A 72,089-nucleotide genomic window follows, 5' to 3' on the forward strand; every position below is an offset into this window, starting at 1 on the left:
GTTCAACTATCTCAAAGCCTTTCACCTCCTTTGCCAAACTCAAATGGCAGTTGAAGTGGTTTCAAACTGAGTTAGTTCTACAGTGTAGATGCACCTTGAGATGATGTTCTATTTCTCTGGTCCACTTCACCATGCAGTTCCCCCTGAGCTCCAGAAGGGGGCAAGCTTGTCCAATTCTGCAAAAGGTGAAAAAATTGGAATTATTATGATCTGCTTTGTTTTGCAAAATCCTGCCTTGACAACTCAGCGTGCTTGCTCCACCCATGTTCAACATCTACACAAATGACCAGCCACTGCCAGAAGGGACAGAGAGCTTCATCTATGCTGATGATCGTGCCATTACTGCTCAAGCAGGGAGCTTTGGGATGGTAGAACAGAAGCTCTCCGAAGCTCTAGCTGCCTATTACAGGGAAAACCAGCTGATCCCTAATCCATCCAAAACACAGACATGTGCCTTTCACCTTAAGAACAGACAAGATTCCCGAGCTCTGAGGATTATCACCTGGGAAGGAATCCCATTGGAGCATTGCAGCGCACCCAAATACCTGGGAGTCACTCTGGACCGTGCTCTGACCTACAAGAAGCACTGCCTGAACATCAAACAAAAGTGGGTGTTAGAAACAATATCATACAAAAGCTGACTGGCACAACCTGGGGATCACAACCAGATACAGTGAAGACATCTGCCCTTGTGCTGTGCTACTCTGCTGCTGAGTATGCATGCCCAGTGTGGAACACATCTCACCATGCTAAAACAGTGGATGTGGCTCTTAATGAGACATGCCGCATTATCACGGGGTGTCTGCGCCCGACACCACTGGAGAAATTACACTTCTTAGCCGGTATTGCACCACCTGACATCCGCCGGGAAGTAGCAGCCAATAGTGAAAGGACCAAGGCAGTGACATCTCCAGCTCACCTCCTGTTTGGGTATCAGCCAGCACGTCAATGACTTAAATCTAGAAATAGTTTTCTAAGATCTACAGAGACACTCGCTGGAACACCTCAGCAAGCAAGAGTCCAAAAGTGGCAGGCTCAAACCCAGAACTTAAATCAAATGAGAGACTCCCCCCTGGGCACACAGAAGACTGGGCGACTTGGAAGGCGCTGAACAGACTGCGCTCTGACACCACAAGATGCAGAGCCAACCTCAAGAAATGGGGCCACAAAGTGGAATCCTTGACATGCGAGTGTGGAGAAGAGCAAACCACTGACCACCTGCTGCAATGCACTCTGAGCCCTGCCACATGCACAATGGAGGACCTTCTTGCGGCAACACCAGAGGCACTCCAAGTGGCCAGATACTGGTCAAAGGACATTTAATCAATTACCAAGATAGCAAACTTTGTGTTTTGTCTGTTTGTTTGTTTGTTTGCTTTGTTCTGTTAGAAATGTAATATAATTGACTGGTTGCTGATGACTCGATAAATAAATAACTCAGGCCTTGCCAGGGCTTCAGGGACCATTTCTCCACTTTGTGGGGGGGAAAAATAACCCTGTTTTTGGAAATGCTTTTTAATCCAGCCAGGTCAGCACACTTTGTTCCACCTGGCGCAGAGTTCATCGGCAGATAGGACGTCCGCCTGACGATGAGTCACAACGAGGTTTCTATTGATCCCGGGGGATGATTTCTTGGAAATTGGAATCAAAGGTTAACCAGGATTTTTTGGCTTGTCAGCACAGAAGTCAAATGGGCCAAAGGAGAAGGAAGGAAGGAAGGAAGGAAGGAAGGAAGGAAGGAAGGAAGGAAGGATAGAAGGAAGGAAGGAAGGAAGGAAGGAAGGAAGGAAGGAAGGAAGGAAGGATAGAAGGAGACTAGGCCAACTGGTGCAGAAAGCTTTACCTGTGGACTTCTCACTGGTTTTTAAAGTTAATTTTTAATACACACACATGGGAAAATAATCTCAGCCAGGAATGAGTAAATGTGGAGAGCCCAAGGAAAAGGATTTTATTTTGTTTTATTATTATTTCCTTATTTATAAACTGCCTTTCTCCCAAAATTCAGATCAAAAGCAATTCACAGGGGGAAATGTTGCAGCTGAAGTAACTTTTTGCAACATTTAAAACTGGGAATACACACACTGTCATCTGTCTCTCTGTCTGTCATCTATTTTCCTATCTGTCATCTGTCTATCATCTATGTCTATCTGTGTATATGTCATCTATCTATCATTTATCTATTTATTATCTATATCTATCATCTATCTAGCTATGTGTGTGTTGGTCATCTATCTATCTATCATCTATCTGTCTGTCTGTCATCTATCATCCATCTATGCCTGTGTGTCTATCTGTCTGTCATCTGTCTATCTATCTATCTATCTATCTGTAATCTATCTATTTATTGTCTATATCATCTATCTAGCTATGTGTGTGTATTTGTCATCTATCTATATAGCTATCATCTATCCATATCTATCTATCTATTATCTATCTGTCTATCTATCTGTATCTATTCGTCCATCTATCTACCTATATATCTATCTATCTCTATTCCGTTATCTATCTATCTATCTATCTATCCATTCATCCATCCGTCTGTCTATCCATCTCTATCTTGATCTATCTATATCTATCTATCTATCTATCTATCTATCTATCTATCTACTATCTATGTCTGTCTATCTGTCTGTCATCTATCTATCTGTCTATCTATCTATCTATCTATCTATCTATCTATCTGTCATCTATTTATTATCTCTATCTATCTATCTATCTATTTTTCTATCTATCTATCTATCTATCTATCTATCTATCTATCTATCTATCTATAGTGTGTGTGTGTCATCTATCCAGCTATCATCTATCCATGTCTATCTACCTATCTGTCATCTATCTATTTATTATCCATATCTGTCTGTCCCTCTATCTATCTATCTATCTATCCATCCATCCATCCATCCATCCATCCATCTTCTATCTATGTCTGTCTATCTGTCTGTCATCTGTCTATCTATCTGTCTGTCTGTCTGTCTGTCATCTATCTATTTATTATCTATCTATATCTATCTATCTATCTATCTATCTATCTATCCATCCATCCATCTTCTATCTATGTCTGTCTATCTGTCTGGCATCTGTCTATCTATCCCTGTCTGTCTTTCTGTCTACTTTTCTAATCTATCTATCTATCTATCTATCTATCTATCTATCTATCTATCTAGTCTGTCTGTCTGCCATCTATCTGTATCTATACCTCTATTATCTATCTATCTATCTACCTACCTACCTACCTACCTGTCATCTATCTATCCATTATCTTCATCTATGTTTGTCTGTCATCTATCCAGCTGTCATCTATTTCTATCTATCTATCTATCTATCTATCTATCTATCTATCTATTATCTATGTATGTCTTTCTGTTATCTTTCTATCTGTCTATCTATCTATCCATTATCTATCTGTCATCTATTTATTCTATCTATCTATCTATCTATCTATCTATCTATCTATAGTGTGTGTGTGTCATCTATCCAGCTATCATCTATCCATGTCTATCTACCTATCTGTCATCTATCTATCTATTATCCATATCTGTCTGTCCCTCTATCTATCTATCTATCTATCTATCCATCCATCCATCCATCTTCTATCTATGTCTGTCTATCTGTCTGTCATCTGTCTATCTATCTGTCTGTCTGTCTGTCATCTATCTATTTATTATCTCTATCTATCTATCTATCTATCTATCCATCCATCCATCTTCTATCTATGTCTGTCTATCTGTCTGTCATCTGTCTATCTATCCCTGTCTGTCTTTCTGTCTACTTTTCTAATCTATCTATCTATCTATCTATCTAGTCTGTCTGTCTGCCATCTATCTGTATCTATACCTCTATTATCTATCTATCTACCTACCTACCTACCTACCTACCTGTCATCTATCTATCCATTATCTTCATCTATGTTTGTCTGTCATCTATCCAGCTGTCATCTATTTCTATCTATCTATCTATCTATCTATCTATCTATTATCTATGTATGTCTTTCTGTTATCTATCTATCTATCTATCTATCTATCTATCTATCTATCTATCTATCTATCTATTCTATCTATCTATCTATGTATGTATAGTGTGTGTGTGTCATCTATCCAGCTATCATCTATCCATGTCTATCTACCTATCTGTCATCTATCTATCTATTATCCATATCTGTCTGTCCCTCTATCTATCTATCTATCTATCTATCTATCTATCTGTCTATCCATCCATCCATCCATCTTCTATCTATGTCTGTCTATCTGTCTGTCATCTGTCTATCTATCTGTCTGTCTGTCTGTCTGTCATCTATCTATTTATTATCTCTATCTATCTATCTATCCATCCATCCATCTTCTATCTATGTCTGTCTATCTGTCTGTCATCTGTCTATCTATCCCTGTCTGTCTTTCTGTCTACTTTTCTAATCTATCTATCTATCTATCTATCTATCTATCTATCTAGTCTGTCTGTCTGCCATCTATCTGTATCTATACCTCTATTATCTATCTATCTATCTATCTATCTATCTATCTACCTACCTACCTACCTACCTGTCATCTATCTATCCATTATCTTCATCTATGTTTGTCTGTCATCTATCCAGCTGTGATCTATTTCTATCTATCTATCTATCTATCTATCTATCTATCTATTATCTATGTATGTCTTTCTGTTATCTTTCTATCTGTCTATCTATCTATCCATTATCTATCTTCCCCAGCTCTATCTATCTATCTATCTATCTATCTATCTATAAGACTTATCACCAGCTCTGTTTCTCTCTCTCTCTCTACTAATCTATCTCTATATTATCTGTCTTTGGCTCTATCATCAATATCCATTTATCTCCCTCTATGTACCTGTTATCTATCTACCGTATATCTTATCTATCTATTTATCTGTAAATTGGCGTTAACTCATCTATCATCTATACCTATATAATCCATCTATCATTTATGTCTGTCTTCTCTACCTATCATTGATCTTCTCTATTCTCTGTCTACAGGGTCAATGGTTCAATCAAATTATTAATACAGTGCAAAGCCATTTGAAAGAATTGCCTTTGACAAACAATAAATAAGAATATAATTGAAAGCCTTTCTCCCATAAATGGTCAGTTTTCAAAGGTGTGACTCAATAAACTGCCATGGCTCAATGCTTTGGATTCCTGGGAGTTGTAGTTTTACAAAGTCTTTGTCCTTCTCTATGTAAACAATCCAGGTGGTGTAAAAGCAAAACGTCGGGGTGGTCAACGCAAGGGAGTCTTGCACAAAACTTCTGGGGAAGTTTCCTGAGAAATTAGATGCTCAAATTTCAAAGATTGCTCAAGCAGTAGTTGAGAAAAATGTGAGCATTGACCCAATGACCTGGACTTTAAAATTCTACGTTCACGTCATTGGCGGTCTCCCATCCAAATCCTAACCAGGGATGACCCTGCTTAGCATCCAAGACTAAATGAGATTTGGGGCTTTTAGGATACTTAGGCCCTTCAAAGCCCTTTTTGAGTTATGGCAAATCTATCAGAGGGTTTTATAGGGGCTGAGAGAGTGTGACTCTCCCAGGGTCACTCATTGAGTGTCTATGGATAAACGGGGATTCGAACGCAGCTCTCGCCCAACACTCAAATCACTACATCCATTGGCTCTTTCCTCCCTAAAAGTCAGATCCTGGATTCGATGTGAGCCATGCTTTTTGAAGTGGAACCATAGTGGTATAAATGTGTAGTGCGGAAGAGTACCAAGTCGCATTAAATAAACAATGGGGAAAGCTTAGCCTTTCACATGGGTGCCTGTCAAGTTCAGAGCCAGGAAAGTTACTCTTTCTCTCTCTATATATAAAGTATTGTGGATTGTTACATAGTTTTCAAACAAAATTGCTTGCATGCTAAAAAGTTACTCTTTGAGCTATGTTTGTTTCAACTATTTGCAAAATAGGATACTTCTTTTAAAGTTTGGACTAAAACGTGGAGCAGATTTGTTGAAAAATCCCCCCCTATATATATTGTAGATTATTACAATGTTTTCAAACAATATTTTGCTGGTTTTGTTGGAAATGCAAAATTCAGACTAAAGTTCAGACTAAAACCCGGAGCGGATTTGTTGATGGTTCCTCTATCTATCTATCTATCTATCTATCTATCTATCTATCTATCTATCTATCTATCTAGTAGACTGTTACACTGTTTCCAAATAATACTTTCTGGGCTTTTTTTTGAAATGCAATATTTTGCTGTTTTTTTGGGAAATGCAAAATTTTTGTAAAGTTCGGACTAAGTAAACTCAGAGTGGATTTGTTGATGGTTCCTCTATCTATCTACCCGTCTATCTATCTATCTATCTATCTATCTATCTATCTAGTAGATTGTTACATTGTTTTAAAATAATCTTTTGCTGTTTTTTGGGGAATGCAAAATACTTGTAAAGTTCAGACTAAAACCCAGAGCAGATTTGTTGATGGTTCCTCTATCTATCTATCTATCTATCTATCTATCTATCTAGTAGATTGTCACACTATTTTCAAATATTATTTTACTTTTTTTTTGGAAATGCAAAATACTTGTAAAGTTCAGACTAAAACCCAGAGCGAATTTGTTGATGGTTCATCTATCTATCTATCTATCTATCTATCTATCTATCTATCTATCTATCTATCTATCTATCTAGTAGATTGTTACACTATTTTCAAATAATATTTTGCTGGTTTTTTTGAAAATGCAAAATACTTGTAAAGTTCAGACTAAAACCCAAAGCGGATTTGTTGACGGTTCCTCTCTTTCACACACACATATATATTGTAGATTGTTACACAGTTTTCAAACAATAACTTGCTGTTTTTGTTGGAAATGCAATAGAATAACTCCTTGAGCTATGTTTGTTTTGTCTGTTTGCAAAATAGGATACTTCTTGTAAAGTTCGGACCAAAACCCAGAGGGGATTTGTTGACGATTCCTCTCTCTCTCTCTCTCTCTCTCTCTTTCTATATATATATATATATATCAATAGATTGATAGATTGTAGATTGTTACACTGTTTTCAAATAATATTTAGCTGTTTTGGTTGGAAATGCAAAAGAATTACTCCCTGAGCTATGTTTGTTTTGTCTGTTTGCAAAATAGGATACTTCTTGTAAAGTTCGGACTAAAGCCCAGAGTGGATTTGTTGACGAAATATTTAGCTGTTTTGATTGTAAATGCAAAAGAGTTACACCTTGAGCTATGTTTGTTTTGTCTGTTTGCAAAATGGGATACTTTTCATAAAGTTCGGACTAAAACCCGGAGCAGATTCATTGACCAATTAGGAGGATGGCGAGAGAGATGGATCCTATTTCATGCACGAGGTGTCATCAAGGGAACCTGGTGCTACGGCAAGGCTGGTGTCACCGGGTAACTGGTGCCCGGTGCTTGGCAACGAGTGGCCGGTCTCCACGGTGACGCATTGCCGAGCCTCCATCCCGCATCTCCGTTTCCAGGTTTGGAAGCATGGCTGCCTGCCAATCAAGCTCCACTCTCTCCCGTATACGCAAGGAAATTCATTAGATCCAATCAAATTACATTCAAATAAAACAAAATCTGTTTTCAAAAAACATCTGCGGGGCTGCAATTGAATCAGCGGTGGAGAAACCTGGTTTTGGTGTCTGATGGGACCGGGGCCTTATCTACACTGACCATTTAATGCATTTTCAAAATAAAGCAACGAGACGTATTGCGAGGGCTTAAATCGATGGAAATCCCTTAATGTGCGTCCGTGCTCTCCAACGTTAACCACATTGCAGGGTGAAATTGTCCAGTTCTAAGGTTAGTATAATCACCATCTGGGCCTCTAACTGGATTTCCTTTGTGATCATTGTCATGGCGAAACTGGTTTCAGCTATACTGCTTCTGAACTGATCTAAGTCGTCCATGTAGATGGGGCGGGGGTCAAGCCAAGGGTCATAGGAGTTGGGAAACATTGCAAAACATTGGAAGGAATGAAGTGGAAATGGCAAACAGAGGCTAAGTTCTGGACCTCTGTCGATTGCAGCAGCTGCTACCCACAAAGTAAGGATTAGGGGACTTCTGTGGTCACTAAACTATGGCTATGTAATGGTCATTTGATGTATACCTATGCTGTAGATGGGATGAGGGTCAAGCTAAGGGTCATAGGAGTTTGGAAACATTGCAAAACATTGGAAGGAATGAAGTGGAAATGGCAAACAGAGGCTAAGTTCTGGACCTCTGTCAATTGCAGCAGCTGCTACCCACTAAGTAAGGATTAGGGGACTTCTGTGGTCACTAAACTATGGCTATGTAATGGTCATTTGAATGTATACCTATGCTGTAGATGGGATGGGGTCAAGCTAAGGGTCATAGGAGTTGGGAAACATTGCAGAACATTGGAAGGAAGTGGAAATGGCAACCAGAGGCTGAGTTCCGGACCTCTGTCGATTGCAGCAGCTGCTACCCACTAAGTAAGGATTCGGGGACTTCTGTGGTCACTAAACTATGGCTATGTAATGGTCATTTGATGTATACCTATGCTGTAGATGGGATGAGGATCAAGCTAAGGGTCATAGGAGTTGGGAAACATTGCAAAACATTGGAAGGAATGAAGTGGAAATGGCAAACAGAGGCTAAGTTCTGGACCTCTGTCGATTGCAGCAGCTGCTACCCACAAAGTAAGGATTCGGGGACTTCTGTGGTCACTAAACTATGGCTATGTAATGGTCATTTCAATGTATACCTATGCTGTAGAACAGGGATGGACAAACATGTTGATGTTCATGATGGGAATGTTTCTGATGAGATTGGGGGGCTGCTTGGGCCTGAGCTAAGATGAGAAGAGAGGCCTGAACTGTTTCAGGAAGAGTCATAAGGCCACATTCCTGGGAAAGGCCTTTCACCGCTTTTCCCAGAGCAACTTTCTGACATTGATGCTGAGATTGATTTGCCAGGTGCAGGAGTTAATGAGCGAGAGGACAGTGAAACCTTGGACAGGAAACTATTTATTTATTTATTTACAGTATTTATATACCGCTTTTCTGACCCCTAGAGCTGTTCAATGATGGAATGTGCTTCCCGGAAGTCTGGAGGTGTCTCCTCCTCTGGAGGTTTGTAAGCAGAGATTGGATGACTATCTTTTGGGAAGGTTTCAATGGTCTCTTCCTGCATGGAGGAAAGGGTGGACTAGATGATCTTTGGGGATGCCTTCCAACTCATTATGCTTCCTGGGAGACCAGCTGGGTCTCCTACTCTGGAGGTTTTTAAGCACAGACTGGGTGACCGTCTTTCAGGAGGGATTTGATTGTGCATTCGTGTAGGTATTGTATGTCATCCTGTTCAGCCTGTGGTCATGTCTGATGTTCATGCTGATGTTCATGATGAGAATGATGTTCATGTTGATGTTCATGATGGGAATGTTTCTGATGAGATTGAGGATGAGAGGCTGCTTGGGCCAGAGCTAAGATCAGACGAGAGGCTTGAACTGTTTAAGGAAGATTCATAAGGCCACATTCCTGGGACAGACCTCTCACTTCTTTTCCCAGAGCAACTTTCTGACATTGATGCTGAGATTGATTTGCCAGGTGCAGGAATTAATCAGGGAGAGGATAGTGAAATCTTGGACAGAAAACAAAGCTTTAGTAAACAGAGACAAAGGTTTCAGAGTCTGAGGCCATCTTGTTGGCTACAGGAAAAGAAAGATAACAAACTTTTATCTAGCGGGAAAGTCAAGAGCTTAAGCGGCTGAGGGGGAAAAGGAAAGGGCATGAGGCTGTTGGGAATGGTGGGAGTTGAAGTCCAAAACACCTGGAGAGTCCAAGTTTTCCCATGCTGGAGGGTCCAAGTTTTCCCCTGCTTGCTGTAAAGGATCCCAGTCATCATTGTATAATTTGGGGTCTGATGGGAGTCTGATGAGGGTCGAGGCAACGACCGCAGGATGAGGGAAACACTGGAAAGCAGCTGTTGTTATTCCTGGGATCCATTTCCCTGCAACGTAGAAACTGGGGTTGTAGAATTCCTGTTGCAAATTCCTCCTTGCACCCGAGATTGCTCATGCATGGAGCAATAGGTTCACATTCCAGGAATAAAGACACCACATAAACATTAGGAAGAACTTCCTGATGCTGGGAGATGTTCGGTTATGAAATATGCTTCCTGGAAGTCCGGTGGTGTCTCCTCCTCTGGAGATTTCTAAGCAGAGACTGTACGACTATCTGTCGGGAAGGTTTTGATGGTCTTGTCCTTGCATGGAGGAAGAGGTTAGACTAGATGGCCTTTGGGGATCTCTTCCAACTCAGTATGCTTCCTGGGAATCCAGTGGGGTTTCTTCCTATGGAGGCTTTTAAGCAGAGACTGGGTGGCCATCTTTCAGGAGGGATTTGATCGTGCATTCCTGTAGGTATTGTATGTCATCCTGTTCAGCCTGTGGTCATGTCTGATGTTCATGCTGATGTTCATGATGAGAATGATGTTCATGTTGACGTTCATGATGGGAATGTTTCTGATGGGATTGGGGATGAGGGGCTGTTTGCGCCTGAGCTAAGATCAGAAGAGATGCCTGAACTGTTTCAAGAAGATTCATAAGGCCACATTCCTGGGAAAGACCTTTCACCGCTTTCCCCAGAGCAACTGTCTGAAAACGATGCTGAGATTTCCAAGGTGCAGGAGTTAATGAGGGAGAGGATAGTGAAACCTTGGACAGAAAACAAAATTTTAGTAAACAGAGGCAGAGATTTCAGAGTCTGAGGCAATCATGTCAGCTACAAGAAAAGAAAGATAACAAACTTTTATCTAGTGGGAAAGTCCAAACCTTAAGTGGCTGAGAGGCAAAAGGAAAGGGTCTGAGGCTGTTGGGAATGGTGGGAGTTGAAGTCCAAAACACCTGGAGGGCCCAAGTTTGCCCATGCCTGCTGTAGAGGATCCCAGTCATCTTTGTATAATTTGGCATCTGATGGGAGTCTGATGAGGGTCGAGGCAAGGACCACAGGATAAGGGAAACACTGGAAAGCAGCTGTTGTTATTCCCGGGATCCATTTCCCTGCAACGTAGAAACTGGGGTTGCAGAATTCCTGTTGCAATTCCTCCTTGCACCCGAGATTGCTCATGCGTGGAGCAATAGGTTCGCATTGCAGGAATCAAGACTCCAGGTAAACATTAGGAAGAACTTCCTGATGTTGGGAGACGTTCGGTTATGAAATATGCTTCCTGGAAGTCTGGCGGTGTCTCCTCCTCTGGAGTTTACTAAACAAAGACTGGGTGACTATCTGTTGGGAAGGTTTCGATGGTCTCTTCCTTGCCTGGAAGAAGGGGTTGGACTAGATGGCTTTTGGGGATCCCTTCCAACTCATTATGCTTCCTGGGTCTCCTTCTCTGGAGATTTTAAAGCAAAGACTGGGTCACCATCTTTCAGGAGGGATTTGATTGTGCATTCCTGTAAGAGTTGTATGTCCTGTGATTGTGTCTGGTGTTCATGCTGATGCTCATGATGGGAATGATGTTCATGTTCAATGTATCGTTGAAGGCTTTCATGGCCGGAATCACTGGGTTGTTGTAGGTTTTCCGGGCTATATGGCCATGTTCTAGAGGCATTTTCTCCTGATGTTTCGCCTGCATCTATGGCAGGCATCCTCAGAGGTAGTGAGCTCTGAGGATGCTTGCCATAGATGCAGGTGAAACATCAGGAGAAAATGCCTCTAGAACATGGCCATATAGCCTGGAAAAACTACAACAACCCGATGTTCATGTTGATGTTCATGATGGGATTGAGGATGAAGGGCTGCTTGGGCCTGAGATAAGATCAGAAGAGAGGCTTGAACTGTTTCAGGAAGATTCATAAGGCCACATTCCTGGGAAAGACCTTTCACCACTTTTCTCAGAGCAACTGTTTGAAAATGATGCTGAGATTGATTTGCCAGGTGCAGGAGTTAATGAGGGAGAGGATTGTGAAGCAGGCTTCCCCAAATTCAGTTTAGCAGATAAACTCTGATCTCGGGAAGGCTGGACAACGCGACTTGATAATGATTTGGTAAACATTATCACTGCTGAGACGGCCCTGTCTCTCATCCCTGCTAGCCAAACCTGTGAAGATGGCAGGACCGAGAGCAGGGCCTCCCCAGAAGATCTTAAATTCCTAGATCGTTTGTAAGGAGAAATACGTTTGGACAGATACGTTTGGGCGTATTGGGTATTTGTGCCAAATTTGGTCCAGTGAATGAAAATAAATCCTGCATATCAGATATTTACATTATGATTCAAACAAACAAACAAAACAAACTAGTCCAAGGTGGGCTAGACAAAACTACGGTGAGGTGGATCTGGAATTGGTTAAATGGACGAACCCAGAGGGTGATTCTCCCCAAAGCTTCCTCTTCATCCTGGAAAGAAGTGATGAGTGGAGTGCCACAAGCAGGGTTCCATCCTGGGCCCGGTCCTGTTCAACATCTTTATTAATGACTTAGATGAAGGGTTAGAAGGCAGGATCATCAAGTTTGCAGATGGGACCAAATTGGGAGGGATAGCCAATAGTCCAGAGGACAGGAGCAGGATTCAAAACGATCTTAGCAGATTAGAGAGATGGGCCAAAACTAACAAAATGAAGTTCAACAGTGACAAATGCAAGATACTCCACTGTGGCGGGAAAAACGAAATGCAAAGATACAGAATGGGGGACAATGCCTGGCTCGGGAGCAGTACGTGTGAAAAAGATCTTGGAGTCCTCGTGGACAACAAGTTAAACATGAGCCAACAATGTGATGTGGCGGCAAAAAAAGGCCAATGAGATTTTGGCCTGCATCAAGAGGAGCCTAGTGTCTAGATCTAGGGAAGTAATGCTCCCCATGCTCTATTCTGCTTTGGTTAGCCCACACCTGGAATATTGTGTCCAATTCTGGGCACCACAATTCAAGAGAGATATTCACAAGCTGGAATGTGTCCAGAGGAGGGCGACTAAAATGATCAAGGGTCTGGAGAACAAGCCCTATGAGGAGCGGCTTAAGGAGCTGGGCATGTTTAGCCTGAAGAAGAGAAGGCTGAGAGGAGATATGATAGCCATGTATAAATATGTGAGAGGAAGCCACAGGGAGGAGGAGGAGGGAGCAAGCTTCCTTTCTGCTTCCTTGGAGACTAGGACGCAATGGAACAATGGCTTCAAACTACAAGAGAGGAGATTCCATCTGAACATGAGGAAGAACTTCCTGACTGTGAGAGCTGTTCAGCAGTGGAACTCTCTGCCCCGGAGTGTGGTGGAGGCTCCTTCTTTGGAAGCTTTTAAACAGAGGCTGGATGGGTGATTTGAATGCAATATTCCTGCTTCTTGGCAGAATGGGGTTGGACTGGATGGCCCAGGAGGTCTCTTCCAACTCTTGGATTCTATGATTCATAACAGTAGAAAAATTAGAGTTATGAAGTAGCAATGAAAATAATGTTATGGTTGGGGGTCACCACAACATGAGGAACTGTATTAAGGGGTCACGGCATTCGGAAGGTTGGGAAACACTGATGTACGAGATGGCACTCCTTAAAGGTCACCACCGTGCCCCTCTGACGTTTGCCCCCGACGCGGCTACTTCGTTGGCCTAATGATAGCACCAATATCACTAGTCCAAAAGGATCAAGGTAGCGGCGGATTGGAAAGCTGGTTCTCCGCCAAGGACCCTAGAGAGCGGCTGGCGTCAGAGCTGCAAACGCCAGGCTCAAATTAGATGGACAAAGAGGAGGCCAGTTCCCAAATGTTCCTCTCTTTTCTTGGCAGCCGCTTTCGGACAGCTGGGTGCAAGTCTTTCGACACCGCGGCGCAAAACAATCGCTTGGTCTGTGGAAGCCGGGGAATGCGGCACAGCCACGACACCGCCATTCCAGACATGCCATTGGCAGAATCAACGCAGAAATCTGTATCAGTTGGGCAGAAAAGGAACAGAACTGTTTCAATGGCGATACAGAACCTCCATGTGCAGCTGCAGTCTCCCACTGATTTGCAGATTCTGGAAACAAGAATTTGAAGGCGGTCGGCACAATGGTAGTTTCCTCACTCAACGGGAGTCCCTTTTTAAACATTCGGATGACACCTCCCAGAATATCCTTGCAAGATTCCTCTTCGGGGAGCCGTCACTTGAGTCACGCTGCCAAGTTTTACTAGGCTTTGGACAAGAATAGAAGCTCAGCCTGTCCAATCCATAGCTCCTGTTGCTGTATTTTTTTTTCCAATCCGACCTTCCTTCTTAGTTTAATCCCCCCTTTTAAATGTGATTTATGAGCCCATCGTCTGTGCCAGAACTGGGCATGGAACCAGGTCTCCCCAAGAGTCCTTTTGTTGCTGAACACGGATGCATGTCGCGGCTGGAAGATAGGCTTTAGTGACGGTCAAAGAGGCACAGATGGCACACAGCAAAGGATCCCACTTCTTTTTGTGGAGTCCACCATTCCTTTGCCGCCACTCCAAGCAAAAATCCAATCAAATTCAATCCACAAGTGTCAATATTCTAGTCTTTTCCAACTTCAGTTGAGCATTTAGAAACATAGGCAGGTAACCTCACAACCTCTGAGAGTGCTTGCCACAGATGCAGGCAAAACGTCAGGAGAGAATACTTCTACAAAATGGCTGTTGTTGTTAATTCGTTCAGTCGTCTCCGACTCTTTGTGACCTCATGGACCAGCCCACGCCAGAGCTCCCTGTCGGCCGTCCCCACCCCCAGCTCCTTCAAGGTCAGTCCAGTCACTTCAAGGATGCCATCCATCCATCTTGCCCTTGGTCGGCCCCTCTTCCTTTTGCCTTCCACTTTCCCCAGCATGATTGTCTTCTCCAGGCTTTCCTGTCTCCTCATGATGTGGCCAAAGGACTTCCACTTTCCCTCTCGTCTCCTTCCCTCCAGTGAGCAGTCGGGCTTTCTTTCCTGGAGGATGGACTGGTTGGATCTTCTCACAGTCCAAGGCACTCTCAGCACTTTCCTCCAACACCACAGCTCAAAGGCATCTCTCTTCCTTGGCTCAGCCTTCCCTAAGGTCCAGCTCTCACATCCGTAGGTGACTACAGGGAATACCATGGCTTGGACTAGGCAATGGATCTTTGTTGCCAGTGTGATGTCTCTACTCTTTACTATTTTATCGAGACTGGACATTGCTCTCCTCCCAAGAAGGAAGCGTCTTCTGATTTCCTGGCCACAGTCTGCATCTGCAGTCATCTTTGCACCTAGAAATACAAAGTCTGTCACGGCCTCCACGGTTTCTCCCTCTATTTTCCAGTTGTCAATCATGGCTATATAGCCTGAAAAGCCTACAACAGCCCAGTGGTTCCAGCCATGAAAGCCTTCAACACTATGCAACATTATTTTTACATAGCAGACTGAAAGCCAAAACCAAGGTTACAACAACATCTGTTATAGAACTCCAGTATGCCGATGACAATGTCATCTGTGCGCATTCAGAAGAAGATCTACAAGCCACTCTAAACACCTTTGCAGAAGCATACACGAAGCTTGGCCTGTCACTGAACACCGAGAAAACCAAAGTGCTCTTCCAGCAGACACCAGCCATCCCCTTCCCAATGCCAGAGATACAGCTTAATGGTGTAGCATTAGAAAATGTTGACCATTTCCGCTCCCTTGGCAGCCACCTCTCCACCAAAGTCAACATCGACACCGAAATACAACACCGTCTGAGCTCTGCGAGTGCAGCATTTTCCCAGATGAAGCAGAGAGTGTTTGAGGACCAGAACATCCGTAGGGAAACCAAGGTGCTTGTCTATAAAGCTATTGTCCTCCCAACCCTGCTCTATGCCTGCGAAACATGGACTGTCTACAGACATCACATGCAACTCCTGGAACAATTCCATTAGCGCTGCCTCCAGAAAATCCTGCAAATCTCTTGGGAAGACAAGCGGACAAACGTCAGCGTGCTGGAAGAAGCAAAGACCACCAGCATTGAAGCGATGGTCCTCTGCCATCAACTCCGCTGGGCCGGCCACGTTGTCCGGATGTCCGACCACCGTCTCCCAAAGCAGTTGCTCTACTCCGAACTTAAGAACGGAAAACGGAATGTTAGTGGACAGGGAAAGTGATTGAAAGATGGGCTCAAAGCCAACCTGAAAAACTCTGGCATAGACACTGAGAACTGGGAAGCCCTGGCCCTTGAGCGCTCCAGCTGGAGGTCAGCTGTGACCAGCAGTGCTGCAGAATTCGAGGAGGCACGAGTGGAGGGCGAAAGAGAGAAACGTGCCAGGAGGAAGGCGCGTCAAGCCAACCCTGACAAGGACCACCTTCCACCTGGAAACTCCACAGCCACCTACGTAACTGATCTTGGAAGACAATCCTACTCGGACAACTAGGATCCCCTTAGTAAGTAAGTAAGTAAGCCCTTAGTAGTAGATGTGCCAATCAATCCTATTATGTCAATTACAAAGATATATAACACTATATAATATGGGTTGTTGTAGGCTTTTCGGGGTATATGGCCATGTTCTAGAAGCATTCTCTCCTGACGTTTCGCCTAAGTTAGTAAGTAAGTAAGTAAGGCCTTAGTAGTAGATGTGCCAATAAATCTTATTAGTCAATTGCAAAGGTATATAACTCTATGTAATATGTGTTGTTGTAGGTTTTTCAGGCTATATGGCCATGTTCTAGAAGCATTCTCTCCTGACATTTCGCCTAAGATAGTAAGTAAGGCCTTAGTGCCAATAAATCCTATTAGCCAATTGCAAAGATATATAACACTATGTAATGTGGGTTGTTGTAGGCTTTTCGGGCTATATGGCCATGTTCTAGAAGCATTCTCTCCTGACGTTTCGCCTAAGTAAGTACGTAAGTAAGGCCTTAGTAGTAGATGTGCCAATAAATCTTATTTGTCAATTGCAAAGATATATAACACTATGTAATGTGGGTTGTTGTAGGCTTTTCGGGCTATATGGCCATGTTCTAGAAGCATTCTCTCCTGACGTTTCGCCTAAGTAAGTACGTAAGTAAGGCCTTAGTAGTAGATGTGCCAATAAATCTTATTTGTCAATTGCAAAGATATATAACACTATGTAATGTGGGTTGTTGTAGGCTTTTCGGGCTATATGGCCATGTTCTAGAAGCATTCTCTCCTGACGTTTCGCCTAAGTCAGTAAGTAAGTCAGTAAGGCCTTAGTAGTAGATGTGCCAATAAATCCTATTAGTCAATTGCAAAGATATATGACACTTTCAAACCAGGAAAAGGAAAAGTTTTCAAATGTTGGCTCCACTGCCGAACATTCCCGGTTTTCCAGGAAAGTGCAGAAGGAGAAGCGGCTGAATGAGAGTCCAGGCTGTGTATACGAGTTGAGTACAATTTGTGATGGAAAACCCCAGGGAGGAATTTTCTGCCGAGAGCAGGCCGACCCAGGACGTCCCCGGATGCGGCTGCAGCGTCTGCTGTTGCGCCATGCGTGCTCCAGCTGTTCTGCCCGCCCCAATCGTGACCCACATCTTGATCTCACAATCTGCTGGCAGGCCGCAGTGTTGACGCAAGACACACTTGGCTGCCTCTTGTTCCCTCTGCGTTCCCCTTCTTCAGGGGCCTGCAACCACATTTGGCACTCCATCTCCTGCCTATTGCCACTCAGAGAAGGGAGCCCCGAAGGCCATCTAGTCCAGCCCCCTTCTGCCATGAGGAAGGCACAATTCAAGCCCTCCCGACAGATGGCCAAAGTCTTCAAATGCACCTTAGAGTTAGAAGGGAGCCCCAAAGGCCATCCAATCAAGCCCCCTTCTGCCATGGAGGAAGGCACAATTCAAACTCTCCTGACAGATGGCCTGTCTTCAAATGCACCGTAGAGTTAGAAGGGAGCCCCAAAGGCCATCCAGTCCAACCCCCCTTCTGCCATGAAGGGAAACACAATTCAAGCCCTCCTGACAGATGGCCTCCTGACAGATGGCCAATTGCAACATTCCTATTAAGGAAGGCACAATTTAAGCCCTCCTGACAGATGACCAGTTGCAACATTCTCAAAATATTTGGCACTCCATCTCCTGCCTATTGCCACTCATAGAAGGTAGCCCAAAAGGCCATCTAGTCCACCCCCCTTCTCCTTATGAAGGAAGGCACAATTTAAGCCCTCCCGACAGATGGCCAGTTGCAACATTCTCAAAACATTTGGCACTCCATCTCCTGCCTATCGCTACTCATAGAAGGGAGCCCCAAAGGCCATCTAGTCCACCCCCCTTCTCCTTATGAAGGAAGGCACAATTTAAGCCCTCCCGACAGATGGCCAGTTGCAACATTCTCAAAACATTTGGCACTCCATCTCCTGCCTATCGCCACTCATAGAAGGGAGCCCCAAAGGCCATCTAGTCCAGCCCCATTCTCCTTATGAAGGAGGGCACAATTTAAGCCCTCCCGACAGATGGCCAGTTGCAGCATTCTCAAAATATTTGGCACTCCATCTCCTGCCTATTGCCACTCATAGAAGGGAGCCCCAAAGTCCATCTAGTCCAGCCCCCTTCTCCTATGAAGGAAGGCACAAATTAAGCCCTCCTGACAGAAGGCCAGTTGCAGCATTCTCAAAATATTTGGCACTCCATCTCCTCTATGGCCATATAGCCCAAAAAAACCTACAACAACCCAGTGATTCCAGCCATGAAAGCCTTCGACAATACATCTAAATCTAACTCTGTTTTGAGTTGCTTTCCCAGCATGTGTTTTTATCTCAAGAGTCTATGTCGGCTATTTGTGAAAGAATATGAAACATAAATGGGCAAATATTTGAAATAAAGACGCTGTTACAACCCCTAATGAGCCAGACTAAGTTTCGGCAGGACCTTCCTTTAGCAAACCATACAAACTAAGGACAAACGAGTGAAACCTGCAAAGGAAGGCAACACAATTGACGCTAGAAGAGAAGCCTCCCATTGGCAGAAGTGCTCACGGCAACTTAACAAAAAACAGCTGGTGTTACATATAGAAGATACACGCTTAAACTGGGGTAAATGGAGCAGTAAAAATAGGATTCTGATATCTCTTAGCAGCATCCTACAGAGAGAATTAAAGCCAAAAGATATTCTGCCACCGTTCTGGCAGAATATCCTTTTATAAAAGGGCAGTTATCACCTTTCAAGGGCAAGATGGATGGATGGATGGCATCCTTGAAGTGACTGGACTGACCCTGAAGGAGCTGGGGGTGGTGACGGCCGACAGGGAGCTCTGGCGTGGGCTGGTCCATGAGGTCACGAAGAGTCGGAGACGACTGAACAAATGAACAACAACAACATCACCTTTCAAGATGAACTTCTTATTCAAAATATATTAAAAACTAGCTGTCACCTGCCAGGCGTTGCTGTGGCCCACATGGGAGTTCTGTGTAGGAGGTTTGGCCCAATTCTATCGTTGGTGGGGTTCAGAATGCTCTTTGATTGTAGGTGAACTATAAATCCCAGCAACTACATTCCCAAATGTCAAGGTCTATTTCCCCTAAACTCCACCAGTGTTCACATTTAGGCATAATGAGTATTCATGCCAAGTTTGGTCCAGATCCATCATTGTTTGAGTCCACAGATATAGGTGAACTACAACTACCAAACTCAAGGTCATTGCGCACCAAACCCTTCCAGTATTTTCTGTTAGTCATGAGAGAACTGTGTGCCAAGTTTGGTTCAATTCCATCGTAGGTGGAGTTCAGAATGCTCTTTGATTGTAGGTGAACTATAAATCCCACCAACTACAACTCCCAAATGTCAAGGTCTATTTCCCCTAAACACCACTAGTGTTCACATTTAGGCATATTGAGTATTCGTGCGAAGTTTGGTCCAGATCCATAATTGTTTGAGTCCACAGATATAGGTGAACTACAACTCCCAAATTCAAGGTCAATGCCCACCAAACCCTTCCAGTATTTTCTGTTAGTCATGGGAGTTCTGTGTGCCAAGTTTGGTTCAATTCAATCGTAGGTGGCGTTCAGAATGCTCATTGATTGTAGGTGAACTATAAATCCCAGCAAGTACAACTCTCAAATGATAAATCCAGTCCCTCCCCCCAACCCCACCAGTATTCAAATTTGGGCATATTGGGTATTTGTGCCAAATTTGATCCAATGAATGAAAATACATCCTGCATATCGGATATTTACATTACGATTCATAACAGTAGCAAAATTACAGTTATGAAGTAACAATGAAAATAATGTTATGGTTGGGGGTCACCACAACATGAGGAACGGCATGAAGAAGGTTGAGAACCACTGCTCTAGCATCAATGGGAAAGAAGGCCTACTACTCCTTAGGTCCAACTCCTGTAAGGACTCGAAACAAGAGGTGCGGGCCATAGTTCACCTCACAGAATCCTCCACCCTCGAACAAAGACGAAGGAAAAGAAAAAGGACTTTGGGCAAAATGATTAAAGGTATCAAAGACATAAAGGATATGGATACTCTGCCCCCCTGAAGTCACAGGTCCACAGTTTGGGAGTCCTCCTGGATTCACCACTTATGCTTGAGGCTCAGGCGTCGGCGGTGTCCGGGAGGGCTTTTGCACAACTGAAACTCGTGCGCCAACTGTGACCTTACCTCGTAAAGGCTGATCTAGCCGGGGTGGCCCATGCCTTAGTCACCTCTAGATTGGACTACTGTAATGCACTCTACGTGGGGCTGCCCTTGAAAACGGCTCGGAAATTTCAGCTAGTCCAGCGGGCGGCAGCCGGGATGTTAACTGGTGCTCCTTACAGAGAGAGATCAACCCTCCTGTTCAAAGAGCTCCATTGGCTGCCGTTCATTTTCCGGTCCCAATTCAAGGTGCAAGTGCTCACCTACAAAGCCCTAAACGGTTTGGGACCTGCCTACCTGCGTGACCGCATCTCCGTCTATGAACCCGCACACTCCCTCCATTCATCTGGAGAGGCCCTGCTCTCGATCCCACCTGTGTCGCAGGCGCGTTTGGTGGGGATGAAGGACAGGGCCTTTTCTGTGGTGGCCCCCCGACTCTGGAACTCTCTCCCCAAGGACATCAGACAAGCCCCAACGTTGGCAGTTTTCAGGAAGAGCCTGAAGACTTGGCTGTTCCAGTGTGCCTTTCCAGAATAGGAAACTCCTGGCATCAAGTCCCAAATGCACTTTGATAGAGATTCAGGATTATCTGCACATTGCACCTACCTCCAAATACCTCTACATATTTCCTGTCAAGTTCAGTACTTTTAAATTTTGTCTATTACATTTGGCCCGGCCTTTAGGTTTTAATTGCGTTCATGGTGTCATCGTTTTACTGTTTAATTGTTTTGCTTGATGTTTATTATTTGCTTATGAGTTTTATTGTGTATTGTATGTTATTGTCAATGGCCTTGGCCTTTGTAAGCCGCATCGAGTCCTTTGGGAGACTTTGCGGGGTATAAATAAAGTTAATAATAATAATAATAATAATAATACTCAGTTGAGACATTTAAACTCTAATGGCATCACTACAAACAACCTATTAACATCTACACAACAATTACAAGAGGTGGGTGCAAACATGAGGAGTAAGACATCCCAAACATGATCCCATAGCTCAGCAAAAGGGGACCACATCCCACCCAAAAAAATGGTTGTGTAATTGTTATCGTGCCAGAATTTAGGGGTCTCTGCCAGGAGGCAGAGACCAATCAGACTCATTGCCCTGGAAAGTTCATTGCCCTGGAAAGACAGAGAGAAGCACCCAATATTTTTCCCTGATTTTCCCAATAAAAGGTCTCACCAAGTTGAAGGAAGCACCACTGAGGTTTATTAGCGATTCAGCTGAAAAGGATGCAGAGCTGCAATCATTCGCCAAGCTAAGCATGCGTGTAGAGAAATAAATGCTATTTTTATAGAAAATACAGAGTTGTGTGGTTCAAAACTCCCACTCCCCACCCCTCACCCGGCTTGATGGTGATTGGCTGGCGCACAAACAGCTGGGAGGAGGCTTGGCCATCCCCTGTGCACCTGGGCCAATCACAGGGCTTCCACAGTGTGCCTGAGCCAATCAGGAGGCTCCTGCCGCCTCGGCGCTCTAGCGAATCAGAAGGGAGGGAGGCGGGACGAAGGAATACAATGCATTCTTGAGTGGATTATGGAGTTTAATGTCCAGGGGGCTTAACGAGTCTGGAATCGACCTGCAAGAAAAGCCAATCTTATTGTCTTGGGATTGATCTGAGATAAGCATTGATTACTTAATCCGAGTTTTCCTCTTGCGGTCAGATAGGACACAAAGGGGGAGACTTTGGTGAATGTCTTCAATGGAAAGGCTTGAAAGAAAAATGGGTTGAGAGGAAGAGGGGTTTCCGAAGGTCATCTCTCCCCCCCCCCCCCAATTGTTATATGATTAAAGTTTGCCAAATGATTATCCTCTTGATGGCCCGACTCCGAAGTCAAGAAAGATATTCCTTTGTTATTTTCCATGCAATAAATGTTCCAAAATAAGGGTTTTCACAATCACTAATTACATTTCCAGAGGCAGGGCAACTTCCTTATATATTTTTCCAACAAAGGGAATGGAGCAGAAAGGGTCAGGAGAAGGTTACATACACAGGAGAAAATATGAAAATATAGAAATCATAATACAGAGAGTAAACCCAACTACCCTCCCCCAGTGTCCATAGTTCATATTATCCATAGGAAGGTCCATAAAGGGAAATATATCCATGAGGGGGAAAGAGAGTCCCTTGTTTGTGAGATGCAGGACTGTAGCGAAATTGCTACTCTATGTTAAATTTTGGGTGTATAGCTCTATGTTTACACATGGCAGATAGGGAAAAATAGGCACAGACAGGGTAGCAACAGCAGAGATAGGATTCATTTGCATATGGAAGCCGATTGGTCATATGCAGAATAGCATAGGTCCAGGATTTGAAAAGGTTGCTAGGCCAAAATGATAGTTGGGAAGAGCAGAGCTAAACATTCCAAAGGGGCGGAGCCAGAGTTTAAAAATAGGCAGTTAGAGAGTCAAAAGGGTGATTTAGGAATTGCTGTTTGTGAGATGAGTTAGGGATTCCTGTTTGTGAGAGACAGTTAGAAACTTCTGTGAGAGATAAGAGTTAGGAACTCCTGTTGGAAATAAGCAGTTATGAAGATGTGTTAAAGACTTCTGATATATAGAAGCAGTTAGTTAAATAGAGCTCAAGTTTTAGGAACATAAAGAAAGCCAGTGGTGCTTTAGTCAGAATATAATTTCAGTCAAGAGTGTGTAAAGCGAGTAGCATGTTTGTGAATGTGAAACATTGTAAGTCTATTTCAGAAAAGTAAACCAAGTATATTATACTGACTGTAAGCCTCAAGATTGCAGCAAAACACAAATATAACCACAAGCGTTGGAGCCAGAAGTTATAAATAAACTGTGTTACTTTGTTATACAGAAGTGTGTCTCAGTGCCTGTACAAGGGTTAAACAGCACACAGAAAGTCCCAGCTAATATAAAAGAAGAAACTGAATCATTATAAGAGTAAAGAGGTTTTTCTTAAATAAAGAAATAGTCTCTCTCCCTTGCTACAGGTACCATCAGGAGCCCAGGTGTGACTCAGATGGAAAAAGTCAAATACTTTTGTGGCATGATTTTCAGTAATAAATTGGTTGCCTTCTGCTATAAACATGTGAAAATAGGGCATAAACCCTTGATCAAATGATACACACCAAATTGACCAAGGCTTAACCCTTATTATCCAGCCTGGTGTCCTTGCCCTTAGCAAAACTATACGTTACTATCTCTAATGGTCATGTTCAGCTTCCACCTAATTATTCTATCCAGTGTTGTTTGTCTCGTCAATGTTCTTCTCTCCTCCACTCCTAATCATTTATCATACCAATTGTTAGCAGTCAGTCTTCCCAAACTTTCTTTTTTGCACATTACTGCAACCAGAGTCAAAGGAAGGCCTGCTTTCTGTTTGCTCTTGGCCTCAGGCGGCAACATACCTTGGGCCGCCCCGATCTGGCCCTGCTTCTCCTGAGACCTTCTTTATCAGGGCTGCTTGATGGGCAAACACCCAAAAGCAGGTCCCCAAATTTCCCAACAGGGAAGATGTCGAAAGGGGAATTCCCAGAAACAGAAGGCTCTGCTCGGCTGCGTGGGAGGCGCTTTGTATATCTTTTGCAAAGATGCTGTGATTTTACGTGAAGCCGAGAGTCCCTTTGAAGAGGGGGCGAATGCAGGTTTGGGGTGTTTTCAGGCAACACAGGTGAAAAATAATTCAGAGTCCTCGTCGACAACAAGTCGAGCATGAGCCCAGATGTGATACAGCAGCTCAAAAAGCCAATGGGATTTTGGGTTGCATCCACATTTATTTATTTATACTATTTATATTCCACCCTTCTCACCCTGCAGGGGATCACAATGCACATATACATGGCAAACATTCAATGCCATAGACACACGATATACGAGGCTTGAATGAAAAGTAATGCCTCCACCTTCGTAACTCCTCAACGGATGGCAGTACTGGTATGCAGCAGGTACTGGCTTGTTCAGTAGACTCTCCTCTACAGTTCCATTTTGGCGGGAAGCCTTAGCATTGGACGGTTGTGGTGTTAACATGCAAAGTATGAAACCCTGCACAGACGGTCAGTCAATGCAACTTAAACAACGTATGCGGAAGGTACTGGCTTGTTCAGTAGACTCTCCTCTACAGTTCCATTTTGGCAGGAAGGCTTAGCATTGAACGGTTGTGGTGTTAAAGTGCAAAGTATGAAACCCTGCGCAGACGGTCGCTCAATGCGACTTAAGCAACGTATGTGGCAGGTACTGGCTTGTTCAGTAGACTCTCCTCTACAGTTCAGTTTTGGTGGGAAGCTTTAGCATGGAACGGTTGTGTTGTTAAAGCATGAAGTATGGAACCCTGTGCAGACGGTTGGTCAATTTGACTTAAGCAACATGCAGTCATCGAATTCTTGACAGCTGATGGTATCACCTCTACATCTTTAAACTTAACTCGCCCAACGATGCATAGTACTCACATCAACACAATCACCACAAATAGCTTGCATTCTCTGATGAATCTCCTTTGGGGTGACACCTTCTGCTGTCAAGAATTCAATGACTTCATATTGCAACCGTTCAATGCTAAGGCTTCCTGCCAAAATGGAACTGTAGAGGAGAGTCTACTGAACAAGCCAGTACCTGCCGCATATGTTGCTTGAGTTGCATTGACGGACCGTCTGCACAGGGTTCCATACTTTGCACTTTAACAACACAACCGTTCAATGCTAAGGCTTCCCGCCAAAATGGAACTGTAGAGGAGAGTCTACTGAACAAGCCAGTACCTGCCGTATACGTTGCTTAAGTCGCATTGATTGACCATCTGCACAGCGTTCCATACTTCGCACTTTAACAACACAACCGTTCAATGCTAAGGCTTCCTGACAAAATGGAACTGTAGTGGAGAGTCTACTGAACAAGCCAGTACCTGCCGCATACCAGTACTGCCATCTGTTGAGGAGTTACAAAGGTGGAGGCATTACCCTCGTATATAGACAGACACAGAGGCTATTTAACTTTCCGGCTTCATGAGGGTATAGTTTGAATTCCAGCCACTGGGGGAGCTGTCGCTTCACCATCCACTTGCGACTCCAATGGAGTACTTCCTCATTCTTTTGCACGCTGCTGGAGATTTTTTAAATGACGTCGTAAATTAGTTAAATTAGCCTCATCACATAAGCGGTATCTAAATTTCCTACTTGACGGATGCAACTGTCTTTCGGGCTGCAAAGGTCGCCAGCAAGCTAGACAAATGGCTGGGAGCTTACTCCGACCCTGGCTGGCTTCGAACTCATGACCTCTTGGTCAGTAGTGATTTAATGCAGCTGGCTGTGGTGCAGCTAGTTAGTAGCCAGATGCATTAAATCACTACTGACCGAGAGGTCATGAGTTCGAAGCCAGCCCAGGTCGGAGTGAGCTCCTGACCATTAATAGTCTAGCTTGCTGTTGACCTATGCAGCCCGAAAGACAGTTGCATCTGTCAAGTAGGAAATTTAGGTACCGCTTTATGCAGGGAGGCTAATTTAACTAATTTACGACACCATAAAACCTTCCAGCAGCGTGCGGAAGAATGAGGAAGTACTCCTCATAGTAAAATGTCTCAGGGGCACTTAACTCACTCAGTAGTGATTTTGATGTTGCTGACTCCCAACCAGCTGCACCACAAACCGGTCCGCATCCAAAGAAGTCTAGTATCCAGATCTAGAACTTCCTGACTCTAAGGAGAGCTGTCCAACAGTGGAACTCTCTGCCTCAGGAGTCCTGGAAGCTCCTTCTTCTGAGACTTTTAAACAGAGACTGGATGGCCATCTCTTGGGGGTGCTTTGATGGTGCTTTTCCTGCTTAAAAGGGATGGGGGGGGGTGGACTGGATGGCCTTTGGGGGTCTCTTCCAACTTTATGATTCTATGATTGAGGTCTCCATCAGGAACTGCGTGTGAATCCTTCCAAGATGCTTCAGCCAAGCAGGGCTCCTTCCAGTCCTCTTCCCCACGCGTATCCCACCCACGTCGCTTTACGTTGTTATGCTTCGCACATCTCCTTTTAAGGGCAGCGCTTTGCCAAGAACAGGCTTGGCGTTCCTCCGGCAGACCAGAAGAACATGTTAGCAGCACAGATTTATGGCAGAAGCTGTGTTCTCCTGTTTGTGGAGTGGGGAAGGCTTCTTCTCTGGAGATTTTTAAAGCATAGCCTGGATGGCCATCTGTTGGGAGGGCTTGAATTGTGTCTTACTTCCTGGCAGAAGGGGGTTGGACTGGATGGCCCTTGGGAATCTCTTCCAACTTTAGGATTCCATGATTCAACAGAGAACTGGATGGCCATCTGTTGGGAGGGCTTTGATTGTATCTTCCTACATATCAGAATGGGGCAGGACTGGCAACCCTTCCATCGGGAAGATTGGATGTTAATCCATTTTTATGATTAGGAAGGGAGGAAAGAAGAACATTGATGAGACAAATGGCATTGAATAGAATTATTAGGCGGGTGTGTGTTTTTGCATATATGTGTGTGTGTTTACATATGCATACACATACACATATATATATACACATATATACATATATACACACATATATACATACACACATATACATATATACAAAAATATATACACATATATACACATATACACATATATACACACATATATGCACACATATATACATATATAAATACATATATACACATACACATGTATATACACACAAATATATATATATATATATATACACATATACATATATATACAAATACACACATGTATACATATATCCACACATATGCACACACATATATACACATAAATATATATGCACATATATACACATATAGACATAAACATATACAGAAAGACACATATACATATATACAGAAACAAATAAATATATACATATATACACACACACATATATATTCACACATATACATATATACACAAACACATATATACATACACACATATACATATACAGAAACATATATACACATATACAGAAACACACAAATATATACATATATAAACACATATACACATACATACACATATACATATATACACAAACACACAAATATATACATACATATACATACATATATACACACAAATATAGTACATATATAAATACATATATACACATTCACATACAGATGTACATACACACATATACACATATACATATATATATATATATATATACACATACACATATGCACACATATACACATATACACATATTTACACACCATATATTCTATGATGATTCATATCTTGCAATGTTTCTACTGACGAAATGAAGGAGCATCAAGGTTGGACTGCCATGTCCCAATGCTAACGATGCCTGGGAATTGGACTTTGGTGAGACTCCATCTCTCTTTGGCAGGGAAGGCTCAAGACCTTGTCAAACTACAACTCCCAGTATCCCAGAGCATTGAGCTATGGCAGTTCGAGGGGGTTCAAAAACTGCCAAGGAAGCTGCCGTGAACTCTTCTCTCCATTGCCCTTTGTACCAACGGAAATCTAGAAATGCTCTCCGTGTTCCTCTCCGTGTCCCTGCAATCCAACGGGATGTCACTAGGCACAGGTCACTGTGGTCACACTTCCAGGAATGGGGGCATTTGGTTCATGCGCTTCAAGCGTGTCAAAGCCATCTGGGTTCAAGGCCGGCGTCAAAGGCTGGCCTCTTCCCCAGTTTACCCTTTTGGATTGACCAGCAGGACCTTGGCCTTGTCTGGATTTGGTTCCAAACTACAGGCTTGGGCCAACTTGAGCCCTCCATGTGTTTTGGACTCCAACTCCCATGTGTGTTCTGTGTGTGTTCTCTCTAGGTCAGGCCTGGGCAAACTTGGACTTCCAACTCCCACAAAGTTTGCCCCGACCTGATCTGTGGAATGAATGCATTTTGACCTGCCATGGCTCAAATTCTACAGAGTCCTGGGAGTTGTAGTTTGCAGAGGAAGCTTAAGAGAATCTGGAACCACTCACCCCAAAAAAGAGCGTTTCTCATCCCAAAAGAAGTTGTCTTTTTTCACACGTCTCAATGCTACGGGGTCATTCATGGGGACTGTAGTTTGGGATCATGGGCAATGCCAAAGAATGCTGATGCCTCACCAAACTACAAATCCCAGCATTGTAGAGCATTGAACCATGGCCATTAAATTAGCAATTAAATTAAATTGCAAAAGCTGGATCACATCAAGAGGAAACTCTGTCCAACTCTCAGACATTCTGTATTCCACTTGAGTAGGAAGGGAACCCCAAAGGTCATCCAAACCAACCCCCTTCTGAGATGCAGAAACACACCATCCAATCCTTCCTGAGAGATGGCCATCTAGCCTCTGCTTTAGGATCTCCAGAGAGGTCCTAAATCATCTGTCAGGAGGGCTTGGATTGTATCTTCCTGCATAGCAGAAGGGAATTGGTTTGGATGACTTTTTAGGGTTGTCTTCTGACTCCAGTGGAATACAGAATGCCTGCGAGTTGGGCAGAGTCTCCTTCTTTTGATGTGTTTCAGCAGAAGCTGAATGCCTGAGAATTGGGCAGAGTCTCCTCTTGAGGTGGTTCAGCAGAAGCTAGGTGGCCATCTGTCGGGAGGGCTTGGATTGTCTCCTCCTGCATAGCAGAAGAGAATTGGTTTGGACGATTTTTAGGGTGGCCTGTTCTGCATCTCAGAAGGGGGTTGGCTTGATGACCTTTGGGATTCCCTTCCAACAGTTGGAATACAGAATGCCTGAGAGTTGGGCAGAGTCTCCTCTTGAGGTTTTTCAGCAGAAGCTAGATGGCCATCTGTAGGGAAGGCTTGGATTGTGTCTTCCTGCACAGCAGAAGGTAATTGGTTTGGAGGAATGTTAGGGCTGCCTTGGGGTCCAGTGGAATACAGAATGCCTGAGAGTTGGGCGGAGTCTCCTTCTCTTGAGGTGTTTCATTAGTAGCTGCATGGCCATCTGTCAGGAAGGATTGGATGGTGTGTTTCTGCATCTCAGAAAGGGGTTGGTTTGGGTGATCTTTGAGGTTCCCTTCCAACTTAAGTGGAATACAGAATGCCTGAGAGTTGGACAGAGTCTCCTCTTGAGATTTTTCAGCAGAAGCTGGATGGCCATCTGTCAGGAAGGATTGGATGGTGCATTCCTGCATCTCAGAAGGGGGTTGGCTTGATGACCTTTGGGAGTCTCCTTCTCTTGAGGTGTTTCAGCAGAAGCTGGATGGCCATCTGTCAGGAAGGATTGGATGGTGTGTTCCTGCATCTCAGAAGGGGGTTGGCTTGATGACTTTTGGGAGTCTCCTTCTCTTGAGGTGTTTCAGCAGAAGCTGGATGGTCATCTGTCAGGAAGAATTGGATGGTGCGTTCCTGCATCTCAGAAGGGGGTTGGCTTGATGACCTTTGGGAGTCTCCTTCTCTTGAGGTGTTTCAGCAGAAGCTGGATGGCCATCTGTCAGGAAGGATTGGATGGTGCGTTCCTGCATCTCAGAAGGGGGTTGGCTTGATGACCTTTGGGAGTCTCCTTCTCTTGAGGTGTTTCAGCAGAAGCTGGATGGCCATCTGTCAGGAAGGATTGGATGGTGTGTTCCTGCATCTCAGAAGGGGGTTGGCTTGATGACTTTTGGGAGTCTCCTTCTCTTGAGGTGTTTCAGCAGAAGCTGGATGGTCATCTGTCAGGAAGAATTGGATGGTGCGTTCCTGCATCTCAGAAGGGGGTTGGCTTGATGACCTTTGGGAGTCTCCTTCTCTTGAGGTGTTTCAGCAGAAGCTGGATGGCCATCTGTCAGGAAGGATTGGATGGTGCGTTCCTGCATCTCAGAAGGGGGTTGGCTTGATGACCTTTGGGAGTCTCCTTCTCTTGAGGTGTTTCAGCAGAAGCTGGATGGTCATCTGTCAGGAAGAATTGGATGGTGCGTTCCTGCATCTCAGAAGGGGGTTGGCTTGATGACCTTTGGGAGTCTCCTTCTCTTGAGGTGTTTCAGCAGAGGAAAGGAGATTCCACCTGAATATTAGACTGTAAGAAGAGCTGTTCAGCAGTGGAACTCTCTGCCTCGGAGTCTGGCAGAAGCACCTTCCTTGGAAGTTTGAAACAGAGGCTGGATAGTCATCTGTCAGGAAGGATTGGATGGTGTGTTCCTGCACAGAGTTGGAAGAAACCACGTGGGCCATCTAGTCCATTTTGCCACGCAGGAAAAGCACAAATAGAGTACCCCTGACAGATGGCCATCCAGCCTCTGTTTTAAAGCTTCCAAGGAAGATGCTTCTGCCAGACTCCGCGGCAGAGAGTTCCACTGCTGAACAGCTCTTCTTACAGTCTAATATTCAGGTGGAATCTCCTTTCCCATCATTTGAACCCATGGCTCCATTGAGTCCTCGTCTCCGTTGCCTCCGAAACTTCAGGAGGGTGTGATGAAGGCCTCCATGCGCCTTGTGAGCATCGCACTCGGCTCCGTCCTCCACCCTTTCCATCCGGCAAGCTCACACGTTTCCGCCCCGCCGTGCAACGTGCCTTGCGGTTGCATGAGTTCCGCCACCACCACCAGCGAGATAAGCCTTCCACTTGTGGGCCCAAGCCTCCCCTCTCTTGGCTTTCATCCTGAGGATCTATAAAGAAGCCAAATCTAGGCCTTGACATCTCCAAAACATGGGATTCTTGGAATTTGCAAGGCCTTCCAGGAGAAAAATGCCATCGAATTAGATTTATAGAATCACACAGTTGGAAGGGACCCGAAAGGCCATCCAGTCCAACCCCTTTCCACCAAGAAAGAAAGTAAAACCATCCAGAGAAGGCGACTCCACCAGATACAAAGGCATCATATATTCCACTGGACTTGGAAAGGAGCCCCAAAGCTCATCCAACCCAACCCTCTTCTCCTATGCAGAAAGGCACCATCCAAGCCCTTCCGACAGATGGCCATTCAGCTTCTGTTGAAAAATCTCAAGAGGGGATTCTGTCCAACTCTCAGGCATTCTGTATTCTTCTTGAGTTGGAAGGGAACCTCAAAGGACATCCAAGCCAACCACTTCTAAGATTCAGGAATGCACCATCCAATCCTCCCTGACAGATGGCCATCCAGCTTCTGTTGAAACACCTCAAGAGAAGGAGACTCTGCTCAACCCTCAAGAATTCCGCATTCCAGTGGAGTCAGAAGGCAACCCTAAAAATCATTCAAACCAATTATCTTCTGTTATACAGGAAGATACAAACCAAGCCCTCCCAATAGATGGCCATCCAGCTTCTGCTGAAAAATCTCAAGAGAAGTAGACTGTACCCAACTCTCAGTTGGAAAGGAACCTCAAAGGTCATCCAAGCCAACCCCTTCTGAGATGCAGAAATGCACGATCCAATCCTTCCTGACAGATGGCCATCCAGCTTCTGCTGAAAAATCTTAAGAAAAGGAAACTCTGCCCAAATCTCAGGCATTCTGTATTCCACTTGAGTTGGAAGGGAACCCCAAAGGTCATCCAAGCCAACCCCCTTCTGAGATGAAGAATTGCACCATCCAACCCTTCCTGACAGATGGCCATACATCTACTAATGAAACACCTCAAGAGAAGGAGACTGCCCAACTCTCAGGAGTTCTGTATTTCACTGAAGTCAGAAGGGAACCCTAAAGATCATCCAAACCAATTGTCTTCTGTATTGCCGAAGACTTTCATGGTTGGAATCACTGGGTTGTTGTAGTGTTTTCAGGCTCTATGACCATGTTCTAGAAGCATTCTCTCCTGACGTTTTGCCTGCATCTCTATGGGAAGCATCCTCAGAGATTGTGAGTATGCTTGCCATAGATGCAGGCAAAATGTCAGGAGATAATGCTTTCAGAACATGGCCATATAGCCAGAAAAACCTACAACAACCCAATTCTCTTCAGCTATGCAGAAAGACATAATCCAATCCCTCCTGATAGATAGCCATCCAGCTTCTGCTGAAAAATCTCAAGAGAAGGAGACTCTGTTCAACCTTAAAATTCCTCCAAACCAATTATTTTCTACTGTGCAGGAAGACACAATCCAACCCCTCCTGACAGATGGTCATCTAGCTTCTGCTGAACCACCTCAAGAGGAGACTCTGGCCAACTCTCAGGCATTCTGTATTCCACTTGAGTTGGAAGGGAACCCCAGAGCTCATCCAAGCCAACCCCCTTCTGAGATGTAGGAATGCACCATCCAATCCTTCCTGACAGATAGCCATCCAGCTTCTGCTGAAACACTTCAAGAGAAGGAGATTCTACCCAACTCTCCGCCATTCTATATTCCACTTGAGTTAATAACAATAGTAATACGTTTCTTGTACAGCAGTTTGTGACAGACTTCTTGATAGATACACTGAATTTTTGATAGATACACTTGATAGATACACTGAATTCTACACTGAGTTCTTGATACACTGAATTAAGTGCTTCTAGCTATTTATGTTGTTATAATAATAATATAATAATATAATATAATATATTACATTATATTATAATATATTATAATATATATTATTTATTATATTATATTATATTATATTATATTATATTATAATATAATATATATTATAATAATATAATATAATATATAATATAATATATAGTAATAATAGTTTTAAGCTGCTGGGCCAGGAAGACGATTAGCTGGGTTAAGACAAACCATTTTAAAGCGTTTTAAAGACTGGATTTCTGTAAGTCAGTGTCTCTCAACCTGGGGGTCGGGACCCCCAAGGGGGTCGCAAGGGGGTGTCAGAGGGGTCACCAAAGACCATCAGAAAACATAGTATTTTCTTTTGGTCATGGGGGTTCTGTATGGAAAGTTTGGTTCAATTCTATTGATGGGGTTCAGAATGCTATTTCATTGTGGATGAACTATAAATCCTAACAATTACAACTCCCAAATGGCAAGGTGTATTTTCTCCAGACTCTACCAGTGTTCACATTTGGGCATATTGAGTATTTGTGCCAAGTTTGCTCTAGATCCATCATTGCTTGAGTCCACAGTGTTCTCTGGAAGTAGGTGAACTACAACTCCAAAAAAACTCAAGGTCAATGTCCACCAGACCTTCCCAGTATTTTCTCTTGGTCATGGGAATTCTGTGTGCCAAGTTTGATTCAATTCCATCATTGGTGGAGTTCAAAAGGCTCTTTGATTTTAGGTGAACTATAAATTCCAGCAACTCCAGCATTATCAAATGACAAAATCAATCATCGCTAATAGTCAACATGGATTTATCAAAAACAAGTCATGCCAGACTAATCTGATCTCTTTCTTCGATAGAGCTACAAGCTGGGTAGATGCGGGGAATGATGCCGTGGATGTAGCGTACCTGGATTTCAGGAAGGCCTTCTTTGACAAGGTCCCCCACGACCTTCTGGCAAGGAAACTAGTCCAAGGTGGGCTAGGCAAAACTACGATGAGGTGGATCTGGAATTGGTTAAGTGGACGAACCCAGAGGGTGAATCTCGCCAATGCTTCCTCTTCATCTTGGAAAGAAGTGACAAGTGGAGTGCCATCCGCAGGTTTCCGTCCTGGGCCCGGTCCTGTTCAACATCTTTATTAATGACTTAGATGAAGGGCTAGAAGGCAGGATCATCAAGTTTGCAGACGACACCAAATTGGGAGGGATAGCCAATAGTCCAGAGGACAGGAGCAGGATTCAAAACGATCTTGACAGATTAGAGAGATGAAGGGCCAAAACTAACAAAATGAAGTTCAACAGTGACAAATGCAAGATACTCCACTTTGGCAGAAAAAATGAAATGCAAAGATACAGAATGGGGGACAATGCCTGGCTCGAGAGCAGTACGTGTGAAAAAGATCTTGGAGTCCTCGTGGACAACAAGTTAAACATGAGCCAGGAATGTGATGTGGCGGCAAAAAAAGCCAATGGGATTTTGGCCTGCATCAAGAGGAGCAGAGTGTCTAGATCTAGGGAAGTCATGCTACCCCTCTATTCTGCTTTGGTTAGACCACATCTGGAATACTGTGTCCAATTCTGGGCACCACAATTCAAGAGAGATATTGACAAGCTGGAATGTGTCCAGAGGAGGGCGACTAAAATGATCAAGGGTCTGGAGAACAAGCCCTATGAGGAGCGGCTTAGGGAACTGGGCATGTTTAGCCTGAAGAAGAGAAGGCTGAGAGGAGATATGATAGCCATGTATAAATATGTGAGAGGAAGCCACAGGGAGGAGGGAGCAAGCTTGTTTTCTGCTTCCTTGGAGACTAGGACGCAGAACAATGGCTTCAAACTACAAGAGAGGAGATTCCATCTGAACACGAGGAAGAACTTCCTGACTGTGAGAGCCGTTCAGCAGTGGAACTCTCTGCCCCGGAGTGTGGTGGAGGCTCCTTCTTTGGAAGCTTTTAAGCAGAGGCTGGATGGCCATTTGTCAGGGGTGATTTGAATGCAATATTCCTGCTTCTTGGCAGAATGGGGTTGGACTGGATGGCCCATGAGGTCTCTCCCAACTCTATGATTCTATGATTCTATCCCCCTATCCCCAACCTCACCAGTATTGAAATATGGGCGTATTGGGTATTTGTGCCAAATTTGGTCCAGTGACTGAAAATACATCCTGCATATCAGATATTTAGATTATGAATCATAACAGTAGCAAAATTACACTTGTGAAGTAGCAACGAAAATAACATTATGGTTGGGGGTCACCACAACATGAGGACCTGTATTAAGGGGTCGCGGCATTAGGAAGGCTGAGAACCACTGCTGTAAATGCTGACTTCATTCTGACTTCAGATTGTTTTTGGATGGACATCTCATTCTGACTTAATCTTCTGCTTTTGGACGTGCTATGGGCTTGGGACAGTTTTTTGATGTAATGAAATGTAATCAGAATCCCAGCCTTTGGCATGACAGAATCTCCACTCCCATCTTTTGCTTGCCGTGCTTGCGTCGCATACTGATGCTCCTATCAGCAACAATGACAATGTTTGCGTCACCAGGCGTTTGCTCTACCACGGATTGAACCTTGGCCCTTTCTTCTTGAAGGCTCCTTTCCATTCCTGGCATTGAGAAGGAGGAGGGAATTTCGAGAGCTGCGTGGGAGAGTTTCGAAAGCCCTTATTTTGCAGCCACAAAAAAGGGAACCAAATGAATGCGATGAGGAAGGCAAGCAGGTTCCCCTTTTGGGCGGAGAAGTGGCTGCTGCGCATGGACAGCGCATGGGTGGGATGGCAAGAAGATCAGGCCATAAAAGGTCACACAGAATAGAGGCATCCCTAGGTAATTTTCAATGGTAAACAAAGAGTATTTTGCCCCCCCCCCCCCAAACCAATCACTGATATATATTTTCTGTTCGTCGTGGGAGTTCTGTGTGCCATTTTTGGTTCAATTCCATCATTGGTGGAGTTCAGAATGCTCTTTGATTGTAGGTGAACTACAACTCGCATATGTCAAGGTCTATTTTCCCCCAAGAGCACCCCTGAGCAAAATAAACTGTACCGCGGAGGCTTACTTTGCGTAATGGTTGAGCCGCCCCTGGGTCAGGGCTTTCCAGACTCTCAAGCGCGCTCTCAGACCAAACAAGCGGGATGATGGGATTTGTAGTCCAATGTCGTACGATTTTTACTGTTAGTCCAAAACACCTGGAGGGACGAGGTTTGCCCAGGCCTGTTCTATAGTGCAGATACGCCCTATAGAATAGGTATGGGCCAACTTGGGCCTTGCAGGTGTTTTGGACTCCAACTCCCACCATTCCTAGCAGCCTCAGGCCCTTTCCTTTGCCCCCTCAGCCGCTTAAGCCGCTTTTGTTCCTATAGAACAAAAAATGGAGGATAAGCCACTTCGCAGAGAGACCTTTCATGATCAGAGTCACGTTGCATATATAGGGTTGCCCAACCGCTGGGTGGATTCTGGGTGCGGGTTCGAATGCAGACAGCTTTAAAAGAGGAAGTCAACGAAATGCAGTAAACAAGTCTCTACTGGAGATTTTGATCAGGCCAAAGGAGGAAGGATAGGGTTAGGCCCCAATGGTCAGTGTAGACCCATATAATGCATTTTGACTGCATTATATGGAGTCTACACTGACCATATAGAGTCCACATCATAACCATTTATGAGTCCACACTGATCATATGGTTCCCATATAATGCACTGAACGGTATTATGAGTCTACATGGACCATATAATGAACATATACTGCACCAAACTGCCTTGTAAGTCTACATTGATCATATGGTAACCATTGAATGACCATATACAACATTATGAGTCTATATGATCATATAGCGCCCATATAGTGAACATATACTGCATTGAACTGTATTATGAGTCTCCACTGATCATATGGTGCCCGTTGAATGACCATACACAACATTATGAGTCTATATGACCATATAGCACCCATATAGTGAACATATACTGCATTGAATTGCATTATGAGTCTACATTGATAATATGGTAACCATTAAATGACCATATACAACATTATGCATCTATATGACCATATAGCGCCCATATAGTGAACATATATTGCACTCAACTACATTATGAGTCTACACTGACCATATGGGGCCCATATAATGCCCATATACTATATTATCAGTCTATACTGACCATATAAGGCCCATATGATGACTACATATGACACTGAATTACATTATGAGTCTACACCAACCATATGAAGCCCATATAATGACCACATATTGTATTGAACTACATTATGAGTCTACACTGACCATATGAGTCCCATATAAAGTTCATATGCTACATTATGAGTCTATACTGACCATGTGAGGCCCATATAATTCTCATATACTACATTATGATTCTATACTGACCATATGAGGCCCAAATAATGACCACATACTACATTATGAGTCTATACTGACCATATGAGGCCCATATAATGACCACATACTACATTATGAGTCTATACTGACCATATGAAGCCCACATAATGACCACATACTACATTATGAGCCTATACTGACCATATGAGGCCCATATAATGACCACATACTATATTATGAGTGTTTACTGACCATATGTCCCATATAATGCTAATATACTACATTATGAGTCTATACCGGCCATATGAGGCCCATATAATGCTCATATACTACATTATGAATCTATACTGACCATATGAGTCCCATATAAGGCTCATATACTACATTATGAATCCATACTGACCATATGAGGCCCATATAATGACCATATACTACATTATGAGTCTATACTGACCATATGAGTCCATATAAGGCTCATATGCTACATTATGAGTCTATACTGCCCATATGAGGCCCATATAATGACCATATATTGCACTGAACTACACTATGAGTCTATATTGACAATTTAATGTCCATGTCATGATCATGTACTGCATTGAACTGCATTGTGAGTCTACACTGACCATATAGTGCCCATATAATGCCAATATACTGCATTGAATTACATTATGAATCTACGCTGACCATATAGTGCCCATATAATGCCAATATACTGCATTGAATTACATTATGAATCTACGCTGACCATATAGTGCCCATATAATGCCAATATACTGCATTGAATTACATTATGAATCTACGCTGATCATATAGTGCCCATATAATGCTCATATACTACATTATGAGTCTATACTGACTGTATGATGACCATATAATGCACTGAACGGCATTAGGAGTCAACACTGACCATATGGTGCCCATATAATGACCATGTACTGCGTTAAACTGCATTATGAGTCTACGCTGATCATATGGTGGCCATATAATGACCATATACTACATTGTGAGTCTATACTGACCATATGGTCCCATATAAGGCCCATATAATACATTGAACTGCATTATGGATCCACTGACCATATAGTGCCCAATGAATGACCATATACTGCATTATATGGGCATTATATACTGACCATATGAGCCCCGTATAATGCTCATATACCACATTATGAGTCTATGCTGACCATATAGTGCCCATATAATGCCAATATACTGCATTGAATTACATTATGAATCTATGCTGACCATTTAGTGCACATATAATGCGCATATACTCCATTATGAGTCTATACTGACTGTATGATGACCATATAATGCACTGAACGGCATTAGGAGTCAACACTGACCATATGGTGCCCATATAATGACCATGTACTGCGTTGAACTGCATTATGAGTCTACGCTGATCATATGGTGGCTATATAATGACCATATATTACACTGTGAGTCTATACTGACCATATGGTCCCATATAAGGCCCATATAATACATTGAACTGCATTATGGATCCACTGACTGTATAGTGCCCAATAAATGACCATATACTGCACATTGTGAGTCTATACTGACCATAAGGTGCTCATATAATGCCCATATAATACATTGAACTGCATTATGGGTCAACTGACCATAGACTACATTATATGGGCACTATATACTGACCATGTGAGCCCCATATAATGCTCATATACTACATTATGAGTCTATGCTGACCATATAGTGCCCATATAAGGACCATGTACTGCATTGAATAGTGTGATATGTGTTTACACTGACCATATAATGCCCAGAAACCACACCACGCTCTGCAATATAGATGTGCCTTTGGAATTTGGACTTTTCTCTCTTGAGTCCAGAGCTGTTTATGAGAGACGCCAAGCGCGGGGCCAGGCCCTCGTCCCAGCGGGTTCTTCCAGTCGGGGATTAGGGTGATAAGATGGGTGTTCCCACCCCAGGGAGACATTCGCAGGCGTGCCTTCAACCGCTGGAATTTGCCCGCACCGCACCCCTGAGCCACGTCAGCCGTGACGCAGGTCCCACAATCCACAGCAGGATGCGTACTTCGCTCTGGGAAGCCTTGTGCAAGGCCTCCCGGCATGCTTCGTGAGCATGAGAGGCAAGTGTGCAAAGCATCAGTTGCACGGGTTACCCTTCCATGGAAAATTGGGCTGTAGAAGAAAGGCAGCTGCCCTGGCTCAATGCTATGGGAATGTTTGGGATCTGTAGTTTGGTGAGGCTCAAGCAACAGGGAAATGGCCTTTCAAAACTACAGCTGCCAGGACTCCACACATATGGGAATGTTTGGGATCTGTATTGGAATGTGTGCGATTTGTAGTTTGATTAGACTAAAGTAGCCGACTAAAGGCCTTGCACAACTACAGCTCCCAGGACTCTACACATATGGGAATGTTTGGGATCTGTATTGGAATGTGTGTGATTTGTAGTTTGATTAGACTAAAGTAGCCGACTAAAGGCCTTGCAAAACTACAGCTCCCAGGACTCTACACATATGGGAATGTTTGGGATCTGTATTGGAATGTGTGTGATTTGTAGTTTGATTAGACTAAAGTAGCCGACTAAAGGCCTTGCAAAACTACAGCTGCCAGGACTCCACACATATGGGAATGTTTGGGATCTGTATTGGAATGTGTGCGATTTGTAGTTTGATTAGACTAAAGTAGCCGACTAAAGGCCTTGCAAAACTACAGCTCCCAGGACTCTACACATATGGGAATGTTTGGGACCTGTAGTTTGGTGAGGCCAAAGCAGCAGGCTAATGACCCTGCATAACTATAACTTCCAGGGCTTCATTCATATGGGAATGTTTGGGATCTGTAGTTTGATGAGGCTCAAGCAGCAGGCTAAAGGCCTTTCAAAACTACAAGTCCCAGGACTCCACATATATGGGAATGTTTGGGACCTGTAGTTTGCCGAGGCCAAAGCGGCAGGGAAAAGGCCTTTCAGAACTACAACTCCCAGGACTCCACACATATGGGAATGTTTGGGACCTGTAGTTAGCAGCAGGCTAAAGACCCTGCAAAACTATAACTCCCAGGACTCCATACATATGGGAATGTTTGGGATCTGTATTGGAATGTGTGTGATTTGTAGTTTGATTAGACTAAAGCAGCCAACTAAAGGCCTTGCAAAAGTACAGCTCCCAGGACTCTACACATATGGGAATGTTTGGGATCTGTTGTTTGGTAAGGCCAAAGCAGCAGGCTAAAAACTATAACTCCCAGGACTCCACACATACTGGAATGTTTGGGATCTGTATAGGAATGTGTGGGATTTGTAGTTTGGCGAGGCCAAAGCAGCAGGGAAAAGGCCTTTCAGAACTACAACTCCCAGGACTCCACACATATGAGAATGTTTGGGACCTGTAGTTTGGTGAGGCCAAAACAGCAGGCTAAACACCCTGCAAAACTGTATCTCCCAGGACTCCATACATATGGGAATGTTTGGGATCTGTATGGCAATGTGTGGGATTTGTAGTTTGATAAGGCCTTGCAAAACTACAACAGCATTCCATACCTATGGGAATGTTTGGGATCTGTATGGGAATGTGTGGCATTTGTAGCTAGAGGCCTTGCAAAACTACAAATTCTGGTACGTTGGATTTGGGCAATTCATGCTCTCTCAGCCTCAGAGGCAGTTGGAATACTGGCTTTGGGCAGGTCACACTCTCTCAGCCTCAGAGGCAGCTGGAGCATTGGCTTTGGGCAGGTCACACTCTCTCAGCCTCAGAGGCAGCCTGAGCATTGGCTTTGGATAGGTCACACTCTCTCAGCCTAGTTGGGAGTGTTGGCTTTGGGTAGGTCACACTCTCTCAGCCTCAGAGGCAATCAAAGCATTGGCTTTGGGTAGGTCACACTTTCTCAGCCTCAGAGGCGGTCAGAGCTTTGGCTTTGGGTAGGTCACACTCTCTCAGCCTCAGAGGTGGTCAGCACATTGGCTTTGGATAGGTCACTCTCTCTCAGCCTAGTTGGGAGTGTTGGCTTTGGGTAGGTCACACTCTCAGCCTCAGAGGTGGTTGGAGCATTGGCTTTGGGCAGGTCACACTCTCTCAGCCTCAGAGGTGGTCAGCACATTGGCTTTGGATAGGTCACTCTCTCTCAGTCTAGTTGGGAGTGTTGGCTTTGGGTAGGTCACACTTTCTCAGCCTCGGAGGCGGTCAGAGTGTTGGCTTTGGATAGGTCACACTCTCTCAGCCTTAGATGGTTAGCACAGGATTAGGACTCTTGCAGCCCAGGGTTCACACCTTGTAGTTAACATGAAAAGATCACAAACATGTCATATGTTTCCGAAGCTTCATATTTATTGATTTCCAATAATAATCATCAGCTGCGCCATTATTCATCCGCAGTTCTCGATCAGAAAAGGAATACCAAGAAGCACTTGTCCTTTTTTAATTTTTCGAACAGAGGATAAAAAGAGAAAGCAAAACGTTTTCTCGACACAATCAATCATTTCTTTAATAAACACTGTTGTCGTCGTTTTCCATACTTCACGCACACAATATATAGAGAGAGACCTCAATGTCTTCATTTATATATATATTATATTATATTATATATTATCTTGGAATATTAGAAAAAGATAAATACATATAAAATCTGAATAAATAAGGATTTATAAATAGTTCAGGTTTTGGTTTCGCGCTTTGCCTGGCGACAAAGTAAACATGGAGGGTTTATCTCTTTTTGTTTGTTTCCTTCAGAAAAAACAATACATACACATAGGAATCCTGCAAATTACTTTGACTGACATTTATGAAAGGAAATAAAAGATGGACTTTACCCTCCTTTTCTCTCCTTTTTCGTGCGACTTATGGCCGCATCGATCGGTGATGTCCACCAGTGCAAAACTATTCACTGAAGCCCAAATTTTGCTTTGTTTACATATTGCAAACTCTTCCCAAATCTTTATTTTTTCCCCCCTTATGGAAACTTGCACTGAATTAAAACAAAAGTCAAGGCAACCACAACATTCTCAAATCCCTTCGGTAAAAGAGGAAGGAAGAGGAGGGTATTTATTCACAGTACGATTTTTAAAAACCAGCCATTTAATGGTAATTGGTCGCCAATTCCTCCCTCCCTCCCAAACTTTGCATAAGTTTTTCTGCCTCCGTGGAAAGGGAAAAAAACAAAAACAAAGATTATGCTACATACACTGTAAAAAAATAAATAAGGCTGTCATGTCGAAGGCTTTCGTGGCCAGAATCACTGGGTTGTTGTATGTTTTTTCAGGCTATATGGCCATGCTCTAGAGGCATTCTCTCCTGACATTTCACCTGCACCCTAGTGAGGATCCTTGCAATAGATGCAGGTAAAACGTCAGGAGAGAATGCCTCTAGACCATGGCCATATCGCCCGAAAAAACCTACAACAACCCAATAAATAAGGCTGCCTAGTTTTCCCAAAGAGGCGTGGGTTCTATTTTGCAACGCTTAGGCACAAAAAAAGGATTCAAACGGAGAGGCGATGTTTTTCATTCCCGGCCTCTTTCAGCACAGCGAAGGAGGGCGTCTACACTATAGAATGAACACAGTTTGGTTCCATTTTAAACTGCTACGGCTCAATGCTAGGAGTTGTAGTTTTGCAAGGCCAAAAAGTGCAACTCCAACTCTTTGGATTCCAAAATATTGAGCCCTGGCACTTTTAAGTGGTGCCAAACTGTATTCAATGCACCCAAAGAGTCCAATTTGTGTGTGTTTTCACCACGAATATGGCACTGCGAGGAAGGAGACCAGCTCCACTCTCACCATTTTTCATATCCAGGTTAATTCATTTTATAGGCATTTATAGTTAGGAAACAGGGCAGATCAATGTATTGTTGAAGGCTTTCACAGCCAGAATCACTGGGTTGTTGTAGTTTTTTTTGAGTGATATGTCCATGTTCTAGAGGCATTCTCTCCTGACGTTTCGCCTGCATCTATGGCAAGCATCCTCACGACCTCTGAGGATGCTTGCCATAGATGCAGGCGAAACATCAGGAGAGAATGCCTCTAGAACATAGCCATATCGCCCGAAAAAACCTACAACAACCCAGGGCAGATCAATCACTGGCTTAGGCCAGGGCTGGAATGATGCAAGTCTCCAAAAGTTGCCAAACTATATCTCCCATCAACCAAGGGCAAGGGATGCTAGGTTAGGCTCATGGAGGTCTCAAATTTCCTAGATGAGGTTGACATAAGAGGTGCAGTAGTAAAATTATCTGGTTTTCAAATGAGAAGATGGGACTCTTATGGCTGATTGGCAACAGACAGCCAAAATGCTCAACCATCCCATCTCCTCGTTATCTCCAATTTCTGCTCCTCTGTCAGAACTTTTCCAAGTTTTTCTGTGTCTAAGGAGATAGGAAATTGCAAAGTAGCAATCTCAGTTTGCTGGTGCCAAAGGATAAAAATAAAGTCGTATATTTTGGGAACCTAACCATTGCACCACTGTCTCCAAAAGTCTCCAAAAGTTGCCAAACTATATCTCCCATCATCCAAGGGCAAGGGATGCTAGGTTAGGCTCATGGAGGTCTCAAATTTCCTAGATTAGGTTGGCATAAGAGGTGCAGTAGTAAAATTATCTGGTTTTCAAATGAGAAGATGGGACTTATGGCTGATTGGCAACAGACAGCCAAAATGCTCAACCATCCCGTCTCCACGTTATCTCCAATTTCTGCTCCTCTGTCAGAACTTTTCCAAGTTTTTCTGTGTCTAAGGAGATAGGAAATTGCAAAGTAGCAATCTCAGTTTGCTGGTGCCGAAGGATAAAGGAAAGTCGTATGTTTTGGGAACCTAACCATTGCACCACTGTCTCCAAAAGTCTCCAAAAGTTGCCAAACTATATCTACCAACTTGACAACAATCAGCCAAAATGCTCAACCATCCCATATATTTTGGGGACCTAACCATTGCACTACTGCGCTGGGAAGAAAAGTTTGGGCAACACGTTGGAGGAAAAGCAAGATATGGATCGTTCTTCTAAAGCCAACTACGTTGCAAACCAGAGCCATAAAACATTTTTCCTCTCTTGGGAAACAAGGTCCTGCTTAAGGCACTGAATCTCGGAGAAACACAAGCAATTGGGTTTTTCTGAAAGGCACTCGAGAGACTCGTAAGGCAGGAACGTGCGATTTCGGGTCTGCCACAAAGTGCATTGCTGGGAATCGGTGTGAAAAAGACCTGCTCCGAAGATGCCGCCTGGGCATCGACCGGGAAGGATGGTTCATCCTATAGAGACATTAAATACCAAGCTAACTGGAAGAGGCCACCTGGGCCTCAACCGGGAAGGATGGTTTATTATAGGATCGCCCGCTATAGACAAACAGGACAGCTAAAACTCAATGGGGACAGAACCCCACTCGAATCTGGCTCACTCGGAGACGGAGATCCGGTTGAAGATGGGCAAGCGGTTGGCGCCGCTTGCCGTGGGCCCGCCGGGGGCTTGTATATCGAACACGGGCGAGTCGGAGCCGCTGAGACTGCTGGAGCTGCTGTAGGACTCGGGGTCGGAGAGCGAGTTGGAGGACGGGGTCCTTGGCAAGAGGGAGGACGGCGCAGTGGTGAGGGTCCCGGGAGCGGCGGAGAAGTAGTCTCGATGGTTCGCGAACGAGGCGGTGTTCGGGTTGGTCTTCCCGCAGCGGCAGGAGCAGCAACCTCCGGACGTCGTCCCGGAAAGTAAGGACAGAGGGTCTGAGTTCAGGTGGCTGAAGGTCGGGGAGAGGAGGTCGCCGGAGGAGGCCGGCGGAGGCGAAACTGAAGGCGCTCTGGTGAAGTTGGACGGATCGGGAATGCCGGGCAATGGGGGTGACCGGCGGTTGGCCGGCACTCCGGAGTAGCTGACGCTTTGGCGCAGGAGCTGTGGCGAGGAGGATGCTGAGTGGATTTGGGCCTCCTCCGGAGAGTGGATGAAGTGGCAGCGGGCACCGTAAGGGCACGCGCCGTGGAGGTAGAACTTGTGGCACAGCTCCGTCTTGTACTTGGGGTGGCGGCTGACGGAGCGCAGCTCGGCGGACCCGTGAGCGAACTGGCACTTGGCGCCGTACTTGCACTTGCCCGTCTCGCTGAAGGTGCGGCACAGCTCCGTCTTGTAGCGGGACGAGGAGGAGAGCGGTGTTGGGAAGGTCAAGGAGGGCAAGCGGAGGGGAGGGAAGCCCGGCGGAGGCGGAGGGGCGACGGCCTTGCCCTCGATGAGGCTGACCGAGCGGTCGGGGCGCAACGGCGGGCGCCGGAGGGGGTCTCCCAGAGGGCGGAGCTGCTCCACGCTAGGGGTCCAGTGGCTTCGCAAGGGCCAAACCAGAGAAGGGTCCCCACTGCTGCTGCTGCTGTCATAAGAGGTGGCCACGTCCGAGGAGCACGCAGAGTGGCGCCGGGAGAGTTGGGGACCCGAGAAGTCCAGCTCTTCCCTCAGCGACAGGTTGAGCAGGTTCTGCAGAGGAGGAGGAGGAAATGGAGAGGTATTAGCCACGAAAGACAAAGGCCCTGGGTTTCCAAAACAGAGGACAGCCAACCTTCCACATATTAGGACATTGAATGTGCCACAAGTTCTACCTGGCTTCAAACTACAAGAGAGGAGATTCCATCTGAACATGAGGAAGAACTTCCTGACTGTGAGAGCCGTTCAGCAGTGGAACTCTCTGCCCCAGAGTGTGGTGGAGGCTCCTTCTTTGGAAGCTTTTAGGTTTCCAAAACAGAGGACAGCCAACCTTCCACATATTAGGACACTGAATGTGCCACAAGTTCTACCTGGCTTCAAACTACAAGAGAGGAGATTCCATCTGAACATGAGGAAGAACTTCCTGACTATGAGAGCCATTCAGCAGTGGAACTCTCTGCCCCGGAGTGTGGTGGAGGCTCCTTCTTTGGAAGCTTTTAGGTTTCCAAAACAGAGGACAGCCAACCTTCCACATATTAGGACATTGAATGTGCCACAAGTTCTACCTGGCTTCAAACTACAAGAGAGGAGATTCCATCTGAACATGAGGAAGAACTTCCTGACTGTGAGAGCCGTTCAGCAGTGGAACTCTCTGCCCCGGAGTGCAGTGGAGGCTCCTTCTTTGGAAGCTTTTAAACAGAGGCTGGATGGCCATCTGTCAGGGGTGATTTGAATGCAATATTCCTGCTTCTTGGCAGAATGGGGTTGGACTGGATGGCCCAGGAGGTCTCTTCCAACTCTTTAATTCTATGATTCTATACGTGTTCTTTGGAAATCTATCGGTCATCGAAGTCTTTCATGGCCAGAATCACTGGGTTGTTGTAGGTTTCTCAGGTTATATGGCCATGTTCTCGAAGCATTCTCTCCTGGCGTTTTGCCTGCATCTATGGCAAGCATCCTCAGAGGTTGTGAGGTCCTGCCATAGATGCAGGCGAAACGTCAGGAGAGAATGCTTCTAGAACATGGCCATATAGCCCAAAAAACCTACAACAACCCAATCTATAGGTCCTTCAGCCCAACCCGAGAAGACCTAGAGAAGAACACACATGGGTCCTCCAGCTTGAAAAACCTACAACAACCCAATCTATAGGTCCTTCAGCCCAACCCGAGAAGACCTAGAGAAGAACACACATGGGTCCTCCAGCTTGAAAAACCTACAACAACCCAATCTATAGGTCCTTCAGCCCAACCCGAGAAGACCTAGAGAAGAACACACATGGGTCCTCCAGCTTGAAAAACCTACAACAACCCAATCTATAGGTCCTTCAGCCCAACCCGAGAAGACCTAGAGAAGAACACACATGGGTCCTCCAGCTTGAAAAACCTACAACAACCCGATCTATAGGTCCTTCAGCCCAACCCGAGAAGACCTAAGAACACACATGGGTACTCCAGCTTGAAAAACCTACAACAACCCGATCTATAGGTCCATCAGCCCAACCCAAGAAGACCTAGAGAAGAACACACATGGGTCCTCCAGCTTGAAAAACCTACAACAACCCGATCTATAGGTCCTTCAGCCCAACCCGAGAAGACCTAGAGAAGAACACACATGGGTCCTCCAGCTTGAAAAACCTACAACAACCCAATCTATAGGTCCTTCAGCCCAACCCGAGAAGACCTAGAGAAGAACACACATGGGTCCTCCAGCTTGAAAAACCTACAACAACCCAATCTATAGGTCCTTCAGCCCAACCCGAGAAGACCTAGAGAAGAACATACATGGGTCCTCCAGCTTGAAAAACCTACAACAACCCAATCTATAGGTCCTTCAGCCCAACCCGAGAAGACCTAGAGAAGAACACACATAGGTCCTACAATATGAGTCCATTTCAGCATACAAAGCACTTTTGCATCGTTGCAACCAGGCCTTTTGTTTGGACTACAACTCCCAGCATCTCCCATTTTTTCTCCAGCATTGTCTAACCAGAAAGCTCAGGAAAAGTCTTATTTCTGGCCTACAACTCCCAGCATCCCCTAAGCAGTGTGTACAGAACTCTTTTCCTTGGACTACAGCACTCCATTAATCAAACAAGAAGGGAATAGAGAGAAATTGACGAACTTCCCAGTCAGTTTCGGCAAAAGCAAGGTGCCGCAGGAAACCTTGGGTCTCAACCAAGATCTCACTACTTCTGAGGATGCTTGCCATAGATGCAGGCGAAACGTCAGGAGAGAATGCCTCTAGAACATGACCATATAGCCCGTGACTTCTCTGGTTGAAGTAGTCTGCAGTGCCTTTCATGTTCATCTAATCACCTCTCAACAAAAGATTGCCCCAGCACTGCCAGGCCATTATATGCTAATCAAGGTGGTCAGTTGAAACATTCACACCTAGCTCCAACAGACAAGGGTTCTTTGTCCCACCCTGGTCATTCCACAGATATATAAACCCTTTTTCCTAGTTTCCAACAGACCTCACTACCTCTGAGGATGCTTGCCATAGATGCAGGCGAAATGTCAGGAGAGAATGCCTCTAGGATATGGCCATATAGCCCGGAAAAAAACCTACAACAACCCAACCAAGACATTAAAGTTGAATAATAATAATAATGCAGACTCTCAATTCACCGGCCAATTCGTAATAGCAACTCTCGAGTAATCAGAAACTACATCTAGCAATTTCTCCATGGATGTTAGTTAAATTGAGAGTCAATAACAACAACAACAACAACAACAGGTATTGTATAGACCCCCTGGTGGCGAAGCAGGTTAAACCGCTGAGCCGCTGAGCTTGCTGACTGAAAGTTTGGCAGATTGAATCCAGGGAGCAGGGTGAGCTCCCGCTGTTAGCCCCAGCTTCTGTTTCCAATATGAGCTCTCAAGCAACCGTGGTTCAACTGAGAGTCTACAATAATAATAATAATAATAATAATAATAATAATAATGTAATGGGGGAACCTTTACTTTTTTATAGTATGGAGTCGAATATGGGTTAGACCTATTTCTAATAGGAGCTCTCAAGCAACCGTGGGTCAATAATAATAATAATAATAATAATAATAATAATAATAATATATGGATCATTGATGTTGCAATCCCAGGCTACAGCAGGATTGAAGAGAAACAACTGAAACGATACAAGATTGAACTGCAAAGACTTTGGCACAAGACAATCAAGGGGGTCCCAGTGGTGATCGGCACACTGGGTGCAGTGCCTAAAGACCTTGGCCTGCACTTAAACACAATTGGTGCTGACAAAATTACCACCTGCCCGCTGCAAAAGGCTACACTACTGGGATCTACACACATTATTTGCCGATACATCACACAGTCCTAGACACTTGGGAAGTGTCCGACGTGTGATCCAATACAACAGCCAGCAGAGTGACCTTACTGTGTCTTGTTATGTTTATAATAATAATAATAACAACAATAATACCAATGTTAATAACTCTCAATAATAATAATAATAATAATACCAATACGAATAACTCTCAGTTATTATTATTATTATACCAAGACAAATAACTCTCAGTCATTATTATTATTATTATTATTATTATACCAAAATGAATAACTCTCAGTCATTATTATTATTATTATTATTATTATTATTATTATACCAATACAAATAACTCTGTCATTATTATTATTATTAATATTATTATACCAAAATGAATAACTCTGTCATTATTATTATTATTATTATTATACCAATACGAATAACTCTCAGTCATTATTATTATTCCAATACGAATAACTCTCAGTTATTATTATTATTATTATTATACCAATACAAATAACTCTGTCATTATTATTATTATTATTATACCAATATGAATAACTCTCAGTAATAATAATAATAATAATTATTATTATTATACCAATAAGAATAGCTCTCAATTATTATTATTATATCAATACGAATAACACTCAGTCATTATTATTATTATTATACCAATATGAATAACTCCCCGTTATTCTTATTCTTCTTCTTATTATTATTATTATACCAATACAAATAACACAGTCATTATTATTATTATTATTATTATTATTATTATACCAATACAAATAACACTAAGTAATTATTATTATTATACCAATACGAATTACTCTCAGTAATAATAATAATTATTATTATTATTATTATACCAAACTCTGTCATTATTATTATTATTATTATTATTATACCAATACGAATAACTGTCCTTATTATTATTATTATATCAATACAAATAACTCTCAGTAATTATTATTATTATTTATACCAATATGAATAACTCTCAGTAATAATAATAATAATAATAATTACTATTATTGTTCCAATACGAATAACTCTCAGTAATTATATTATTATTATTATACCAATACGAATAACTCTCAGTTGTTATTATTATTATTATTATTATTATTATTATTATTATTCCAATATGAATAACTCTCAGTTGTTATTATTATTATTATTATTATTATTATTATTATTATTCCAATATGAATAACTCTCAGTTGTTGTTGTTGCTGTTATTATTATTATTATTATTCCACCAATACAAATAACTCTCCGTTATTATTATTGTTGTTGTTATTATTATTATTATTATTATTATTATTATTATTATTATTATTATTATTCTGCCTGGCTTATGTACCCTCCCCATGTGCACCCCCTTTGATGTCCTTCTGAGCTCCGAAATGTCGCAGCCGAAAGGGGTTAAACCCAAAGCCAGGCTTCTCTAAACCAAACAACCGCAGGGAGAGAAAAGGGATGAGGTCAGGTCTTTTAATATCATCGCCTTGCCGGTGTTATTTTTGAAGGCGTTCATCCTGGTGGGGCTGCAAAACCCACACCGCAGAGCCAGCAAGGCAGGGCGGAGGTGGCGCATACAGGCGCCCCATTGCATCACTGGGGTATGTTGTGCATGTACATACATACATACATATATATGTGTGTGTGTGTGTGTGTGTGTGTGTGTGTGTGTGTATATATGTATATATATATATATATATATATATATATATATATATATATATATACACACATACATACACATACACACACACACACACACACACACACACACACACATATATGGGAGATACTTTGGGTCCCAGTCCTGGGAGAAAAGTGGGGAATAAATATAATAATAATAATAATAATAATAATAATAATAATAATAATAATGTATTATTATTATTAATTATTATTATTATTATTATTATTGGGTTGTTGTAGGTTTTTTTCCGTCTAGAGGCATTTTCTCCTGACATTTCGCCTACATCTATGCCAAGCATCCTCAGAGGTAGTGAGGTCCCCTAGAAGCATTCTCTCCTGACGTTTCGCCTACATCTATGGAAAGCATCCTCAGTGGTAGTGAGGTCCTCTAGAAGCATTCTCTCCTGACGTTTCACCTGCGCCTATGGCAAGCATCCTCAGAGGTAGTGAGGTCCTCTAGAAGCATTCTCTCCTGACGTTTCACCTGCATCTATGCCAAGCATCCTCAGAGGTAGTGAGGTCCTCTAGAAGCATTCTCTCCTGATGTTTCACCTGCATCTATGCTAAGCATCCTCAGAGGTAGTGAGGTCCTCTAGAAGCATTCTCTCCTGACATTTCGCCTGCATCTATGGCAAGCATCCTCAGAGGTAGTGAGGTCTGTTGGAACTAGGAAAAAGAGTTTATATATCTGTGGAATGATGTCCAGGGTGGGGCAAAGGACTCTTGTCTGCTGGAGCTAGGTGTGAATGTTTCAACTGACCACCTTGATGGCCTGGCAGTGCCTGGGGCAATCTTTTGTTGAGAGGTGATTAGATGTCCTTGTTTGTTTCCTCTCTGTTGTTTTCCTGTTCTAATTTTAGAGTTTTGGTTTTTTCCCGTCTAGAGGCATTCTCTCCTGACGTTTCGCCTGCATCTATGGCAAGCATCCTCAGAGGGAGTGAGGTCCTCTAGAAGCATTCTCTCCTGACGTTTCACCTGCATCTATGCCAAGCATCCTCAGAGGTAGTGAGGTCCTCTAGAAGCATTCTCTCCTGATGTTTCACCTGCATCTATGCTAAGCATCCTCAGAGGTAGTGAGGTCCTCTAGAAGCATTCTCTCCTGACGTTTCGCCTGCATCTATGGCAAGCATCCCCAGAGGTAGTGAGGTCTGTTGGAACTAGGAAAAAGGGTTTATATATCTGTGGAATGATCACGGTGGGGCAAAGGACTCTTGTCTGCTGGAGCTAGGTGGGAATGTTTCAACTGACCACCTTGATTAGCATATAATGGCCTGACAGTGCCTGGGACAATCTTTTGTTGAGAGGTGATTAGATGTCCTTGTTTGTTTCCTCTCTGTTGTTTTGCTGTTCTAATTTTAGAGTTTTGGTTTTTTTCCGTCTAGAGGCATTATCTCCTGACGTTTCACCTGCACCTATGCCAAGCATCCTCAGAGGTAGTGAGGTCCTCTAGAAGCATTCTCTCCTGATGTTTCACCTGCACCTATGCCAAGCATCCTCAGAGGTAGTGAGGTCCTCTAGAAGCATTCTCTCCTGATGTTTCACCTGCATCTATGGCAAGCATCCTCAGAGGTAGTGAGGTCCTCTAGAAGCATTCTCTCCTGACGTTTCGCCTGCATCTATGGCAAGCATCCTCAGAGGTAGTGAGGTCTGTTGGAACTAGGAAAAAGGGTTTATACATCTGTGGAATGACCAGGGTGGGACAAAGGACTCTTGTCTGCTGGAGCTAGGTGTGAATGTTTCAACTGACCACCTTGATGGCCTGGCAGTGCCTGGAGCAATCTTTTGTTGAGAGGTGATTAGATGTCCTTGTTTGTTTCCTCTCTGTTGTTGTGCTGTTCTAATTTTAGAGTTTTTTTTAAATACTGGTAGCCAGATTTTGTTCGTTTTCATGGTTTCCTCCTTTCTGTTGAAATTGTCCACATGCTTGTGGATTTCAATGGTTTCGCTGTGTAGTCTGACATGGTGGTTGTGAGAGTGGTCCAGCATTTCTGTGTTCTCAGATAATACGCTGTGTCCAGGTTAGTTCACCAGGTGGCTGACTTCTCTGGTTGAAGTAGTCTGCAGTGCCTTTCATGTTAATCTAATCACCTCTCAACAAAAGACTGCCCCAGGCACTGCCAGGCCATCAAATGCTAATCAAGGTGGTCAGTTGAAACATTCACACCTAGCTCCAGCAGACAAGAGTCCTTTGTCCCACCCTGGTCATTCCACAGATATATAAACCCATTTTTCCTAGTTCCAACAGACCTCACAACCTCGGAGGATACTTGCCATAGATGCAGGCGAAACGTCAGGAGAAAATGCCGCTAGAACATGGCCATATAGCCCAAAAAAACCTACAACAACCCAGTGATTCCGGCCATGAAAGCCTTCGACAATACATTATTATTATTATTATTAAATCCCTTTCAAAACGGATGCAAGTTGGGAGAAGCAACCGGTTTGTGACGCGGCGACAGGAAAAACCTGTCTGTCTGTCACATCGCGCTAAAACAATATTCCATATGAACTGGGCTGTCATAAGGGATGACAGGCAGGCAGCGTTCTGCTTGTCCAACTTCCTAGGGTTCCTAAGGATGATGGTATTTAGTGTCTTCTCCGTTCTCCACTCAAAACAAATTCAATTTCCTAGGGTTTTTAAAACAGGGATGATGGGATTTAGAGTCTGTTTATTCTCAACTCAAAACAAAATCAACTTTCTAGGGTTTTTAAGGGGATGATGGGATTTAGAGTCTTTCTGTTGTCTGCTGAAAACAAGTTCACCTTCCTATGTGTTTTAGAGAGATGATGGGATTTGGAGTCTTATCTGTTTTCCACTCAAAACAAATACAATTTTCTAGGGTTTGTAAAGGGATGATGGGATTTAGAGTCTTATCTGTTCTCCACTCAAAACAAGATCAACTTCCTAGGGGTTTTTTAAGGGGATGATGGGATTTATAGTCTTTCTGTTCTCCACTCAACAGATCAACTTCATAGGGTTTTCTTTTAAGGGGATGATGGGATTTGGAGTGTTTTAATGGGGATGACAGGATTTAGTCTTGTCTATTCTCCACTGAAAACATGCTCCTTTTAAATGGATGGGATTTGGAGTATTTTAATGGGGATGATAGAATTTAGAGTCTTGTCTGTTCTCAGTTGAAAACATGTTCCCTTTAAATGGATGATGGGATTTGGAGTGTTTTAATGGGGATGATGGGATTTAGTCTTGTCCATTCTCCACTGAAAACATGCTGCCTTTAAATGGATGATGGGATTTGGAGTATTTTAATGGGGATGATGAGATCTAGCCTTGTCTGTCCTCCACTGAAAACATGTTCCCTTTAAAGGGATGATGGGATTTGGAGTCTTAACCAGTCTTGTCCGGTCTCCACTGTAAAAACGTTCCCTTTGAAGGGACGATGGGATTTGGAGTCTTAACCATTCTCCAATGAGCTTGCTAAGGTTTCTTTAGAGACGGTGGGATTTGGAGTGTTACCTGTTCTCTGCCCAAAACATATAAAGGGACAATGGCATTTAGAGTGTTGTTTGTTACGGGATCACATTACCCATTATCCACTGAAAACATGTTCCACCTTATATAGGGTTTTTTGTAAAGACGGTAAAGGGGATGATGGGATTTGGAGTGTTACCTGTTCTCTGCCCAAAACATATAAAGGGACGACGGCATTTAGAGTGTTGTTTGTTACGGGATCACATTACCCATTATCCACCGAAAACATGTTCCACCTTATATAGGGTTTTTTGTAAAGACGGTATTAGGGATGATGGGATTTGGAGTGTTACCTGTTCTCTGCCCAAAACATATGAAACTTTTTAAGGGATGATGGCATTTAGAGTGTTGTTTGTTACGGGATCACATTACCCATTATCCACTGAAAACATGTTCCACCTTATATAGGGTTTTTTTTTGTAAAGACGGTATTGGGGATGATGGGATTTAGAGTGTTAACCCATTCCCTGCTGAAAATGTGGGGATTTTTAAGACGGATGATGGGATTTGGAGTGTTACCTGTTCTCTACCCAAAACATATGGCATTTAGAGTGTTGTGTTATGGGATCACATTACCCATTATCCACTAAAACATGTTCCACCTTATATAGGGTTTTTTGTAAAGATGGTATTGGGGATGATGGGATTTAGAGTGCTAACCCATTCCCTGCTGAAAATGTGGGGATTTTTAAGACGAATGATGGGATTTGGAGTGTTACCTGTTCTCTACCCAAAACATATGGCATTTAGAGTGTTGTTTGTTACGGGATCACATTACCCATTATCCACCGAAAACATGTTCAACCTTATATAGGGATGATGGGATTTAGAGTGCTAACCCATTCCCTGCTGAAAATGTGGGGATTTTTAAGACGGATGATGGGATTTGGAGTGTTGCTTTGCGGGAAAACACGTCCATTATTATGAGGCTGAACATGTTTTCAGTGGATAATGGGTAATGTGAGAAATGTAAGAAAATGTAATGCAAGAAAAGCTAAAAAACTGATGCAACGAAGGGAGGAAAGAGGGAAAAAAACGAACGAACAAGGGCCGGCTTGTTTTTCGAGCAGAAAACATTCTCGAGGAGGAAAAAATACGAAATGCGGTTCGCTCCAGGAAGTCGGGTTGGAGTAAACAGGAAGAGACCGGCTTTTTGGGGGGACCGAGCCCGGAAAACCACCGCCTTTGCAAATATGTTCCTCTATATCGCTCTATCTCTCTCTCTGTATGTATGTACAAAGAACACGCAGATTTGCATTTCTGAACCAACCGCCGGCTTTCCAGAAACCGGTCCGGTTTCATTTTCCTGGAAATTGCCTCCCCAATGTGTATTCAGGCTTTTTTGTACACAGAAAAGATTGGCATCTACACTGCGGAATTAATGCAGTTCTGTACCACTTTGAATTGCAGTGTCGCAATAGGATGGAATCCTGGGAGTTGTAGTTTAACTATTCACTTGGGGAAAAAGTGGGGTATAAATGATAATAATAATAATAATAATAATAATAATAATAATAATAATAATAATAATATAGTAAATTCAATAACAAACATAATGAACATAATATTATAAATATAATAATAATAATAATAAATGCAATAAGAAATATAATAATAATAATAATATAGTAAATACAATAGCTTAATAATATTATAAATATAATAAATGCAATAAGAAATATAATGGGAAATATAATAATAATAATAATAATATAGTAAATTCAATAACAAACATAATAAACATAATATTATAAATATAATAATAATAATAAATGCAATAATATAATAATAATAATAATATAGTAAATACAATAGCTTAATAATATTATAAATATAATAAATGCAATAAGAAATATAATGGGAAATATAATAATAATAATAATAATAATAATAATAATAATATAGTAAATTCAATAACAAACATAATAAACATAATATTATAAATATAATAAATGCAATAAGAAATATAATGGGAAATATAATAATAATAATAATAATATAGTAAATTCAATAACAAACATAATAAACATAATATTATAAATATAATAAATGCAATAAGAAATATAATGGGAAATATAATAATAATAATAATAATAATATAGTAAATTCAATAACAAACATAATAAACATAATATTATAAATATTATAATAATAATAAATGCAATAAGAAATATAATAATAATAATAATATAGTAAATACAATAGCTTAATAATATTATAAATATAATAAATGCAATAAGAAATATAATGGGAAATATAATAATAATAATAATAATAATAATAATATAGTAAATTCAATAACAAACATAATAAACATAATAATATTATAAATATAATAAGAAATGCACTAAGAAATATAATGGGAAATATAAAATAACCATAATAATAATAATAAAGTAAATACAATAACAATCATAACATAATATTATATATATATTATAATAATAATAAGAAATACAATAAGAAATATAATGGGAAATATACAAATAAGCATAATATTAATATAGTAAATTCAATAACAAACATAACATAATAATATTATAAATATTATAATAATAAATGCAATAAAATATAATATATAAATAAGCATAAATTAAAATAATGAATATAATAAATATAAATACATGAACAAATATAATAAACATATTATAAATATTATAATAATAAATGTAAGAATAATAAATATTACAAATATAATAAATATAAAAATAAGCATAATATTAAAAATAATGAATATAATAAATATAAAAAGCTTAATAAAAAGCTTATAGAAAAATAACAAATAGAATAATAGTAATAATAGTAATTTTAATAATAACTGCAGTACAACTCCTAGGAGTTGTAGTTCTAATAAGGGCCCACCAGTAATTATAATAACAATATATATATATATATATATATATATATATATATATATATATAATAAATATAACAATAAATATAATAATAAATGTAATAATTTAATAATATAATAATCATAATAAATATAATAACAAACATGATAAATAAGTTTAATAAAAATAATGAATATAATAATATAATAAACTTAATAATATATAGAATCATAAATAGAATAACAACAACAACAACAACAACAACAGCAGTTTGAGGACCACTGAACTAAATGTAAAGGGACCCTGAGAGTTGTAGTTCTACTAAAGGCACACCAATAATAATAATAATAATAATAATAATAATAATAATAATATCAGATTGAGGACCACCGAACTACATGAAAAAGGATCCTGGGAGTTGTAGTTCTACTGGGGGAGCGGAATGCAGTTTGACAGCACTTTAACGGTATGGGATTCCTGAGAGTTGTAGTTCTGACAAACTGCATTTACGCTATAGGCATGCCCTTAGTGAAACTACAACTCCCAAGATCCATTGAGCTAGGGCAGTTTAAAGTGGCGTCAAACGGCATTCATTCCATAAATGTAGACGGACCCCAGGCCCCAAAAGCTGCTAAAATGAACCAGGGCAATCAACCAGGTTCCTTTGGGAAACTACAGTTCCCATAATCGCCGAGTCTAAAGGAATCGTATTTGACTTTACAGATCACAGCCAAAGTTCCCAGAATCCCCGGCAGTGTTGATATACAGAAAGCTAAGCTCCTTCCTTGAACAACCAAGACTAAAGAAACCCAACCTCAAATGGCTTCTGGGAGTTCTAGTTTTCAAAGTACTGCAACTGAATAGAAACAAATGGAAAGATGGGCCTGGAAGTGAAAGAAAGTTGGGAGGAAAAAAACCAAACTTTTCTTGGGGTGACAAACCCCAGAATCCACCTCTCTCTTGGGAATCTGGGATCTGTAGTTTTCCAAAGGAGTATTTCCCTCCCTCCCACTCTAAAAAACCCTTCCTTGGACTACAATCTCCTTTGTCTCTTGGGAGTTGTAGTTTCAACTATCTTCATAAACAATTAGAAATACAGCAAAGATTCACACGTATTCGCCATCAAAACCTTCGGGGGACCTTTTCCTTGGACTACAAACCCCAGAATCCTGGGCTACACAGGATTCTGGGAACTGTAATTAAATGGGAAGGAATCTATGATAAATAAAAGGAAAAAGCTCAGATCTGGAAGCAAGAAAAATGATTTTTTTTCGGGAGGGGAAAGGAAACCCTTTCTTGGACTCCAAGACCCATTATCCAGACAGGAAATGGGGATGGAGGGATTTGTAGTCCAAGAAAGAGATGGGATTCTGAGGATGGAAAGCTTTTTTGGGAGGGAAATAATCATTTCCTTGGACTACGGAAACCATTCCTTGGATTCCAAGTCCCATAATACATGGCAGGAAATTGAGATGCTGGGATTTGTAGTCCGAGAAAGAGATGGGATTCTGAGGATAGAAAGCTTTTTTGGGAAGGAAATAATCCTTTCCTTGGACTACGGAAACTCTTCCCTGCACTCCAAGTCCTATAACCCATAGCAGGAAATGGGCGTGATGGGATTTGTAGTCTGAGAAACAGACGGGATTCTTAGACTGGAAAGTTTTTTGGGGGGTGGGTGTGAATCCCTTTCTTGGACTCCTTTTTTGGGGGGGAAATAATCCTTTCCTTGGACTACGGAAACCCTTCCCTGGACTCCAAGTCCCATAATCCATGGCAGGAAATTGAGATGCTGGGATTTGTAGTCCAAGAAAGAGATGGGATTCTGATTATGGAAAGCTTTTGGGAGGGAAATAATCCATTCCTTGGACTATGGAAACCCTTCCTTGGACTCCCAAGTCCCATAAGCCATGGCAAGAAATGGGAGTGATGGGATTTGTAGTCTGAGAAACAGACGGGATTCTTAGGCTGGAAAGCTTTTTTGGGGGTGGGAATCCCTTTCTTGGACTCCTTTTTTTGGGGGGGGGAATAATCCTTGAAACCCTTCCTTGGACTCCAAGTCCCATAATCCATGGCAGGAAATTGTTATGATGGGATTTGTAGTCCAAGAAAGAGTTGGGATTCTGTGGACGGAAAGCTTTTTTTTGGGGGGGGGGGTGAAATAATCCCTTTCTTGGAGTACAGAAACCCTTCCTTGGACTCCAAGTCCCATAATCCATGGCAAGAAACTGTAATGATGGGATCTGTAGTCGAATAGAGAGATTATTCTGAGAATGGCAAACTTGGTAGGGAAAAATATATGAAATTCTGTGGATGGAAAGATTTGGGGGGGGGAGAGGAAATAATCCCTTTCTTGGAGTACAGAAACCCTTCCTTGGACTCCAAGTCCCATAACCCATGGCAAGAAACTGGAATGATGGGATCTGTAGTCGAATAGAAAGATTATTCTGAGAATGGTAAACTTGGTAGGGGAAAATATATGAAAAAAAATGATTCGGACTTTAAGACCCAGAATCCGGGGGGAATGGGAGATGATGGGATTTGTAGTCCAAAAAAGAGGATAGAAAGCTATTTTTGGAGGAAAACAAACCTTTCCTTAAGACTCCAAGGAGGAATAAAGAGGAGGATGGGCCTTGGGCGGACTTTAAGACCCAGAATCCGGGGGGGAATGGGAGATGATGGGATTTGTAGTCCAAAAAAGAGGATGGAAAGCTATTTTTGGAGGAAAACAAGCCTTTCCTTGAGACTCCAAGGAGGAATAAAGGGGAGGATGGGCCTTGGGTGGACTTTAAGACCTATAATCCGGGGGAAATGGGAGATGATGGGATTTGTAGTCCAAAAAAGAGAGTGGAAAGCTATTTTTGGAGGAAAACAAACCTTTCCTTGAGACTCCAAGGAGAAGTAAAGGGGAGGATGGGCCTTGGGCGGACTTTAAGACCCAGAATCCGGGGGGAATGGGAGATGATGGGATTTGTAGTCCAAAAAAGAGGATGGAAAGCTATTTTTGGAGGAAAACAAACCTTTCCTTGAGACTCCAAGGAGGAGTAAAGGGGAGGATGGGCCTTGGGGGTTGCAAGAAGGGAAAGCACTGACCTCGTAGAGGGTGTTGACGTCCAGAATGGAACTCATCCCGCTTTCGTCGCGCAACAGCTGTCCTGGGCAAGGGGGGGCGAGTGGTGGGTTCCAAGGCAGCCCCCTTTGCTTTTTCCCTGGGCTGGTTTCAATTGGGGCAACAGAGCAGGAGTCGGGTTATTTATCAAACCCGGATGGACTCCTCCCCCGAAAGGGAGGGAGGGAGGACAATGAGCTCATGGGGGAGCCTGCGCGTGTGGACACGCCCCCAATCCGGATTAAAGCCAGTTTGGTCATGGGAGGGGCCGGCAGGGAAAGGGAAGGAAGGAAGGAAGAGGCCCAGAGAGAGAGGGAGAGAGAGAGAGGCTGGGCTTCAGTGGCTTGGGAAACAAGGCTATGTTTTACTCCAGTCCACTTTGATTCCAATTGAATTCCTTTCTCTTGGGATTTATAGTTCACCTACAATCAAAGAACATTCTGAACCCCACCAGCGATGGAATTGGACCAAACTTGGCACACAGAACTCCCATGACCAACAGAAAATACTGGAAGGGTTTGGTGGGCATTGACCTTGAGTTTGGGAGTTGTAGTTCACCTACTTCCAGAGAGCACTGCGGACTCAAACAATGATGGATCTGGACCAAACTTGGCACGAATACTCAATATGCCCAAATGTGAACACTGGTGGAGTTTGGGGGAAATAGACCTTGGCATTTGGGAGTTGTAATTGCTGGGATTTGTAGTTCACCTACAATCAAAGAGCATTCTGAACTCCACCAATGATGGAATTGGACCAAACTTGGCATACAGAACTCACATGACCAACATGTTTTACTCCAGTACACTTTGATTCCAATTGAATTCCTATAGAACATTCCTTTCTCTTGGGATTTATAGTTCACTTCCAATCAAAGAGCATTCTGAACCCCACCAGTGATGGAATTGGACCAACATATCTCTCATAACCAACATAAAATACTGGAAGGGTTTGGTAGGCATTGAGCTTGACGTTTGGGAGTTGTAGTTGCTGGGATTTATAGTTCACCTACAATCAAAGAGCATTCTGAACCCCACCAACGATGGAATTGGACCAATCTTGGGACACAGAACTCCCATGACCAACAGAAAACACTGGAAGGGTTTGGTGGGCATTGACCTTGAGTTTGGGAGTTGTAGTTCACCTAAATCCAGAGAGCACTGCGGACTCAAACAATGATGGATCCGGACCAAACTTGGCACAAATACTCAATATGCCCAAATGTGAACACAACACTGGTGGAGTTTGGGGAAAATAGCCCTTGGCATTTGGGAGTTGTAGTTGCTGGGATTTGTAGTTCACTTACAATCAAAGAGCATTTTGAACCCCAACAGAGATGGAATTGGACCAAACTTGGCACACAGAACTCTCATGACAAACAGAAAATACTGGAAGAGTTTGGTAGGCATTGACCTTGACGTTTGGGAGTTGTAGTTCACCTACATCCAGAGAGCATTGCAGACTCAAACAATGATGGATCCGGTCCAAACTTGGTACAAATACTCAATATGCCCAAATGTGAATACTGGTGGAGTTTGGAGAAAAAATAGACCTTGGCATTTGGGAGTTGTAGTTTCTGGTATTTATAGTTCACCTACAATCAAAGAGCATTCTGAACCCACCAATGATGGAATTGGACCAATCTTGGGACACAGAACTCCCATGACCAACAGAAAACACTGGAAGGGTTTGGTGGGCATTAACCTTGAGTTTGGGAGTTGTAGTTCACCTACATCCAGAGAGCACTATGGACTCAAACAATGATGGATCCGGACCAAACTTGGCACGAATACTCAATATGCCCAAATGTGAACACTGGTGGAGTTTGGGGAAGATGGACCTTGATGTTTGGGAGTTGTAGTTGCTGGGATTTATAGTTCACCTACAATCAAAGGGCATTCTGAACCCAGTTATGGAATTGAACCAAACTTGCACACATAACTCCCACAACTGACAGAAAATACTGAGAGGGTTTTCGAATTTTTCCAAACAGCACTTTCAGGATGATGGGAGGTGTAGTCCAGCAACTCCGGGACAAGATGGATTACCATCATCCAGTTTGGGGGGGGGGGGGGGTTGGAAAAAAGGCGATGCAGGTTTGCAAAGGCCTAGGCATGTCTGAGCTCCATTTCCCATGTTTGGGAGGGAGGAAAAGCCAAAGCCTTGGGAAAAAAGCCAATGCAGAGATAAAGAAATCAAAACATATCCAAGCTGTGCTTCCAGGATGATGGGAAGTGTAGTCCGCCTGGGAAATGGAGCCCAGCTATTCCTAGGCCTTTGCAAACCTGCATTGCCTTTTTTCCAAGGCTTTGTCTTTTCCTCCCTCCCAATTATAAATAAATAAATAATAAATGCATTTATAATAATTAATACTTATTAATAAATTATTATTATTATTGAATGGATAAATAATAATAAAGTATTATTATATTTATTATAAATAAATGCATTTATGATAAAGAAATAATAAATGCATTTATAATAATTGATACTTATTATTAAATTATTACTATTATTCAATTGATAAATTATAATAAAGTATTATTATATTTATTATAAATAAATGCATTTATTATAAATAAATAATAAATGCATTTATAATAATTGATACTTATTAATAAATTATTATTAGTAAATTGATAAATGTATAGTAAAGTATTAATAGATTAATAAATCAATTTATTATAAAGTAATACAATAAATCAATAATAAATTTATAATAATACATATTAATAAATTGTTGTTGTTAATAGCCCAGCAACTCTTCTCCTTTGCAAACCTTGCTAAAATCTCTGCACTTCCAGGATGTTGGCTACTCTTTTGTGTTTTCCTCCTTTGACATGGCTTTTTTCCAAACAGCACTTTGAGGATGATGGGAGGTGTAGTCCAGCAACTCAGGATGAGATGGACTACCATCATCCAGTCTGGGGGGGAGGAAAAGCCAAGGCCCTGGAAGAAAGCTGATGGCTGTTTTGCAAAAGCCTAGGAATAGCTGGGCTCCATTTCTCAGGTAGACTACACCTCCCATCATCCTGTTTTGGAGGTTTGCAAAGGCCTCCCATCATCCTGTTTGGGAGGGAGGAAAACCAAAGCCTTGGAAAAAAGGCGATGCAGATTTGCAAAGGCCTAGGAATGGCTGGGCTTCATTTCACAGGTGGACTACACCTCCCATCACCCTGCTTGGGAGGTTTGCAAAGGCCTCCCATCATCCTGTTTGGGAGGAAAGCCAAAGCCTTGAAAAAAAGGCAATGCAGGTTTGCAAAGACCTAGGAATAGCTAGGCTCCATTCCCCAGGCAGACTACACCTCCCATCACCCTGTTTGGGAGGTTTGCAAAGGCCTCCCATCATCTTGTTTGGGAGGGAGGAAAGCCAAAGCCTTGGGGAAAAGACAATACAGGTTTGCAAATGCTTAGGAATGGCTGGGCTCAATTTCCCAGGTGGACTACACCTCCCATCCTGTTTGGGAGGTTTGCAAAGGCCTCCCATCATCCTGTTTGGGAGGGAGATAAGCCAAAGCCTTGGGAAAAAGACAATACAGGTTTGCAAAGGCCTAGGAATGGCTGGGCTCCATTTCACGGGCAGACTACACCTCCCATCACGCTATTTGGGAGGTTTGCAAAGGCCTCCCATCATCCTGTTTTGAAGCCAAAGCCTTGGGGAAAAGGCGATGCAGGTTTGCAAATGCTTAGGAATGGCCGGGCTCAATTCCCCAGGCAGACTACACCTCCCATCATCCTGTTTGGGAGGTTTGCAAAGGCCTCCCATCATCCTGTTCGGGAGGGAGGAAAGCCAAAGCCTTGGAAAAAAAGGTGATGCAGATTTGCAAATACTTAGGAATGGCTGGGCTCCATTTCCCAGGTGGACTACACCTCCCATCATCCTGCTTGGGAGGTTTGCAAAGGCCTCCCATCATCCTGCTTAGGAGGTTTGCAAAGGCCTCCCATCATCCTGTTTGGTAGGGAGGAAAAGCCGAAGCCTTGGGAAAAAAGGCAATGCAGGTTTGCAAAGGCTTAGGGATGGCTGGGCTCCATTTCCCAGGTGGACTACACCTCCCATCATCCTGCTTGGGAGGTTTGCAAAGGCCTCCCATCATCCTGTTCAGGAGGGAGGAAAAGCCAAAGTTTGGAAAAAAGGTGATGCAGGTTTGCAAAGGCCTAGGAATGGCAGGGCTCCATTTCCCAGGTGGACTACACCTCCCATCATCCTGCTTGGGAGGTTTGCAAAGGCCTCCCATCATCCTGTTTGGGAGGGAGGAAAAGCCGAAGCCTTGGAAAAAAGACGATACAGGTTTGCAAAGGCCTAGGAATGGTTGGGTGGACTACACCTCCCATCATCCTGTTTGGGAGGGAGAAAAAGCCGAAGTTTGGAAAAATTGTGATGCAGGTTTGCAAAGTCCAAGAAATAGCTGGGCTTCATTTCCCAGGTGGACTACACCTCCCATCATCCTGTTTGGGAGGTTTGCAAAGGCCTCCCATCATCCTGTTTGGGAGGGAGGAAAGCCAAAGCCTTGGAAAAAAGGCAATGCAGGTTTGCAAAGGCTTAGGAATGGCTGGGCTCCATTTCACAGGTGGACTACACCTCCCATCATCCTGGAAGCACAGCTTGGATCTGTTTTGATTTCTTTGATTTCTCAGGTGACTCATTGCCGCCTCTCGAACCCGTCCCTTTTCCCTGAAGTTGGCAGAACCAGCCCGAACTTGAGGAAGGAAAGAAGGAAGGAGAAACGTCAGCGGGAAATCAATTGCACATTTCCCAGAGAAGCTTAACTTTTTTTTTCAAAAAAGCAAAACAAAAAGCCTCGTATCATATGTTTACGGTGGAAAGAGTGACTCGGTTGAGTTTCTATTGCTGCTTGGCTAACCGTGACTACAGAGTTTCTGTGATTCTGTTTTCTTTTTGAGCTCCTCTTACAATAATATTCGCTCAGGACGGAATAAAAAAGAAACATGACTCAACAACAACACGTGAATGACACAGATCCACTTCGAAACCAAGAAAGAAGGCAGAACATACATGGAGAGTGCGTCTACACTGTAGAATGAATGCAGTTTGACACCACTTTGAGTGTGATGGGAGCCTGGGACTTGTAGTTTTGCTAAATCAGTGTGGATTCATACAATCCAGTTCAAAGCAGATAATCTAGATTCAGGAACCGAATTATATGGCAGTGTGGATCCAGCCTAGGACTTTAGGCTGGATCAAAAGGCCAAAAGAATCCTGGTGCCTCGTTGAACTACAAATCCCAGGATTCCATAGCACTGAGCCTTGGATTATATGATGTATTATATGGATTTACCCTGACCATATAATGAATTAAATGGCTCTTCGCTGACCATATAATATAGTATATGGGTCTTCAATGACCAAATAATGAATACTATATAATCCAATATATAGGTCTATGCTGACCATATAATGCATTATATGGGTCAACGCTGGACACCTAATGCGTTACATGGATCTACACCATCCATATAATGCATTATATGGGTCTATGCTGACCATATAATGCAATATATGGGTCTATGCTGACCATATAATGCAGTATATGGGTCTATGCTGACCATATAATTCAGTATATGGGTCTATGCTGGCCACCTAATGCACTATGTGGATCTACATTGAGCATATAATGCATTATATGGGTCTATGCTGGCCACCTAATGCATTATATGGATCTACACCACCCATATAATGCAATATATGGGTCTGTGATAACCATATAATGCAGTATATGGGTTTATGCTGACCATATAATGCATTACATGGGTCTACACTGGCCATACAGTACAATGTATAGATCTCTACTGCCCATATAATGCCGTATATGCTGAACATATAATGCATTATATGGGTCTATACTGGCCATATAGTGCATTATATAGATCTATGCTGGCCATATATTGCAGTATATGGGTCTACTCTGACCGTATAATGCATTATATGGGTCTACACTGTACATATAATGCATCACATGGGTCAACACGGGCCATATAATGCATTACATGGGTCTACACCCATGCAGGCCATATAATGCAGTATATGCTGAACATATAATGTATTATATGAGTCTACACTGGCCATATAGTGCATTATATAGATCTATGCTGGCCATATAATGCAGTATATGGGTCTATGCTGACCATATAATGCATCACATGGGTCAACACTGGCCATATAATGCATTACATGGGACTACACTAGCCATATAATGTATTACATGGGACTACACTGGCCATATAATGCATTACATGGGACTACACTGGCCATATAATGCATTACATGGGACTACACTGGCCATATAATGCATTACATGGGACTACACTGGCCATATAATGCATTACATGGGACTACACTGGCCATATAATGCATTACATGGGACTACACTGGCCATATAATGCATTACATGGGACTACACTGGCCATATAATGCATTACATGGGACTACACTGGCCATATAATGTAGTATATGGGTATATGCATCATATAGGTCTACACTGGCTATATAATGCAGTATGTGGGTCTATGTTGTCCACATAATGCAATATATGGGTCTATGCTGACCATATGTATTATATGGGTTTACACTCTCCATATAATGCATTATATGGGTGTACGCTGACCACATGATGTGTGATATGGATCTACACTGGTCATATAATGCATTATATGGATTTATGCTGGCCATATGTTGCATCATATAGGTCAACACTGACCATATGATAGCTCTGCGCTAAACATATAATGCATTACTTGGGTCTACACTGGCCATAAAATATATTATATGGGTCTGCACTGGCCATATGATGTGTTACATGGAGCTATGCTGGCCACAGGGATCTACGCCGACCATATAATGCATTGTATGCGTCTGCACTGGGCATATGATACATTACATGGGTGTACGTTGACCATGTGATGCATTGCATGGGTGTACACTGACCATATGATGGATGATATAGGTGTACACTGGTCATATAATTCATGATATGGGTGTATGCTGGTCATACAATGCATTATATGGGTGTGCACTGGCCATATGATGCATTACATGGGTTTACGCTGACCATATGAAGCATTACATGGGTGTACACTGACCATATGATTCATGATATGGGTGTACGCTGCTCATATAATGCATTATATGGGTGTACGCTGACCATATGATGCATTACATGGGTGTATACTGACCATATGATGCATGATATGGGTGTATGCCAACCATATGATGCATGATATGGGAGCATGATGGTCATATAATGCCTTATATTGGTTTACACTAGCCACATGGTGCATTATATAGGTCTACAATGGCCATATGATAGCTCTGCGCTAAACATATAATGCATTACTTGGGTCTACACTGGCCATATGATGGATTATATGGGTCTGAACTGAGGATATAATGCATTACATGGGTCTACACAGGCCATAAAATGTGTTATATGGATCTGCACTGGCCATATGATGTGTTATATGGGGCTATGCTGGCTATAGGGATCTTTGCTGACCATATAATGCATTTTATGCATCTGCACTGGGCATATGATACATTACATGGGTGTACGTTGACCATATGATGCATTGCATGGGTGTACACTGACCATATGATGGATGATATAGCTGTACGCTGGTCATATAATTCATGATATGGGTGTATGCTGGTCATATAATGCATTATATGGGTGTGCACTGGCCATATGATGCATTACATGGGTTTACGCTGACCATATGATGCATTACATGGGTGTACACTGACCATATGATTCATGATATGGGTGTACGCTGCATTATATAGGTGTACACTGACCATATGATGCATTACATGGATGTACACTGACCATATGATGCATGCTATGGGTGTATGCTGGTCATATAATGCATTATGTGGGTTTACACTGGCCATATGATGCATTATATAGGTCTCCACTGGCCATATGATAGGTCTGCGCTAAACATATAATGCATTATTTGGGTCTACACTGGCCATACATGCATTATATGGGTCTGTGTTGACCATATAATGCATTATATGGATGTGCACTGGCCATATAATGCATTGTATGGGTCTTTGCTGTCCATATGACGCATTGTCTGGGTCTACGCTGACCAAATAATGTGTTATATGGGTTTGCAATGACCAGAGAAGTGGAGAAATTGTATATATTTGGTGCTCTTGGATTATTTGGGTTGCTTCTTCCCCCTGAAAGGCTTGGGAGATGTCAGCGTGTGCTTTGGCTGGGGCCTGCTGGCCTCCCCTTGCATCATCCCAAATTCCTGACTCAGCGCGGCCATAAAAGGGTGTGTTTAGGATCTCCCCCAAGGAAAAGAATGTCAAGAACCTTGCCTTGGACACATCTGGACAGGATGAAGCAAGCAAGGCATTCGGGGGATGAACCGGACCCAGGAACCAAAAAATATGTCCAATTGGTCGAGACTCGATGAGAAATGGCATTTATAACCCAGGAACAGAAATCGTGTTACATGGCCTCTTCCACAGAGCTGCATAAAATCCTCATTGAACTGGATTATATGACAGTGTGGACTCAAATAATCCAGTTCAAAGCAGATATAATCCAGTTCAAAGCAAATATTGTGGATTATATGCCTTAATATTCTGCGTTGCATGGCTGTGTGGAAAGACCCTGTGTTTGCAAAATCAGAATATTTGGGAGGTATGAGAAATATTGATTGAAGCCCAGATACAGGGTTCTGGGAGTTGTAGTCCAATGTCCAGCCAATTTCCCAAGCTCTGTATATATGTCCATAGAGCAGCGGTTCTCAACCTGGGGGTCGCGACCACCAAGGGGGTCGTTTGGCCATTTCGGAGGGGTCGCGAGGCCGCCTCCTTAGGTCCCACCCCCAATGCCACGACCCATAGAATCATAGAATCAAAGAGTTGGAAGAGACCTCATGGGCCATCCAGTCCAACCCCCTGCCGAGAAGCAGGAATATTGCATTCAAATCACTCCTGACAAATGGCCATCCAGCCTCTGCTTAAAAGCTTCCAAAGAAGGAGCCTCCACCACACTCTGGAGCAGAGAGTTCCACTGCTGAACGGCTCTCACAGTCAGGAAGTTCTTCCTCATGTTCAGATGGAATCTCCTCTCTTGTAGTTTGAAGCCATTGTTCCGCGTCCTAGTCTCCAAGGAAGCAGAAAACAAGCTTGCTCCCTCCTCCCTGTGGCTTCCTCTCACATATTTATACATGGCTATCATATCTCCTCTCAGCCTTCTCTTCTTCAGGCTAAACATGCCCAGTTCCCTAAGCCGCTCCTCATAGGGCTTGTTCTCCAGACCCTTGATCATTTTAGTCGCCCTCCTCTGGACACATTCCAGCTTGTCAATATCTCTCTTGAATTGTGGTGCCCAGAATTGGACACAGTATTCCAGATGTGGTCTAACCAAAGCAGAATAGAGTATGGGGAGCATGACTTCTCTAGATCTAGACACTATGCTCCTATTGATGCAGGCCAAAATCCCATTGGCTTTTTTTGCCGCCACATCACATTGTTGGCTCATGTTTAACTTGTTGTCCACGAGGACTCCAAGATCTTTTTCACACGTACTGCTCTCAAGCCAGGCATTGTCCCCCATTCTGTATCTTTGCATTTCATTTTTTCTGCCAAAGTGGAGTATCTTGCATTTGTCACTGTTGAACTTCATTTTGTTAGTTTTGGCCAATCTCTCTAATCTGTCAAGATCGTTTTGAATTCTGCTCCTGCCCAGCCAAGGGCTCTCCTCACACTAAGTCTCCCTTGGCTAGGCTGCGGTCACGCCTTCCGGCAAGGCCGCAACCCAGCCGAGGGCTCTCCTCGCGCTAAGTCTCCCTCGGCTGGGCCGTGGTCCCGCTTTCCGGCAAGACCACAACCCACCCGAGGGCTCTCCTTGCGCGAAGTCTCCCTCCGCTGGGCTGTGGTCCCACTTTCCAGCAAGACCGCAACCCACCCAAGGGCTCTCCTCGCACTAAGTCTCCCTCGGCTGGGCTGTGGAGTTAGTCATGGGAGTTCTGTGTTTCAAAGTTTGTTCCAATCCTTCCTTGGTGGAGTTCAGAATGCTCTTTGATTGTAGGTGAACTATAAATTCCAGCAACTACAACTCTCAAGTATCGAGGTCTATTTTCCCCAAACTCCACCACATTTGGGTATATTATTTATTATTTATTTATTTATTTCTCGCACTTCTGCCCCCGTCCTTCTCAACCTCCGAGGGGGGACTCAGGGCGGCTTACAAAAAGGCACAATTCGATGCCGGCACAACAACAAGGTAAAAAATAAAACATATAAACAGTAATTAAAACAATTAAAACAATCCATTATACATCACAATCCCTAAAAACAATCTAGTGCTCAACGTTTACCAATTCAGAGTCCGTAAATTCAAATTCCACATTGTCCAATCCATCAATTCTAGTTGTCGCTTGTCCCTTATCTATCCGCCAGATTACCCGAACGCCTGGTCCCAAATCCATGTTTTTAATTTCCTTCTAAAGGAGAGGAAGGATGTCAATGACCTAATTTCCTTGGGGAGTGAGTTCCACAGGTGAGGGGCCACCATCGAGAAGGCCCTGCTCCTCGTCCCCACCAATCTCACTTGTGATAGAGGCGGGGTCGAGAGCAGTGCCTCCCCAGAAGATCTTAAACTCCAAGGCGGGACGTAGAAGGAGATGCATTCGGACAGATACTCTGGGCTGGAACCATATAGGGTTTTGTAGGTCAAAACCAGCACTTTGAATTGTGCTTGGAATTGGATCGGCAGCCAGTGGAGCTGACATAACAGAGGGGTGGTATGCTCCCTGTATGTCGCTCCAGTGAGTAATCTGGCTGCCGCCCGCTGGACTAATTGAAGTTTCCAAACAGTCTTCAAAGGCAACCCCATGTAGAGTGCATTGCAGTAATCTATGTAACGAGAGTGTGGACCACTGTGGCCAGATCAGACTTCCCAAGGTATGGGCGCAACTGGCGCACAGGTTTTAATTGTGCAAAAGCTCTCCCGGCCACCGCCGAGACCTGGGGTTCCAGGCTCAGCGATGAGTCCAGGATCACACCTGTGTCTTCAGGGTGAATTCTGGTCCAGATCTATCATTGTTTGAGTCCACAGTGCTCTCTGGATGTTGGTGAACTACAACTCCAAAACTCAAGTTCAATGCTCACCAAACCCTTCCAGTATTTTCTGTTGGTCGTGGGAATTCTGTGTACCAAGTTTGGTTCAATTCCATCGTTGGTGGAGTTCAGAATACTCTTTGATTGTAGGTGAACTATAAATCCCGGCAACTACAACTCTCAAATTATAAAATAAGTCCTCCCCAACCCCACCAGTATTTAAATGCAGCCAAATTTGGTCCAGTGAATGAAAATACACCCTGCATATCAGATATTTACATTATGATTCATAACAGTAGCAGAATGACAGTTATGAAGTAGCAACGAAAATAATGTTATGGTTGGGGGTCACCACAACATGAGGACCTAGATTAAGGGGTCACGGCATTAGGAAGGTTGAGAACCACTGCCATAGAGTGTTATATACACACAAAAGTGGCCTTTTCATCCTTTGGGCCCATTAAGCGGCCTAGGAATGATTATATTGCGTATTTGGGATGATAATGGGGGGGGGGGGGAGCCTTTTCCCCGATCCCAGCTGTCATGCCGGAAAGCCGGATCCACATTGAGCTGTTTCCGTCCATTTCTGAGTCAAAGCTCGGGGTTTGAAGGGTGACTCAGCCGGGCAGATTGGCGGAACGAGGGAGAGCCCACTGTCCTGCTTTTCCTTGGAAAGAGGGAAAAGTCCCGGCTGAATCACGGCAGCTTTGAGGTGACGCTTTGGTGACGCTTCGGCAGGCCCTTGGCAAACACTCCAGAGGTGCTTTGGCCCCAAAAGACCCACCAAGATTTGGCATCACTCGAACCTATGACATCCGGATGAGGCGGTGACAGGGATACGAAGTCCCCAAACCTCTCTGATCCCCAAAACCCCTTGCAAAGGAGAACCTGCAACACATTGGTTTGAATCCAAGCTTGGTTTTGAGGTCGAACCCAGAACTCCCTGCTTTCAAGCTGATCTGACCTGCAGCAGGGAGTTCCTCAGTTCTCCATTGCCCCGCTTGAGCCAACCTACATGGATGTGGCCACAGCAGCAGCTGCAACCCAGAAACCTTCTTATTTTTTCGCTTTCTTCCCCATCCTAACATTGTAACTAATCCCCCCAATAAAGTATC

At 43.1% G+C, this 72,089-nt stretch overlaps 1 protein-coding gene across 1 annotated transcript; it reads right to left on the reverse strand.

Annotated features, from left to right (window-relative positions):
• Nucleotides 1–41,374: 41,374 nt before the first annotated feature.
• On the reverse strand, nt 41,375–60,015 carry LOC132781139 (mRNA decay activator protein ZFP36-like). The gene is made up of 2 exons (XM_060785125.2): nt 59,858–60,015; nt 41,375–45,501 (listed from the first exon to the last, which is right to left on the reverse strand). The coding sequence occupies exons 1-2, from the start codon at nt 59,891–59,893 to the stop codon at nt 44,446–44,448; spliced, it is 1,092 nt and encodes a 363-aa protein (XP_060641108.2). The 5' UTR covers nt 59,894–60,015; the 3' UTR covers nt 41,375–44,445.
• Nucleotides 60,016–72,089: the final 12,074 nt, after the last annotated feature.

Source organism: Anolis sagrei, chromosome Y (genome assembly GCF_037176765.1).
Source record: "Anolis sagrei isolate rAnoSag1 chromosome Y, rAnoSag1.mat, whole genome shotgun sequence".
NCBI classification, from domain to species: Eukaryota; Metazoa; Chordata; class Lepidosauria; order Squamata; family Dactyloidae; genus Anolis; species Anolis sagrei.

Bases quoted from the DNA above. Each gene is read 5' to 3' on its own strand.
- LOC132781139 (XM_060785125.2), bottom strand. From the start codon at position 59,893: ATGAGTTCCATTCTGGACGTCAACACCCTCTACGAG. The intron at 45,502-59,857 runs GTCAGTGCTTTC...CCTCCTCTGCAG, and splicing joins ACGTCAACACCCTCTACGAG to AACCTGCTCAACCTGTCGCT.